Raw genomic sequence first — 70,942 nt, 5'->3', positions numbered from 1 at the left:
CCACAGGACTGTGCTTCATGCTTGGACACAGCCCAGAGAAAGGTCTGGAAAAAAAAACAGCTCCAGAAAAAGGGTGCGTAAGGTGGGAGGCTCGGTCAGAGTGCTCCCCCAGAGATGCAGCTGCAGGGGCAGCCTCGGCTGCAGCTCTGCTCCCAGCATCTAAGTCAGGCCACCCAGGCTGGAGGCTCCCAGGCCCTCAGATGCTTTGGGGATCTGGGGAATTCCTCAGGAATGAGATGGTGCATAGGCTGCCAGGCACCGCCCCCAGGACTCGGTGAGCCTGGAAGGGCGGGCGTGGAGGGGCTGTGTTTTGAAATAATCAGGAATATCTGCAGGGGAGGAGGCTGTCTGGAGCTCCTGTGATGCTGTGGAACCATCGTCCTGAATTGACTGAGATGCCTTAAGGCCCTAAGGGCCAACCCTACGCAGTAAGAGGAGGCTGGTTCAGCCTATCCCTCTGGGTTCCAGAAATAATTCAAAAATAACAACATGCATTCCTGAACACCGGCTCTGAGGTAGGGATAGAGTGAGACACAAAATAGACAAAAAGTCCTGCCCTCCTGGGCCTTTTATTCTAGTGGGAGAGACAAGTGAATAATAATAATAATAATAATAATAATAATAATAATAATAATAATAATAATAATGCATTAAGAGGGAAGAAAGCTGAGAAAAGGCAGGAAAGGAGCTGAGCCGAGGCGTGTCTGTTGCAGTATAAGTGTGTCTGCTTCATCTAAAGCTCATTTTCAATAGCGTGGCCAGAGGCAAAGGAAACAGCAAATGAAAGGCCCCAAGGCAGGAGCGAGTTCAAGGTGTAGCAAAGAGCCCAGTGTAGCTGGAGCTGAGCACTGGGGAACAGAAGCAGCGGACACAAAGGTACTGGAACAAGAATGCCCTGGAGACTTGTGGGCAGAGGGGGACACAACCCACCATGTGTCTAACACCCCCTCTTGCTACAGTGTTGCGAATAGGTAGAAGGAAACTGGGACCCCTTTATTCAATAGCAACATGCGGTTTTAATGGCTCCTCGCTGGAGGTACCTGCTTACTGTTGCTATCCAGTTTAAATCCCACAGCCCGGGGGTAAGGGAGGTTTATTCTTCCCATTTTTCAGTTAAGGAAACGGAGGCTCAGGGAAGGTCAGAAAGAAACACATCTATCCACCCTTCCCGATCTGACCTGTCTCACCCGTCCAGTCATGTCCCTTTCAGCTACCCCATCCTCAAAGAACATCTCCATCTGCCCAACTCTCCTTTCCGATCGTGGAGCTTTTCACAAATGCTGCCTCAGCCCTTAGAACGTTTTTCTCCTATACCCAGCTCCTGCATCTATCCCAACATATCCTCTGAGAGACCCCCTGGAGGGCTGTTTCTTGGGGCCCATCCCACATAGCTCAAACATGGCCATCCACTGCAGAAACAGGGAGTATTAACAGCCATCCCACTGCCAGGTTCCCACACAACAGGAGTGCACGGCTGGGGCCAGAGCTTGATGCCTCCGTTCCCCCAGCAATTGATTCCACACTGGTCTTGGGTTCTGGTCCTGCAGACAGCGTCAGACTATTCTAGGTTTCTTCAAATGTCTCCCGTGCACTTTCAATCCACTTCATGCTGACTTCATGATCATTTGAGCACATCCATTGGGCAGATCCATTCTGAGCCTTGGGCACATAGATGCCACGCACTTCAGGAGAATGGCTCTCATGAGTCAGGTGTGGTGATATGTGCCTGTAGTCCTAGCACTCAGAAGACTGAGGCAGGAGGGTCATGAGCTGGAGGCCAGCCTGGGCCACACAGTGAATTCTAGATCATCCTGGGCTATATAAATGAGACCCAGTCTTGAGAAAGAACTAAAGAAGAATTGGAGGCTGGTGTCCTTAAGAGAAGAGTATGGCACTGAGGGACCCTGGTGTGTTTAGTGTCATTAGACCCAAGTCCAAGGCCTGCTTCTCTTCTCTGCTACGGCATAGGCAAGTGATTGAAGCCATATCTTCACATATACTCTGGCCCAGACTATCTTCACATATATGCTGGCCAAACTATAGCTTCCCCTGTGAGTTCTGAAAGAACTGCAGACAGTATACTCTCACTGTTGGCCCAGCATGCCGCCTGCTCACCTCTCATCCCACTCCAGGTGTGCTTCAGGGCTGTCCTGAAGGGGAACACCTGGCCACTGTGCTCTTGAGAAACCTCAGACATCTCCCTTGGGTACTGAATGATCTGCAAAGGCCCCAAACAATAGGTCAACCAACCAGCCAAGCCTTGTTAAAATATGTTTCCAGTACAGCTCAGGCACCCGGAGACTCAGTAAATACCCTGGAGTCTAATTTAGAAAGGAGACTCAGAACTGACAATCCGGACATGGCCTTGCTGCTCACCACACTCTGCCCTCGCCTCTTACCAGCGAGGTTCTGAGTCCTCAGTTCTAGGTCACCCAGAGAACTTAGCACATACTAGCTCAGTTTGCCTAGTTAGGAAACCCTGAGGCTCCCAATAGAAAGCTGTGGTGTTGACACCATGACCGAGAGGAACAGACCTGCTATGGCACCTCTTCCAGGGCTGTCAAAGTTCCCGCCAGCATCCCAAGCTGTCCCAGAGTAGAGAGGCACTCTGTAGAGGACAGCTAGCAAAGCCTGGGTGCTCAAAGCCAGGCTCTGGGTGGACAGCCCATGCCACCGTATCCCGCTGGGTTATTTATAAAGTGTTTTCAGATGAGTCAGGCACACACTGCCCAGTAAGTACCTCAGAGAATGTGCCAGGAGAAATGCTATAAATAGCGTGGATTTCTGGGCTCCCACCGACCCCTAGCAGCCTACTTCTTGTAGAAAGGTAGGTAGGAGGATGGGGCGTGCGTTGGCCAGCCATTGTCATGACCCCAATAGCAACCTGAGGCCAGCAGGAACATGAGTCCTGGCAGGTTAGTCTGTGGGGACAGATGGGAAGCCCCAGGCTGGGGGAGAAGAGCCTTAGCCAGGCATTTTATAGACACAGACCTCAGCCCATTTCCCCACCCAGACTGACAGATGTGCCCGAGAAGGCAGCCTGCACCCTGGTTCCCCACACTGCCAGTTCGCACCTCTATTCAGAGTATACAGCTCTCCACCTCCAGAGTGGAGCCCAGAGACCAGCTATTTATATCTCTCTAGAAAGGGAGCCAGGGCCCCCAGCATCCCTGCTTCCTCCCCCTCTTGGCAGTTGCTAATTACTTCCTCAGCTGGGTGCAGCCTGCTACCCCTGGCTGAAGCCACCAGGAACAAATGCACCTGTGTTCACACCAAACATCCCAGGGAGGCTAGGCTCCCATATCCAGGCAGAGTGTGACCACCCAAGGCCTGCCTCTGGGGTCAGGACTCTATACCTATAACACCATTCTGTGAGTCTCAGAGGAGGGTCTTTAGGACCCACCCTGTTCTTGGTAGCCTCCATGCAAGCTAGAGGGTTAGCCTGCCATTCAGCCAACCTGCTGTGTGCCTGGCCCTGGGCTCAGCTCTGTGGGAAGAGGCAGGGAGGGCAGAGAGATGAATAAGCCTGCCCAACCGCCCCCGAGGGATGCAAAGACATAAACAACTCATTATGCAGTGGAGGAAGACTGAAGCAAGTGCTAAATTAAGGGACAAGCTGGGCACAGAGCCTGCAGGCCCATGGTTCTAGACTGTTTTTTTATTTCTTATAATAAGTAATTCATGATCATTTTTACAAAGAATCTGTATATGCAGACAAAAGAAAACTTATAACGTATTCATATACTATACTCATTATCCCATACCCAAAGGCAGCTATATCCAGGACTGTCACACTTCATTAAATGGAATCCAGATGGGTCTCAGATCTGAGGGTGGGGACCCTCAGCCTGGCTGTGAGATGGTCTTTAGAACACAGAAATTCATAAGAAACGAATAGAAGGGTTTCAATTTGGATAGTGTGACATAGTTATATGAAAATATTCAAATTGACATTGATGCCCAGAAAATGTATGGAAAGGCACACAGTAGGTCAGGGATTTAGCTCACTGGTAGAGCACCAGCCTAGCACAAGAGGCACTACACTGAATCCCTAGTACTGCAATCATAGTCACAGTAAATAATAAATTTTTAAGTCTATTTTTGTTCTGATTTTTTTTTTTTTGAGATGGGGTCTACCTACAAAGTCCTTACTGTCCAGGAAGTCGCAGAGATCCAGCTGCCTCAGCTTTCCAAGTGCTGGGATTAAAGGTATATACCACTACATCACCCAAGTATACTAGAAAATTGTGAAATGTACTCATTAAAGGGCAAATGAGTCAGTCTGGGAGAAAGAAGAGGGAGGAAATAAAGATACTTTTTTCCCATAGAAATTTCTTAATTTGAATTGTTACTATGTATATTAAATATGTTATATATATATATATATATATATATATATATATATATATATATATAAACAAGTTTTATATGTATATATATTAAAATGTCTCCCCTTTACAGTGCTGGAAGTCTAATCCGGGACCTGTGATGCTGGGCAAGCCTCTACCACAGAGTTACAGCCTTGTTACAATTACCCTGGTTATGAAACAAGGTTTCACTATATGGGGGGAGGGCTGATGTCAAAACCACAATTCTACTGCACCCCCCCCCCCCTGAGTGCTGAGATTACAGGCACGGGCTGCCACATCCAGCTAAATTACTTTTAAAACAATTTTGTAAGTTTTTACTAATTTTCAAGTTTTTCTACAGTAGATCATCTTTTCACTCAGAAGAATAGAGTCTTAAAAATAAAGAGAGCAGGCCAATGAGAGAGGGGGGTTTGAGGGTAAAAAATGCTTATCGTTCAAGTCTAATGACCTGAGTTCCCCTCTGGAATCCATGGGAAGAGAGAACTGCCTCTGGAAAGTTGTCCTCGGATCTGCCCACCTGTGCCATGGCACACACTTGCCGGCACTCACGCACACTTCAGGGACACACATACCCATGCTACTGATACATTGAGATTAAATAACAAGAGATAATTATTCTTTGGAACAGTGTGACAGAATTAGTATATGACCCAACAATTGCACTGCTTAGTTTATGCTCAAAAGAACTGCAAACAAGATCCTCAGTTAGGCAGTTGTTCACACATATTCAGTAACAGAGCCAATAACCAAGAGGTAGAAAAAGATGTCCATCAAGGGCCAATGAAACTGTGGCATATCCATAAAATGGGTTATTACTTGACCGGAGAAAGGAATGAAATAATAGCACATGCTAAAACATGGATGAACCGTGAACACATTATGCTAAAGACACAAAATGTCACAGAGAATGGTTTACTTTATCTGAAATGATCATAATAGATAAATTCATTAAAAGGGGAAGCAGATTAGGTTGCCGGGGGCTGATAGGAGAAAAAAAAGTGATCACTGAAACTTGTGTGTGTGTGTGTGTGTGTGTGTGTGTGTATGTTGTGTACATTTGTGCACAGGTGTGTTCATGTGTGTGTGTGTATGTAATGCACATGTGTGTACAGGTATGTTTATCCATGTGTGTGTACATGTGTGTGTTATGCACATTTGTGTACAGGTGTGCTTATCCATATGTGTGTGTGTATGTGTGTGTTATGCACATTTGTGTACAGGTGTGTTTATCCATATGTGTGTGTGTTATGCACATGTGTGTATAGGTATGCTTATCCGTGCATGTGCGTGTGTTGGACAGCAGTTGACTTGTATTACTGCTCTTTGCCTCATGTTTTCAGACAGGGTATCTCATTGGACCCGGGGCTCCCTGTTTCCAAAAGGCTGGCTGGCCAGAGAGCCCCAGGATCACCCGTTCACCCTCCCCACCATTGCACCAGGATTTTATTTGGGTGCTGGGGATCTGAGCTCCAGTCTTCATGCTCACACCGCAAGCACTTAACCCACTGAGCCCTCCCACAACCTATAGCTGGTTCTTCTAGCAAAGTTTACCTTCCTGCATGTGTTTGTCTAGGCAAATCTAGTCCCTGTTAGATTTCTTCTTGAGAGCAAAACAGTCCAGGCCTAACAATCTGATTCATAGGAGTTCAGTGATTCCACTGCTAATTATTAGGATCCAATTACATCCCTTGGCTTACAATCTAGGAGCCGTTTCCTAGGAACTACCACACTTGGGACTCTCCCAAACCCCACAAGGGATGGATGGATGTTTCCTACGATACAGACATGGATCAGAGATTAGAGATCTAGACCTAGGAGCTAATCCCCTTTGTTCTTAAATAGACTTGACATGTGTTCAACTCCTCCAGCATCCTCTTGACAGTACCTTTCTTTGCCGTTCTACTTTGAGCATATATATGGCTCTGTAAGTGTTTCTGCAAGGCAGTGTAGCATTGACGCCAAGGTGACTATGACTAGTCTGTGACTCCTTCCATCTGATGTGATCGTTGCTGTGGCTGGGTTTGAAGTTACCTGACATTTTGCTGATTGTTCTCTGTGTCTGGTCCCCTTTTTTTTGCCTCTTTGAAGGCTACTTCCAATGTCTTCACCAGATGACCAGTTAGAGTTCTGTTGTTTTACTTAGTGCGTTAGAGTTTATGGCCTGCATAGCTTTCTCTCACTGCCTACCCTCAGTGATGTTACACACTTGACACTGTATGAGGGCATCACAGTGGCAGCCTTCTGCTTTGCTCCTGGCCTGTTCCCTTCTCTATGACAGGCAGTCAGCAGGGACAACCATAACACTCTGAGGTCCAGAATCTTGAATCCTAATTATTGGGTCCTGTGTCTTGAAAATCATTACTCTGAGAATGCTGTCTGCTTGTTTTTTAAGTGTTGCTATATGGAGGATAAATGCAATCCCATCCCTTATTCATGGCTAGAAGAAGCCAACTGACACACACACTTGGACATCAGGACCCAAGCAAAGACCCTTACCCAAGGTTAAGCAGCTTAGAAATAGTCAGAACTATGCCGGGGCCTAGCAAACACAGAAGTGGATGCTCACAGTCAGCTATTGGATGGGTCACACGGCCCCCAATGGAGGAGCTAGAGAAAGTACCCAAGGAGCTAAAGGGAACTGCAACCCTATAGGTGGAACAACAATATGAACTAACCAGTACCCCGGAGCTCTTGTCTCTAGCTGCATATGTATCAAAAGATGGCCTAGTCAGCCATCACTGGAAAGAGAGGCCCTTTGGACTTGCAAACTTTATATGCCCCAATACAGGGGAACGCCAGGGCCAAAAAGGGGGAGTGGGTGGGTAGGGGATTGGGAGGGGTGGGTATGGGGGACTTTTGGGATAGCATTGGAAATGTAAACGAGGAAAATACCTAATTAAAAAAAAGAGAAAAAAAGAAAGAAAGAAATAGTCAGAAGGAAGTGGATCAGGTGTCGCAGCCAAAGCCAGTGCTCTCCTCCCACCCCACTGCTCCTGCAGGAACTTCCCTGTGAGAGCAAAAACCCACATCAGCGAAAGTAAAACAGACTTTTGCTGCCACTGCAAAAAGCCACTCGGCAGTGTCGCCGCCTTTGGAAGCCAGCATGACAACTGTCTCACAGAACGGTTATGTAGAACTTTCAGCAGCTTCCTAGGCTCACCCTAAATGTTCCCCCATCCCCACCTTCAGAAACCTCTGTGGTCTGTTCTTGTGTCGTTTGACATCTGTACCAGGATGCTGGGATCTGTCAAGGATTGCTGGAGCTGGCTCCTCACCAAGTCTCTTGTCACCCACACTCTAGTGTAATGATTGAACAGTGTCTTGTGTCTATCCCTTCTTGTAGATCTTTCATTTGGTGTAGTCACCTCATTAGGAGAATGTGGCATGAATTCATGTGTGCATATGTGTGTGTGTGTGTGTACATATTTATGAGAATGCATGTTGATTTATTTGCAAGGATGGGTCCCATCTCACACTACGGAAGCTGACATTAAAAATACCATCAGTTGGTAGAATGCTCAGTCATGAAGGGACAGTTTCCATCACCCCCTTCACAGCTCAGAGAACACCACAGAACAGGAGACCTAAAAGAATGTAAGAGCAGGAGGGAGAACAGGGAGTGGTGTGGGATGCAGGGCATTGCTGTAGCATCCTTCAAGCCAAAGCAGCCACGATTACCTGCACAGATTGCCTGCCTGAACCCAACACCCTCTAATGGGGTCAGGGGGCTCATAGGTCCCTGGTCCTCCCTGAGGACTGAGCAAAGTCAATGCTTGCTGGGAAAGGGGAGACATTTCTTCGGTGGTATAGCCACTGGCAAAGTGCCCAAACTCTAATTAGCCTCAACCATACTCCTGTAGGTAACTTTAATGAAACTCACTGGATCATTAAAACAAAAGCATCCATGAAAGCAGAGTGGGGGGGGGGGTTATTAAGGAAAAGGAGGGGGGACAAGAAAGGGAGATGAGATGGATATAATCAAAATACATTATATACATTATGAACTGTCATATGAGACCCACTATGCACAGCTAACATGTACTAATAAAGAATTAAAGATAGTAAAAAACAAAAGGGGGGTTCTGTGAGTCAAGACTGTGGGCAACAGACCTGACCTTTCTTTGTTTTTGTTTTGGTTTTTTGGTTTGTTGTTGTTGTTGTTGTTGTTTGGTTTTTCGAGACAGGGTTTCTCTGTGTTCCCCTGGCTGTCCTGGAACTCACTCTGTAGACCAGGCTGGCCTCGAACTCAGAAATCCGCCTGCCTCTGCCTCCCAAGTGCTAGAATTAAAGGCGTGCGCCACCACGCCCGGCTTCGGCTGTTTTTTTTTTTAAAGATTTATTTATTTATTATATGTAAGTACACTGTTGCTGTCTTCAGACACACCAGAAAATGGTGTCAGATCTCATTACAGATGGTTGTGAGCCACCATGTGTTTGCTGGGATTTGAACTCAGGACCTTTGGAAGAGCAGTCAGTGCTCTTACCCGCTGAGCCATCTCTCCAGGCCCCTGACCGTCATTTCTTATCAGTTTCTCACAAGTGCACATCTCTCAAGGCTCCATGGTTTCTCAGATGTAGGACGCCTACAATGTCCTCAAACCTAGCAGACTCGGGCACCTGTGTGTCAACTGAGCCTGAGGCTGTAACCCCGCCATGGTTCTACCACAGACATCTTCCTCCATGTGGTCTGCTCTGTGGCTCTGCCACAGACATTTCTATTAGGCTTGTGAGCCCTCAGTGAAAAGCTAAGAAGGGAAAACCAGGGAGGCACAACACCCTCTCTGATCCTTCAAGACTGAGGTCTGAGGCTGGAGAGATGGCATTTGCTACTCTTGCAGAGGACCCAAGGTTCAGTTCCTAGCACCCACACTGTGGCTCACAACTGCCTGTATCTTTAGATCCAATGCCCACTTCTGGCCTATGTAGGCATTAGGCATGCGTGTGATGCACATACACACATACAGGCAAACATTCACACACATTTAAATAAATACATTTGCAAATACCACTGTGCATTCAAATCTCCAGACAGCTTCAACAAGCTGCAGCAGCCGGGCTGCACCCCAGAATACTTCATCGGAGGCTCACTGTTTAGAACAGAGACGTGATAAAATTCTTAAGCTGCCCAGGGACTTCCGTGTGTGGTCAGCCTGAGAACCTAGGGTGGTCTCTGCGTGTCCTCAGACGTCCCCTATGCTCCACCTTCTCCTCCTCTACCAGAGGTCCCAGCACTTCTCTGTGTGGGACAGGCAGCAGCCAACACCCAGGGACTCGGGGAGCCCTGAATTCTGCTTCTTCTGCACTGTCCTCTCAGGACACATTCACTCTCACGGTCACTTTAAGAACTGAGTTCACTCTGTCACCCTAAGAGCAAGTGCCTCCTGGACCTGGGTGTGCAATTCACTGGTTGGGTGCTTTTCTAATATGGGGTAGCCTTGAGTTTGACCCCAAGCACTGCAGGGGGATTTTCCTATGTACTCCCCACTCTAGACCCTTCCCTGATATCCCTGAGTCCCGTGTATCTCTCTACCCCAACTCTCACAGTTCAAGTTCTCACAGCCCAAGACTCCCACGCTGTCTCGGTCCCTCCGACTTAGGAAAGCACTTTCCCTTAATACAAGTCTCCAAGTCCTCATCTCTATAAGCACAGAGCCATGATTCCAGCTTCCTGGCCCGGGCCCAGCAACTGTCAAGCCACCTGGCTGCGAAGGAGGCAAGACGGCTCTTACCTGGCAGCTGCCACGGCCACACCCGGGACTTGGCTTCCAGCCTGGGTAGTAGTTCAAAGACTCCAGGAGATGATGAGCTTGGCATAAGCGACCGTGACCTTTCTCCAGGTGCAGGGGCAGGGAGCTTGGAGAAGGTGTTTCTCATGCCCTTTGCCTGGTGGGGGTGAGCCGGAGAGAGGCGCTCAGGACACGGCTCCACCAGGAAAGCAGATGGTGGAATTGGGTCCTCAGCTTTGCCCTAAAAACATGGTATACGTCTGACCCTAACCTCTAAACCCCAGCCTCCTCCTTGTGATCTTTGTACTTGTATGATTTTGACATCACCTAGGGAACTTTCTGTCGTCTTGGAACAGGAGATGCTATGTCATCCTTAGGCCAGGGGCTTCCCAGAAAATGAAAAAATACTGCCAGCAAGCAGGTGAAAGGAACACTCTATGGGGGAGATAATGACTGTGGCTGAGGCCATCCTGGGCAATCAGTAAGTCCTGCCTCAGGTCTCACCTCCTGCACTCTCAGTGGAGGTCAAGGCTAATAATGACTAACTCACCATTCCCAGATCTCAGGTACTTTCAGACTCCCTGGACTGTCTATGAGCCCTAGATACAATGTAGCCTCTCCTGAGTCTCCAGTTTGGTCCACTTTGTTGCTGAGTTTCCTTCTCCTTTTGTTCTCAGTCAGGTCACTGCTCCATCTTTATCCAGGCTTCCACCTGCTCCAGCTCTTTGAGAATTGCTACAGGAAGAGCTAGCAGAGCCACGCCCAGAGCCACGCCCGGAGCCACGCCCAGGGGAAAGGCTCCGTCTGGTTCCCCCACCATATTTCTGCCAGAGGAGCCTTATCTAAGGGTTCTGCCCATTTTGGGGAGCAAAAACAGACTGGTGATATGCAGCAGAGATGAGCCTGGTCCATGAAAGAGTGTGATGGTGTTTGCATGTCTGAAACTGGTCAGGAATGAAGGGGGAAGCCTGCACTGAGTGACATCACACCACGTGAAGATTTCCTGGGGTAAGCTTGTCTGATGGCAGGCAGGGGCCCGGTGCAGTTGAGAGGGGGTAATCTCGCTGCTGTTCACATGGATGTCTACATACAGAAAAAGCCCTAAATGATATGGTACATTTAAAGATTAGTGAACTTTATGGAAATTTCATCTGAATAGACAAACCATTGTTGAAAGGGGCGGGGAAGAGCCTGGCCAGCCAACCTGGCTGAATTGATAAACTCAAGATTCAGCAAAATAACCGATCTCAGAAGGTAGAAGGCCAGTGAGACAGCTCAGTGGGTAAAGCCCGGCGTGGAACCTAAATGGTGGACGGTAGGAAGTGAGGCCTACAAATCGTCCTCTGACCTCCACAAGCACGCAGGACATGCACACACACACAAAATTAAGTAATTAATTTTGAACAAAGTGGGGAGTGGCAGAGGAAGACACTCCACATAGACTTCTGGCCTCCACATGTGCGTGCACACAGGAAGAAGGGGAGGGGCAAGGGAGACGAATAGAAGAAGCACAAGATAGAGAAGTATGTAGTGTCACTAGCAAAACCCTATGAAGACCTGGTAGCCATTTGCCGCTGCGGTCTATGCACTGATTGTCAGGCAGCCGTGGCAGATCAGGGCGTGCTTTTCTGACAGCAGGCTGATTCAAAAGCCATACATCACAATGACCTGTTCAAGCCAGCACGTGTGAAATCCCCATGAATTAAAGATCAGACAGGAAGCTTCGGTCTCCGATGTCATTTGTCACAGGTTTGAAGCACATTCACACTCTTGCCCGTGTGCCGTGGGGCAGAGGTAGGAGAGCACCAGTTTCATGGCACCCAGAACTCATCTATCAGCAGAGAGGCTTTGCCCTCACAGGAGGAAGGTCCAAATGTTGCCGCTGGAGCTGCAAGACCAGTGAGTCCAAATTCACAGACAGCTCAGAATCCATCCAAAGGCAGAAGTCAGAAGCATCAGAAACAGCCAGAAGAAAGACTCTGTTGTGTGTGTGTGTGTGTGTGTGTGTGTGTGCGCACACACATCACTATGGACATGGGTAGACATATTCTTATGTGCATACATGTGTACGTACACATGTACTTAAGTACTCATGTGTGTAGAGGCCTAAGGTTGTGAGCCACCATGGGGTTGCTGGGAATTAAACTCAGGACCTCTGGAAGAACAGCCAATGCTCTAACCACTGAGCCATCTCTCCAGCTCGAGGCCTAAGGTTGATGTGGAATGTCTTTCTCTAATCGCTATCTACCTTTTTGGAAATATTTATTTTTATTTTGAATTATATGTATTGACTTATAAGACTGGGGTTATAGTCACGCACCACTACGATCAGCTTTTTATATGGGTTCTGGGTCCTCGGGCCTAGTTAGCAGGCACTTTGCCGTCTCCCTAACATACTGAAGAAAGATCTCTGCCAGGGTTTCTCATGGTGCATCAGCCTGACCACAGAAGGAAGAGGGACCTTCAGCTAAGGACACATGGTAGCTGACTAAGGACACATGGTAGATGTGTGGCTGCAGCTAGGATCCCCCAAGTAGCTCATGTCTCAGGAATAATCCATCACCCATGAACCTTTATTTGACAGATTGCCTTCTCTGTGAGCCCAAACTAGGGCCTCCCCTCCCTTCTGCTGACCTCTTTCTTCTTTCCCAAGACCACATCAATGTAGTTGGTGCTAAATGCTAAACTGTTCACCATGGCCATGCTCATGCCGTAACCTTGTGATGCCTGCATGTGTGCCTTAACTCTTTAGTGGCTCTGGGAGCTTTATAAGACTAGAAGGGACCCTGTGTCTCTGTCCCTCTTTCTCCTAATGTACCCTTGGCTGATGGGTAGGCCTCTGCACACCTATTGCATGCCCAGGCTGAGTGCAAATATCTCTGCAAAGTGATGCAGAGACAGCTCCAAGGATTTGTCCTTATGATTGAAGTGCCCAAAGAGAGTGTGAAGCAGGTGTCAATGAATTCTGCTCTTAAATTAGGAGGTGTGGCGCAGGCAACAAGAAGGAGGGAAGTTATTCAACATGATCTTTAGGCAGGCAGGGTGACATGGCATAATGTCAGCTTGTTCCTCTCCAACACGGAGAGGGCCTCAAAGGGTCATGGGGTACCAGAAACCCAGATTTTAAAAACAAAGCAAAGCAAAACAAAACAAAACTACTAGCTATAGGGAAAACCCACCAGCTATAGAGGATGCCAGTTTTCTGGAAGACTTTGTGACTGTCACAGTAAGGCTTCCTCTAGGGCGAGCTTTCAAAGCCCCTCAGAATGCAGCCCCAGCCCACCCTTCTGGCCACTTTCTTCCCTGAGTAGGTCCTGCACCCCCAAAGCTCTGGGGTGCTTTTAGACACTCATCTGTGACAAGAGACCTAAAGCTGACTACTTAGGATATAAAGCTCCTGGCCACTAAATGAACACAAACTGAGTTAGAACCTGGAGAGTCTGAGTCCGGTGGCTCTGGAGACACTGTGAAAACCCTGAGTGCCCGGATCGCCTCTCCAAATGTCTCCAACCCCAACCCTGCACAGCCCCTGCAAACACCGGTCTGAGCAAGGACTGTGGGTCCAGGATCATTTAGAAGCACAGAAGGGGACTCTCCAGGGAGAAGCCAGCAAGCAGAATTTATTTTTTTCCACGTGGTTAATTGTGAAAAATAAGAGCGCTGATTGCATTTTGGCAAGCTGATAATTTAACATCCATTCAACCCATTGTTTTTAATTATTAACACAACATGTATTTAGCAAGGATGAGGAGAATCTGAAATTTTTTTTCATAGAAAACTTGGGTACCTTCCTTTCGGTTCAAAAGAATGGATTTATTACACGCATTTATTATAGGTAATTTTCTAAGCCAGGCGGCTTCCTGGGAAGCCTGGGCACCATTTAAAATTTAGATGCTAAATAAATCACTTGTTCCGGTAAACAGTGCCCTGATAGCATTCATCAGCTCATCCGACTGAGCTATGCATTGCTGAATCCTGCGGAGCACAGGCTTACAGTGGGTGGTGTGCCTGTGTCTGACACCCAGCAGGTACTTAAAACACCAGAGAAGTTGGTCAGCCATGACAAGGAGGGTTTCACACTCAAACACACTGTCTTAGTCAGTTTCGGTTAAACCGATTAATGCAGGCCAAGGGCCAGCCAGCTTTTCTTCCAAGGGGCCAGAGAGTAAATACTTTAGGTTTTACAAGCCCAAAGCAAAACGGAGCAAATGCCCTAGATGAAGGCCTAAGCCTGTTTTGCATTCTGCATTTAAATTGTGAAAATTATTCTTAGCTCTCAAGCCACACAAAACTAGGTGGTAGCTGGATTTTTGTCTGTGGGCCAGGGTGCCAAATGCCAATTCAATCATACAGGTATAGAAGGGACATAGAAACCTGAGCTGCTCTCTGCAGCTAGATAGCCTACTGAAGTGCACACCCTACTGCGTGCCTTCCTTCCAACTCAGCAAAATCGCACACTGGCTTCCTTTGCCAGCCATGCTTGCAGAGTGGTTAGCTGCTCTGGCTGAGAAGAGGCGAACGAGTTGCCTGGAGTAGAGATTTAACACCTACAGCTGCCTCTGCTTATACAACACAAGCAGAAAGCCCAGAGGACAGTCCCACAAACCACGGAACCAGATTCAACAGCCACACCGCTCCCGTCTTCTTCTCAAGTGAGCAAAACAAGCTTTTGTTTGTTTCGGCCAACGTTGCTCTAGTATCCACCAACACAGCTACACCACCAGCCCCGAGAATAGAATCCAAGCTTCCTGCCAGTGCCCACAAGACTCCCCACTTGGGCCCTGCCTAATTCTATCTCTTGTGAAGGCCCTCCCTTCCACTTCATGTCACTGTCACACCTCTCCAGCTCTCACCTGTAAGGTTTTTTTACACAGCCCTGCTCCTGATGTCTATTGGTGTCATCTATTGACTTCAACTCCAGTTACCACCAGCACAGATGTATCTTCTCTTCCAATCCATGCAAAGTCAACTGCGCCCATCAGCACCACCACCACTCATTTGCCTGTGAGTAATGAACAACTCCCTGAAACTCTAGACTTGTTTATTCTAGGAGCTGGTGATTGCCCGCCCATCTCCAGGAACCCATGCTGTTGTCTAGATCAGGAGCGGTGCTGCTCGCTGCTCTATCTCTGGCCCGTGCGAGAGGCGCCCATGCAGAAGGCGGACTCTACAGACCCTTGTGGATTGAATAGTGGGTGAGCCTGAAATACTGGTCACGTCCTTCATCCTACGGATTCTGTTACAGCAACATAACCCAGGTAAGAGCATTTAAACCATGATAACACCAAGGGACAGTCAGAAGTGCTAGAGAGACACAGGGCAGAATCCAGCCCCAGCTCCCCTGGAGACCTGCCGTAGAGCCCAACAAGCCACAGCTCTTAGCAGTGTTCCTTTTCAAGACGGGATTTGGAGTGCCTTCCTCATACGGATACTAGGAAGCATGAGCGAGACCTCGTAGACAGGGCTTGAACGTCTGGCACTGAGCAGTGCTGTAGGATGTGGTTATCGCCATTATTAATTCATTGTCATTACTCACTGACATCTAATGAACCCTGCCGCTATTGTATTACTTAAATATACTTAGCAGCAGCGCCTTCTAGAACCAACACGGGTTCTCCTAACCCCAGATCCAATATGTCAACCCAAATCCACCAATGTCCCCAGACACAGTCCTTCCTCTCTCTCCCCACATCCAGTCTCACCGAATGAGGACAGACAAGAGGAAATAGCATGGAGGGGCCGGGCAGTCATCAACAGGGATCCTGTCGGCCTTGCTGGGTGCTTGGGAGCCAGTAAGACCCGCTTCGTTCGTACTGTGCTCGACTTCCCCTGGAACAAGCATGGCTAAGGACCCTTAAGGGTTGGCCTTCTAAACCCCTGACTGCACCTCCCTACCCCCATCCCACCATGTCCTGAGTATACCTGGATCATTTCACTTGAGGCTGAGCCACCCCATCCCTCCAGCTCTCAGCATACATTCACATGTAGAGTGGAAAGCTAAAGTCTAACAGAGTAAGCCTGTGTCTGTGTCAGCATCCATGTTAACAAAGGGGCAGGCGGCAGGGAGGTGGCTATGGGTTCCCAAGCTCTGATGGGCACCACTGAGGCAGCTTGGGTTCAGGTCTCCTCTCTGAGTAGGGGCCCTCTTGACTTTGCTTGCTATGTGGCTTCCGCTGGGCCATCCTCCAATCCATTTCACTCTGTCTTCCTCGGGGTTCTCATGAGCCGCGTGCTACCTGTTCACCAACGCTAGCGAGCTTTGAGATTTTCAGCGGGGGAAGTTGCCTCTCCCCCTTGGCCTCCATCACTCTCAAGGCCCAGAGATTCACCAGCTCTGAGCAGAGCAACCATCCTAAGCTGTTCCCTAACCACTCCCTGGGTACCTCATTGTGGTGATGGAGAACTGGAACTTTCCTTGCCTGTGCTGGCTAGCTGTGGAACCTCAGGCAAACCCCCATAAGCCCTGTAAATCACATTAAATATACAGAACCTCCAGAGGCAAGAACAGAAGGAGAGATCTTACTTCAAATCATCGGCGGCCAGCATTTCCTGAAAGCCAGCGTACACCACCCAGAATTGTGCGTGGAGCCCTGTTCTTCAGAGCCTGCCAGTAGTGTCCCATTTACAGCTCACGGTGACCCCGTGAAAACCATCTATTATTATCTACGTTTGGAAGAAGGGCCGACAAACAACACAGGAAGGTCAAACAGTCTGTCCAATGTTCACACCATTAAGAAGTGTAAGAACCAGCCTTGGATCCAGGCAGTGTGAGTCCCGTGACTCACACATCCTTCCCCTGGCTCCATCAGTGATTAGACACAGCATGCTCCATCTAGCTGCTCCCCACCCTGGCAGGGGCTGAGACCTGCAGGATGGGAGGCAGAGCCCATGGGCACTGGCCCAGGTCCCGGGGCTTCCTGGTCCCAGTTCTTTGATCAGGTCTGCCAGGTAGTGTATCCGCCAGCCCAAAGGTCAGGTGGTCCCACTGATGAGGTCCCGCCAATGGACAAGGGAGCCACTAATGAGGGCATCATGACAGATGAAGGTGAGCATTGCCAGCATCTCCCTTCATCCCTCATACCAGGGCGCAGAGAAGGACCTCGGGGAGGAGCAGGGGCAGCTAAGTTAAGACCAGGTGTTCTGAATCCATGCTCCCCCCGCCCCCCATTTCTTAGAAAGCTGTCTTGGCCTCTTCCTTTCCATCCTTTCTCTTCTCCACTAAGAGATACATTAATGTCCTGTTCTTTACCTATACGATGACTTCATCCCCCTCTGCCTCCAGGGAGGACTCATGAAGACATCTGCATCCTTTCCCCTACCTTGACCCATAAGACAGATAAAAATACTGAGACCCAGGAACCACAGAATCAAGAGTAACAAGGATGCTCCCAGTGGGAGGCTTTAGGGTCATCTTGCCCCTAAGGTCCTCATCAGGGAGAAGTATCGTCACCCAGGGGCAGCTAGACAAGAGTGATGCTGTGTCCTGGGGTATGATCACAGTGCCTACAGATGTGACTGTCATCTAATAGACAGGGCCAGGGATGGCAGGTATCCTATATGGTATAGAACAGCACCGCATAGTAAAGAAAGTGCCACTCAAAGTGCTAATAGCACCCCTCCGCCAGTGTCTATAGATGAGAACTGGAGTCCAATAAGGAAAGAGATTTCAATTGATTCACTGACAATGTTCCTTTTCCTAAGAAAAAGAACCCTACAAACGTCCCAGCGCTGTTCAGCTTAGAGATGCCATTTACCACTTCTCTGGCCGCCCTATGTGAGCAATGTGTAAGGTCTGGCCCAGGAGATTAAGCAGTGTGTTGCTTGGGTCTTCCAGCCGAAATGTCTCCTTGCATGGGAGGGCAGTGATCTTTCCCTTCTTCCTGCTGCTGTCTGAAGCACAGGTGTAGCATGGGCAGCATTTTGGATGCAGAGGCAATGTACCAAGGATGGAGGCAGGAGGTCCTGATGGAGTGAGATCACTTCCTAGCCCTGGACTCCTGCTTCAAAGTGGGAGGAAAGGAGGAAGAGCATCCTCCACAGCTGGTCAGTTGGGGACCCTTCAAATATTTACGAGAGACCAGACAGGTTCAACAGAATGACTGCAGTGGCAAAGCCTGGGTCAGCCTTGTCTTTAGCGAGCACAGGCCCATCCGATAAAAGCAAGCCTTCTGCATCCAATGAACCTAGGAGGGGTATTTCAGGAGGATGTGGTCACAGATACTCATCCTGGCCATAAACTCAGTCAGACAAGTTAATTCAGGCCAGTTCTCCATTAAGGATAATAAAAGGAAGGGAAGCCAAAAATCACACAAACACCATCTTGAAAGTGCCGAAAACCATAAGTCACTGAGACATTCCCAGGTTAGATCCTGTGCCCAGTGCTGAGCTATTGGGCTCTTTTCCTTCGTCTCAAGGATGTTTGCTGACCTTGGAAATGTATCGGAGCAGGGCTGTGCTGTGGATCCCTTCAGGGTTGGAGCGGGGGAAAAGTGAAGCCACAGGGTTTGTGAAGGAAGGATGCTGCAAACCCAGACCACGCGTGGAGTGGAGCCTGCATGTGTGAACCAGGGGCAGGAAGAGCAGAGAGAGCACCACACCAAGTCCAGATCCAGCCAGCCAGAGCGCAGACCTGTCCCCTGGATTGGTGATCAAATTACATCTGAAGAAAATAAAAATAGTTCCTGGGTTTTGAACCCTAGGTATCAAGGTGTTATTCCGAACTCAAAGACACGGGGCAATATGTGTGGCTGGGTATGTAGTCAGTTGGTAGAAAGAATGCTTGCTTAGCTTGCACCTCAAAACAAGCCCTGGGTTTGATCCTCAACACCACGTAAGGTGGTAAATTCCACTCTCCAGAGGTAGGAGCAGGAGGACTAGAAGATCAAGGCTATCCTCAACTACACAACAAACTGAAGCCAGCCTGGGTCCTGTCTATAAAACAAAATAAAATGAAATGCAACAGCCAACACCAGCAGACTCAAAGGTACACAAAGCCCTGGTGGTGTCCGGGATAAATTGTAAAAGCAACTCTGATTACTGCAGTCAAGCAACTGTTAGTCTAAGCTTGAAAAATTAACAAAACTAAAAACTATCAAGTGTTCTGCCTGCTCCATCCCTGATTCCACAGTGCAAGGAAAAGAGCAAGACCTGAAAGATACCTCTGACCCCGACACAAGCCCTGTGGTACTCACATATGAACATGCACATGCAATAATAATAAATTTTTTAATCAGGCTCTTGGTCTGCAGTCCTGGCTCACTTGGACCCTGCTATACAGACTAGGCTTGTAGAGAACTCAGAGATCATCCTGCCTCTGCCTCCCAAGTTCTAGGATTAAAGGCATGCGCCACTACACCCAGCCCATAAATTACCTTTAAAAGGGCTACTAACTGTCTGGTTCTGGCAAGATCAACTTCTGAAAAAGGCAACTTAATGGAGGAGACCCAGTGTTGCCGGGGCCAGGGGCAGAAAGGGTAAATGACTAGAGCAGGGATTTTACCTATACGATGACTTCATCCCCCTCTGCCTCCAGGGAGGACTCATGAAGACATCTGCATCCTTTCCCCTACCTTGACTCATAAGACAGATAAAAATACTGAGACCCAGGAACCACAGAATCAGTGAGCTTTCCACGTGGTGTCATAGTGTGGTACTCACACTTATATGTTTGTCCAAACACACCGAGTGTCCAACACTGAGGGACCCATGTGTAGACTATGGACCCAGATGCTAATGATACAACAACTTGGGTTCCTCAATTGTAACAGATGGACCGCTCTGACACTCAGAATGAATGACATGGGGGTGGGGAATATGTGGGAATCAATTTTAGTATGAACAAAAATAGTTTTTAAAATGATTTAGTTTTAACTCTGTGTGTGTGTGTGTGTGTGTGTGTGTGTGTGTGTGTGTGTGTGTACATGATATCAAGCATCCACATAGGCCAGAAGGGGCATCAGATCCCCTGGAGCTGGAGTTATAGTGGTTTAAAGGCATGGATGTGGATGCTGGGAACTGAACTCTGATCCTCTGGAAGAACCGTGTACACTCTTAGCCACTGAGCCATCTCCTCAGCCCCCAAGTACTTTAAGAAAGTCAAAGTTTTTAAAGATGTGAGAAATGTGACTCTTCTGTGTGCTAGCAAGGTCTTGAGAGATGAGTGCAGTGCCCTTGACACACTGAGGGAAGAGATTGACAGGAGCGCCATCCCCCCTCCCCCATGGCAGTGAAGTGGACCATCATAGTACAAATCAAAGAAAATCCTAGCAGGGTTTTTTTTTATTCATATTCTTTATGAATATGGGTGTTTTACCTGCATGTATGTTTCTGTCCCATGTGTGTACCTAGTGCCTATGGAATCTAAAAGATTCCCCTGGAACCTTTTACAAGTTACAAGCAGTTGTGAGCCATCATGTGGAATCTAAAAGATGGTATAAGGTCCCTGGAACCAAAATGAGCCATCATGTGGGTGCTAGAAGCTGAACTCGGGTTCTCTGAAAGAGCAGCCAGAGCTCTTAAGTACAGAGCCATCTCTCCAGCCCCAGTTTTTCTGAGACAAGAGCTCATCTAACTCAGCTAGCCTCAAACTTACCCTACAACCTTGAACTTCTGATCCTTCTGTCTGTTTCCTGAGTTTTGAAATTACAGGTGAACTCTCCCATGCCTAGCACGGGGGAATCAAGCCCATGCCAGGCAAGCTGTCTACTGACTGAGCAACATGCCCCTTGCCTGGCACTGAATCTGAAGACGTCAGGAAACAACCCAGAAATCATTCTAGGTTTTCTTATCATTATTGGACTACATTACCATGCAATACCCCTAGCCTGAAAAGCCCTCCATTGGTCTACTGTCCAAATAAGTGAAGCCTTTGTGGCTAGGGTCTTACACTAGGTTCCAATTCACACCTTCTCACTGCTCTTCCAATTCACACCTTGTCAGTTCACACCTTCCCACTGGTCTCCCAATTCACACCTTCCCAATTCACACCTTCCCACTGCTCAGCGGCCTTTGTGGCTATGTTCTCCTACTAGCTTCCAATTCACACCTCCCACTGCTCTTCCAATTCACACATTGTCCCTGCTCAGCCTTGATTTTGTGGCTAGGCTCTCACACTAGCTTCCAAATCACACCTCCCTACTGCTCAGCCTTTAATGAGCACTATGGTCTTTGTGACAGTTATTCAAAGGCTTTCCTGAGACAGTCTTTGGCATTTAGGGTCTTAGTTACATGCAGCATTTAAGAACAAATAGGTGACTGTTGGAATCTACATTTACAGGAAACCTGAGTGTTCCTAGTTGTCCTTATCCTAATATCTCGCTTCAGTGCGTTATTGCTAGCAATTCACGATCCAATGTCAGGACACCATGACTTAAAGCTGAAGCTCACACTAGGACTCTGCCCTGTGATTCTGCACTCTATGAGTTTGGGCAAAGGCATGGTGACATGTCCGCCTTAACAGTGTCATACAAAATGGTTTCACTGCCCTAAAATAACCATTCCCCAGCTTTTCATCCTCTGCACCCCAACTTTGGCGACCTGTTTTCTAGTTCCATGGTTTTGCCTTGTCCAGTATGTAGTATTTTGGTCTCTGCTTACCTCATTGAGGTCTCTTCCATGGCTCCTCATGGGTTAATAAGTCATTTCCTTTGTTCTTGCTGAATAATATTCCTCTGCATGAACATACCATAGTTGATCCATTTGCTTATGGAAACTCCTCCTGCTTGCTTCCCATGAGTGAAAAAAGGCCAGCAATTCTCAACCTTCCTAATGCTGAGACCATTTAATACAGTCCCTTTGGTTTTGTCCCACCATTGGTTAAGTGGCTGTGGTGACGCCCCCCCCCATAAAATTATTCCATTACTACTTCAAAACTGTAAACTTAATGCTGTTATGAATCATAATATAAATATCTGTGTTTTCCGATGGTAAGAAGTCTTACATGACTTCCGTGAAAAAGTCATTCAACTTCCGAAGGGGTCACGACCCACAGGTTGAGAACCACTGATCTAGCATGTGTTCAGAACCTTTCTATTAACTTCAGGTGCCGTTTGTGTCCCTAAACTTTAGAACAACACACTCCTGGGTTTAAAGAATAAGTTCAAGGGGCCTGGGATGTATCACAGTTGGTAGGTGTGCCTAGCAGACATGAAGTCCTAGGTTCAATCCCCGGCAATGCATAAATCAGATGTGTATGTATTCCTGCCATTCCTGCACTGGGGAGATGAAGGCAGGAGGATCAGACATCCAAGGGCATCTTCAGTTCAAGGCCAGCCTGGGATACATGAGACCTTGTCTTAATTAAACAAAATAAAAAACAGCTTGTAAGGAGAAAGTCGAGCTTAGTCCCTTTGGTTTTGTCCCACCATTGGTTAAGTGGCATAGCTGGCCTGTCCCTCCAGGACCTCCGTGGTTTGCCTGGTGCCAACTGTGAGTATGTAATGGACCCAAAGTCTTCCCTGTTGCTATCATTCCCTGTGATAACAGTGGAACTCTGCTGCTAGATAAAGCATGTGGGTAATTCCCACTCACAAATTTGCTGCCTTGCTCCACCTCAGTCTCCTATGGCCATCTCAGTGAGCAAGTGGAGACACGGATGTCCTGTCTCCAACTCTCTCACCCTTCCCTTCCTCAGCTACCACTCGAAATAAAAACCCACTTCACCACACAGCTCCCAGTAGAACAGTAGCCCTGGAAAAGACCACACCTGCCATCAACTCCCCTGACACAAACCTGGCAGACAATAGATGCTCGATGATGTTTGCCAAAGGGATCGAGGAGTGAATCGATGGCTTCTGTCCCTCCTCTGGATCCCACAGAAGGCATGAGCAGAGATCTGAGGTCGCCAGGCCCAGAAACTCTGTCATTTCCTCACTTCCCGTGGCTTTTATCTTCAGGGAGCAGAAACTGGTCCTTTGGGGGGTGGTGTTCCAATTCTGGCCAGCTGGGTACCAAATCACCCCCATTGCAGGGATGGGGATGTAGTTCAGTGCTACAGCACTTGCCTAGCATGCATCAGGCTCCGAGTTCCATCCCTAACATCACATAAAACCAGGATGATGGTGCATGCCAGTAACCTCAGGATCAGTCTCAGATGCAGGCCAACCTAGGGTACATGAGACCCAATCTGGAAAAAAAAAATCAGGCCAGAAAGATGGCTCAGTGGGTAAGGGCACTTCCCTCTAAGCCTGATGTCTGAGCTCAGTCTCTGGAACCTACATGGGAGAGAGAGAGACAGAGAGAGAGAGAGAGACAGAGAGAGACAGAGAGAGACAGAGAGAGACAGAGACAGAGACAGAGACAGAGACAGAGACAGAGACAGAGACAGAGACAGAGACAGAGACAGAGACAGAGACAGAACTAGCTCATCTCTGACCTGTACACACACATACAATGGACAGATAGATGGATGATGGATGGATGGGTGGATGGATGGATGGATGGATGGATGGATGGATGGATGGACTGTAAAAACAAAAACAAAAATAAAAACAACAAAACCCTTCAGCCAGTATCTGGGCTGAAGGTTTCAGGGACAAGAACACCCCAGCCTTTCTTAAAAACCTCCCAGGTCCCAGACACAGCATCTGCCCCCTCTGCTGGCAAACCTGGGGAAGTGCTTGGACATCCATGTATCATCCTCTCTCTGAGAAGGCAGAAATGAAAGGCTATCTGAGCTCCCTGTGGCACCCTGCAGCATATCCTGAGCCTGGGAAGAGACAAGGTGAGCAGGGACGGGAGGTGGGGGACCAGTAGTCTCGCCTGAGTCCTGCCTCAGTCAGGGGCCTTCTCTACTGAGGCTTTTGGCCCTGACCTTTGCCCATAGGGCTGACCAGGGAGTCATAGCTGAGCAAGGCCTGGATGGGAGGCTCCAGACTGAAAGGGGGGGCATTGCTTTTATAAATAAATAAATAAATAAATAAATAAATAATCGTTCCAAGGATAGGCATCCCGCTACCAGCCCAACCCGACACTGACTAATCCCATCTCAATAACATACAGCATACCTCCTATACCATACTGCCCTCAGTTTACCTGACAGTAGCATGCAGCCCCCCGGTACTGCCCTCAGCTCACCTTGCATCTGTCCTGCAGGTAGATACAGAAAAAGAGGCACAGAGTAAATAAATTAAGGCATCAGAGTAAGCATAGCTCCCTTGGGCCAGTTGCCCTGTGCCCTGTGCCTCATCTATTATTTCTAACTCCATAACCAAGGACGTCCCCGGCTTTCCCAGCTGGTCCTGTATCTTTCAGAGCCAAGATGCCTTAGATGTGGCTCAGCTGGAGTGGAAAATGGCCCAGGGCAAATAAGGCAAACCCCCAGGAGCAGACACTGCCTCAGATATCCCTGCTGGGTGGCCTTGGGCAGATCCCTCAGCCTCTCTGAACTACTGTGGTCTCACTGGCAAAGAGAAGCAACTCCTGACTTAGGTGTGAAGACCAGAGACAATGTACAGTTTGCAACACAGCCGCATCCTGGCAGAGAGCATCCAGGGACAGAGCATCCAGTGACAGAGTATGGGGACAGCGAGTCGGGGCACAGAAAGGTCCCCTTGCCCTGGAGTTTGAGCTGGACTTACCGATCAGTCTCTGGTGCTCTTGGCAACTCCAGAGCAAGCAAAGAAAAGTCCCATACTCACTCCCTCTGTGCACTGGAGGATATGGGCTGTTTAGATGTCCTCTGATCAGTGGCCACATAAGTGAGGTTGGAATCAGAGCCTCCAGCCTCAAACAAGCCTTGGGAGGACCGTGGCCCTGGCGCACAGTTGATCTTGACCTCATGAGAGCTCTTGAGTCAGAACCACCACCACTGAAATGTTCCTTAACTCCTGACCACCACAACCAATGACATCATTAAAATAAAATTTAAAAATAGTCACTAATACACTTTAGACTCAGAGCCTCAGGTCAAGAGAGTTGTTAGGGGCTAAGCTGTCTTGTTTCCACAGTCCTGGCCACACAAATTAGATACTAAAGGCTGCCCATGCCCTTTGGACCTTGCCAAGAAGAAAGAATAATAATTTAAAAAAAAAAACCCTAACGTTTATTGAGCACCTGCCTCCCACTGCCAGCTGCCTTTCAGGCACAGAGCCGAGTGCTCTGCGTTGGTCTTCCTCCTATAACCTCCCAGAGCACCGAGTCTTATACCGTCCTCATTATCCAGAAGGGAAAACTAAGGGGACAAAGGCTGAGTGATCTACTCAAGGTTCTGTATAGGAAGGTAGCAGATCTGGGACCTCAATCAAATTCCACTACCCCAGAACCTATTCATAGTATGCATGACCCCAAAGTGCACATGACCCCAAAGTGCACATGACCTGCTACTCATTCTCTACCCTGTCACACTGTCACACAGCCTGTATGGCCACCAACCACCACCCTGTGACAGTGAGTAAGATAAATTCCACGGAGCCCATCGTCCCTTAGCCGAGGCAGGCCCTCTACCCACAAACACCCTCTGCCTCTATCCCTGCAACAAACTCCTCACCACCCTGTGCTGGCCACAGATCATCTTCAAACTATAGGGACCTTTCGCCCTCTTCCTGCCCCTTCTCCATTTTTCCCCCCACAGATGTAAGGAGAGACCCAGAGAGGTGTTGTGGTTTGTGTTAACGACACAGAGTGGGGACAGCCAGATCTCTGGACTCTCAATTAACCTCCCAGCTCATCACCATTCCAATGCCCATCGTAGATAGACTCCACCTCTGTCTCCACACACTTGATATTGGAACTCCCTAGCAACCTCCACAGGCCCAGCCCTGGGGATTCAGCCCAGGAGGGGCTTATCTGCACCTGTAGCGTGCCAGGCCACCTTGATTAATGGGCTGTGATTATCTTATCTCTCAGTAGGGCAGCTAAGGATCAGGGGTGGTGGCTGGCAGGTGAACACAATCAACCAGATCCACCTAAGAGTTGGGGGTGGTGCAGAAGTGGGAGATTAAGGTCCCCAAAGGCTTTGTCCCTCGGCAGCCTCCTGCATTCCTTCCTGGGTGGGCACCCAGGACTGGGTCTGTCACTTAACGAGGGCTCCATCATCATTACCCGTCATTCTTGCTACTGCTGTTCCTTCTTGGGGAAAACAAAGAGAGGGACCAGGAATCCAGCTGTTCCCTGAAGCCTCAAAAGAGGACTTTTTGGACTGACTTGTTTTTTGTGTTATTTACCCAATAACTGGAGGGTTGGGTAAATCACTGGAGACTAGAGCAAATCTCCTCCCATATGAGTACTCCTGACATGTTAGAAGTGTGTGCTCAGTAGTAACTAAGGGGAAATCAGACACCCAACTCTGACCAAGGGCCTGGTGTTGAAGTGTGCTCTACTCCCTGGGCCCCTCCCCAAATCTAGTCTTGGCTTGGGAGACAAAAGGGCCTGAGTCACAGACTCACCCAGGCTGAGAGGCCAAGCAAAGATGGCTGCACATTCTTTACCCAGGACGTTCTGAGGTCACTCATGGTGGGCGGTTACTAGGACTAACAGCATCCTGTAATAATATTGTTTGGATAATAATTCTCTTCTACTCTGAAGGAATAAGGTTTTATTCTTCCCCCAGGGACAGTGAGACTACCTAACCTTGAGCAAGTGAACAGCAAGCATGCCTGAGGTCAGCCTGTTAACTCAGTCAGGACTGTGTAGGACCCAGACTTAGAACCCCATGGCCAGGATGTTTGGAGGACCCCAGTCATTCTCTTCCCCAGAAATGTGTGGTCACTCTGCAGGGGAAGGGAAGATAAAGATGGATGGAGATAATGGTGACTAATGAAGACAAGGAAGGGTTACAAGGAAAACATAGGCTTTTAGATGGATACATTGAATACAAAAAGAATACATTGACTTCCTGAGAGGGAGGAGAAAGAAACATGGATAGATTGCTCAAAGGGAAGAAGAGGCAAAAAAGATACAAAGATTTTCAGGAAAGGAAGAAAGAAAAGAAGGAGAAAGGGAACGATAAAAGAGATGAGTATCAGAGTCTTGCTGACTGTCATCCCAACCCTGTTGACAGGGCATGGCAACATGGGAGCCCAGCCAGTTTTTATTCCCAGAAGGACATACCCAGTGACTCTGGGGCCCCAGGAAGCCATTTTCCATCCCCCACTCCAAAGCCATTCCCAGGAGCACACCTCCCACTTGCTGTCTATCACCCCTTCCCACCACCCTTTCCCAGAGGGCAAAGGGCGGTACAGCTGAGGAGCTCAGTCTGCTATCAGCCCCATTTCTCCTAGGCCTGTTTATTCTGGGTCAGCAATTAACAGATCCCCCTTCCCAGATCAATTAATAGTGGGGACCTCCGAGGGCACAGCCAGGTTAACTCGCTGATAAACAATGGGAAAGAGATAGAGTCTACTCCCTAGTCTATGAGCCACCCCCCCCCCTATCTCTCCAAGAAGCCCAGATCCCATTAGAGTACAGAAAGACTAGCAGTGAATGGAGCTGGGAAACCCTTAAGCTTGGGGGAAGGGGACTGAGTCCCTAATTGGCTTCTCTTGTACGGGACAGCTCTGGTGAAGATCACTGGCCTCCGCAAGAGACAGACTCAGGTTCATAGGCCTGCCATGTACCAGCTAAGTGAGCCAATGTCTTCTTTCAGCACCCTGAGACTCTACTTGCAAAACTCTGTGATGCTGAATGTTTTGGTACGCACCTATAGTCCCAGCCCCTGGAAAGGAGGGCTATGAGTTTGAGTCCAGCCTGGGCTACACTGGAAAACCTTGTCTCAAAAAGTTTTTTTCATATAAATTCATATATAGCTTTTGTATAGTACAGTATACAAAAGTATACATAATTAAATATATTTTAAATAGCTCTGTTAGTATTAAATAGTTACTTCATGCCCAGCCCAGTACTGGGCCTCAATGAGACTTCCAAACGTGATAGCCCTGCCTGTCGTCAGGCAAAGCTTTGGACTTTTTTGAGGTCTTTGGAGGGACCCCAGGCAGCGTTTTCATCCTTCCCACTCTCTAGGTCCTTCTGTCCCACTGCATCACTCGGGGAGCAGCACAAGGATGCCCTGCTCTCTCACGTTCCCAAAGCACATCATCATGGCCACTGTGCAGTGCCGTGGCCGTCAGCCATCACTGAAAAAGAACAGAGGACTGGCCCTTGCTATAGCATGGAGAAACTCTACAACGTCAAGTTAAGGGAAAGAAGCTGGCTGTGCCAGTCACATTCTGTGTGTGAAGACGGACATTCCTAAGAAGCATTTAAAGCAGGCAAAGTCGTAGACCCAGGCTGTGCTGTATTAGCTGCCAGATCTGGCAGGGAAAGGAGGGGAAAGGCCTGCGTTCATGAACAGGGTTTCTTTTGGAGATGACCAATAGTTTGTAACTACAGAGAAGTGGTGGCTCCTGTCAGTGCACTAAACACTACTGGGTTGCTCATTTTAAGATGGTAAGGGAGCTGGGAAGTTGGCTTGGGGGTTAAAAGCACTGGTCGCTCTTCCAGGAACCTGAATTCAATCCCTGGTACCCACACAGTGGCTCACAACTGTCTGTAACTCCAGCCCCAAGGGATCCAATGCATACATGGCAGATGGGTGCACATGTAGGCAAAATGCCCATTCTCACAAAATAAAGGTTAAAAACATTTTTAATAGATGGTTATTCTGTGCTATATGATTCTTACCTCCCTAAAGCATGATTACATTGAAACTCCATTTCTCAGTAGCCCCAGGTACAAGTAGCTAGTGGCCATGACTTGGAGTGGCAGGAGGAGATGTTTTCTTGACTACAGAGATTCCACTCAGACACTCTGTCAACCTTGACCTCCAACTAATCAATTATAGTGATCAACTGTCTCCTAAGACAGACATGACATCACCCAATCCTCTTACCAGGATGGTTTTACCTTTGCCTCCACAGGCTGGAAAACCAAGCCTGGGAGAGGAGACACAGAACCCCAAGATTGCACAGAAAGTAGCTGGGCTTATGCTCGCTCTTGGGGCATGGAAGCCCAGCTGGCCTCCTATTCTCCTGTCAACTAGATATTCTTCAGCAAAGGGTGTGAGAGGGTGTGGTCTGGAAGTGGATGGGTGCTTCGTTGCTGTGTGCGGGATCTGGGGGAGGGGGAAAGAACTCACGGCCAAGTAGTTTGGAATCTGACAACAATTCCAGGAAGCTGGAGGCTGGGTGATGTGCTAAGAGGAAAGAATGCACCTATTCCTGACCCCAATTGCCTCACTGCTTAGCGAGGTCAACACAACTCGACCCAGCGGCCCCTGATCTGACTTAACAGCCCTCCGTGGTGGACTGCAGAGGGACCACTCCAGCCCTTTTAGCTTTCCTGACTTTGGCCCACTGGATTCATGGGGTGGTAGAAAAGGACAGAGTGTCAGAGCAGAAAGAATCAGAGCTTTGTTCTGGGCCTCTCCATCACGCACTGCCTGGGTGAACCGGAGGAAGCTAACCTTTAACCTCAATGCCCTCATCTCCAAATAAGGACCGTTCACATAAACCTCCTGGTGCTGTCAAGATGGAACAGGACAATATCAGTATCTACCAGATCCTTAATTAAGATGAGCTATCTTCACCAGGATCCTAGTAGCTGTCGCATGGAACTCTCTCCTGAAGCAGGACCCCCTATAATGTCCTCATCAGTGATGCTGTTCATATAAAGCTGGCCAGGCCCAGTGAAGGGTGAGTATGAGAAGCCACTGAGAGAGCCACAGAGACGGATGGTAGAGGGGCATCCATCCGGAACCTCCCTACTGTGCGACCGATTCACCTCCGTCTTCCCATCTTATGCACAGGAGGCGGTGATAACACCCCCACTGTGTGCCTAGACACTTGGATGATGGAGCACTTAATGTAGGACACACGCTGTCCCCTGACCCTGCCATCTGTCAGAGTGCTGAGCTGGGGGCTGGGCCAACAAGAGGGCTGTGAAAAACTAGACCACCAAAGACAAGAGATAGGGGCAGAGGAGAGAGGGCCAGGTTGTGTGGACCTTCCAGAAAGGAGGATTCTTATTTTATCCCAAAGGAGCCCCGTGAGCAGGAGATGGGAAGAGAAGCTCTAACTGCCAGAAGGGGAAGTATAGAGTGGAGCACCAGTCACAGCCTTTGTAGGGTAGTCATGAACTGTAAAGCTCAGTAATGGAGCATTGGCCTATAGAGGGCCCTGGGTTGACCTTCATTGCCACACACATACACACAAAAACACCTTCAAGACCAATGCCCCACCCCCCCCCGTCCAAGGTCTACTACATCCAAACACCTGGTGACAGACACCAAACTGGGATCTCTGCAGGTGACCTAGGTATGGAAACGTATGTTCTGATCAATTTCTATGTGCAGCAACTGCTTTACTGTGTCGTTTAAGACTCTCTCCCTTCTACTGTGATAGGTGCCAGCATCAGCCATGTTGGCGAGCCAGGAAACCAGCAACAGTTCCCAGCTGCAGGAAGCTAATCCTCAGACTTTAGCTGCCCACCTCCTCTCTCAGAATGAAGCAAAAACCAAAGCCAGGAGTAAGAACCAGGATTCGCTACAATGCAGACAGACCAATTCCAGCAGATCTGTAGATCTGTCGATCAGAACCAACACAGACCCATCACAACAGAGGTTTGACCTGTTAGAGCTTCCAGAACCATCAGGTATTCTAGTAAAGGGTCCCCCGAGGCAGTATCCACAGCTGGGTGGAACTTTGGGGCTCAGTGCCAGCCCTAACTTCCTTGCCCCTGTCTTCTCTATTGAGCTCTACCATGCCACCTCTGTCATTGGGCTCTGGGTACATCTCAGTGGGAGCTCTGTCAGCATTTGAGTCCAGAAACGTCTGGTCACCGTGTTGTACAGGAAGTCTCCCGCTCAGCTTAAGTGGAGGACCAGCCGTGCTGATGGATGGAGCTCGGGTGGAGCAAGCTGCTCACCCGGCAGAGAAGCACTGTCAGTTCAACTCAAGAGCAGGTGGAGCTCTTGAAACCCACCGAGCAGACCCACTGTGCACAGAGGAGCAGGGTGGGGATACACAGGAGAGCTACAGAAGCCTGGTGAGCCAGGCCAGAGACAACCCTAAACTGAATGGCTCCCCAGAAGGGGGCAATTAAGAATTGAGAATCCCTTTTCAAAGAGCCTTGTAAGAGAAGCCACACCCTGGACTTTCAAGCCTAGAAATCCCTTCTGAGGCCCAAGTTCTCAGCAACCAGTGGAGGAGTTATTGTAAGCCGGGTAAAAGGGCCGGGACTACCTCAGTTGCCCCCAAGGGCAACTGTCCAGCCATTCCCAGGCTCAGACCTCCGGCTCCCTCCCACCAGAGGACAATTGCTCCATTGGCTGGCCTAGCAAGAAGAGGTTCAGTTCCTCACATTCTCCTCTTGCTGTAGCCATGCCCAGCTCCTGCCTGCCTGCACCCTCTCCTTAATGAGGCCATTGTCTGCCCAGGGTTCCCCCAACAGCTGGTCCCAACCCCAAACACTGATGCCCTGGGTTTGCCCTCCACGGTCCTGCCCCTAGGTCCCTCCCAAAGATGCTCACTTCCTTCTCCTGCACCCAGAGCACAAAGTGCACACCCCCCGCCCAGAGCCTCTGACCTGCTGTCCTCTGAGAAGCCGGTCCCTTCCCCCGTCCTGCCTCAAGGGCTGCCAGCTGACTTCTGTGAGCCTGGGAAGGAACTGTGGCCCTGAGAGCCATGTCATTTAGTTCCAATCACAGAAATCGCTGTTTTATTTACAAGCAAATGAGCCATTCTGTGTCTGCGCTGATTTGGGGAGTCGTGGGGAATGGTTGATAGCTTTCCAGAACTGTGTCCACAGGCGCTGGTGGTCAGGGCACAATTGAGGATTACTCTCAGCTGCAACAGTTTATAAATGTGGGGAGCCCCAGCAACCCACATCACTGTGTTTAGGGATAGAAAGGGGACCTTGTACTGTTCCCTTGTGACGGCACAGAACCCTTTGCACCTAACACCTGAGCAATCTTCTATGTAACCCTCCCCATCCGCTTTTCTGATAGGGAAACCAAGCACGAGGAATTGGGTTGTGTCCAAATTCCCACAGCCTGAAAGCAACAGAAACAAAGCCTAAGAGGAGAGAGTTTCTCCCCTCCCCACAGAGGTGGCTCTGAGTACCTCTCCCTTTCCCATAGAAAGTCCTCTTTCATAGCAACCACAGGTCCATGTATTTGTTCATCGATGGCCTTCTGCCTTCTAGAGTGTGTGTTGCTGAAATCAGAGAGCTGGCCTGCCTCAGCTATAGTGGGTTGGGTCTCCTTGAAGGGTCTGCTTTCTCAGGCCCCTTTGGACTCAGAATTCTTCATCCCCCGGTAACTTCTCCCATGCAGCCATAAACGAAAACCGTGGGTTTGAGTCCTGGTACCTTTCTCAGCTGTGCGACTCTGGGAATGTTACTTGCCTTCTCTGAGTTTGTTTCTTCACATAAAACGGGGACAATGCTTCTCTTGTGGTGCTATTGGGATAATTCAATGAGATGGCGCACAGGAAAGCACAGAGCACAACACCAGGTGCCTCATCATCTCTAAACTGCATCCAAGAGAGGGAGCAGTGGGGTGGGAGTGATGGCTCAGTGGTTAAGCGCACACACTTCTCATGCAGAGGACCCAAGCTTGATCCCCTTGGGTCACATCACCCAACATGCTGGGGTTACAAGCCTGTGCCCTGTGCCCGGCCACAATCTCTTCTCTCCCTTCCCACCATGCCCTGCTTCCTCTCAGTCTCACTGTGTTCCACTGGCTGGAGTGCAACAGTTCAGTTCAAGACCCTCCGTAGTTAATGGGGCTCGTAAGCCTCAACCATGCAATCCCGCCAATGGGCAGGCCTTGCTCCTGAAGACCCTAAGCTCACAGGCTAAGCCCCATCCCACAGAACACTCTAACAGCCATAACGTCCCTCCTAACCATATGACCAATACATTTTGTAAAAGATCTACATGATCAGCCGATGAGAAGAACCCACGTTGCCTATAACTCCAGCTACAGGGGCTCTAATGCCCTCTCTATTCTCCTCCAGATTTGCCAGAAAGTAAGGGGGAAAAAATACAATCACATAATGACCAGGCCATTGAGGGAACGACCACTGCAAAGTGTGTCGCGGGATTCTAGAGAACCCCACAAGGAGAGCTGGCCAAACCAGAGCCATTATCCCAGAAGCGAGGGAGACTACGGAAGGTCTTGAACCGAACTGTTTCCACTCCAGCTGTTGGAACCTGGTGAGGCTGAGAGGAAGCAGGGCATGATGGGAGGAGAGAGAAGATCATGGCCAGGCACAAGGCACACGCTTGTAATCCCAGCACTCAAGAGTGAGCTCAAGAGACCAAAGGGGAGTGGAGGCAAGGAGACAGGGAAGAGAGAAGGTGTGGATGGAGAGAAGAGAAATTTAGGGACCAAGAACTACAGGATTTGGTGTTGATCACCACTGGCGTGCCAGTGTTCGACATGAACTAACAGTTGTGCAGACAGCTCTTACTATGTGCACTGTTCTAAGCAATATTTAAAATTAACTCTAGAAACTGAGTGCCCCCACACATGCCTGTAACCCTAGTACCATGGAGGGAGAGACAGAAGGATCAGGAGTTTGAAACCTACATGAGATATTATCTCAAAAAAAAAAAAGTTAAAGCGACCTTCTTGATAATACTATCAAGAATTAATATTCCCAGTTTACAGATAATGAAAACAAGAGGGGAGGGTGGAAAGTAACTCACCCACATGGCATTGATGAATTAGAACTCACTCCAGCCTCAGAGAGCATGTTCTTCAGCAATACATTTGGTTGCCTCTCTGATAAGCTTCTGGCCAGGACTGTCCCACATCCTGGGGACTCCCCAGTATGCTAGGGGCCCAGGGAGAAGAGGAGGGTGTATTTGGCCTTCTCTTCATCCACAGCCCTGCCTACCCCCGCCACACCCACTGCATGCCAGCATGTTGACCCTCTGGCTTTCCACCTTCAGATGGGTAAGTCTTGTGCTGATTCAAGACCCAGGCGCAAGACAAACCCGGTCTCTGCTTTAATTCCCTGAACCTTATAGGCTCTAGAAGAACCTGAAGAGGCTTCAATGTCCAGACTTGTGGCAAGAAGGACTTAAATACACCTCCAGGACCACTGACCTAAGTTCCTCTGTGCAAGTCCTCAAAGCTACTAGCATGCCCAGCGATCCCGAGCAGGTCTGTGCATGCCCAGTGATAACCAAGGCTGCTCTGCAGAGGGCCCTGCACAGCTCCGATGCTCCGATGCTCTGATGCTCTGATGCTCCGGGCAGATGCTGGCTCTGCTGTGGGCAGAGGTGAAAGGCTGGAGTGTAAGAGAAGAGCGGGAAGCTGGAATCAGAAAGGTCCCGGCAGCACTAATGGTTCTGTCAGGTCACACAGAGCAGCCACTGTACGAAGACAGTGTCCTGGCAAAAATGAGAGATTGTAAAGGCCGATGACCCCAGCAGACTCTGAAATACTAACAAGAGTCTGTCTTGCCTCTCCTGGGACCTCCCCCAGTCAGGAGAGGGAAGAGGTGACAGAGGCTGTCGGACCCCTCTAAAGCAAAGGGCAATATCCAGTTCTCCTCCATCAAAATGCCCATGTCTTTAGTTTCAGCACTCAGCAGGCAGATTTCTGAGTGAGAGGCCAACCTGGTACACATAAAAAGTTCCAGGCCAGACTCCCCTGGACATCGCAGGACATCCTACAGGATGGCGCAGATATCCCCTAGGTAAAATAAGTAAATTTCCAAGCTCTTATTTTTACTATCTCGTTTGCCCTTTGAGCTCACCCTGTGAATCATAAAGAGTAAAATGGTAATGGTCACCCTCACATCACACAAGAGGCAGCTGGGACCCAGGGCATGGGAAAGTCTTGCTCGCACATTGGAAATGTGTAACTCAGACCTCTTGGACCCAACGTGGGGTCACTCCCACTGCCCAAGGTTGCTTCTTTTCAGGACTTGTTGCAAAGTATGGACGAGCGGTCTTATCTGTCTCTTGGTAAAACACAGAGAGCATGCTCAGGTTCTAGCTGAGTGCTGATTCACGGAACTAGAGCCCCTCAAACACTAAAAGGAACCAAACAGCCCTGGCAAGGAGCAGCACACCTTTAACAGGGGCACTCTGGAGGCAGAGGCAGGCAGATCTCTGAGTTCAAGGCCAGCCAGGGCCACACAGAGAAACTGTGTCTCAAAAAAACAAACAAACAAACAAGTAACTGAGAAGAATACTCCAAACAGGAATATACCAAGAGGATACCAAGAGGACCCCCAACAATCATGAAGTTTTGTGCTCCTGACAACATAGCCTCAAAGTGTGTCAAGCAAGATGAGATCAGCTACATAGACAGAAAGATAAACATTACAAGCAGAATTTTAGACAACTCTCTTAGAGGCTGGCAGGATAACTAGACCAGCAGATCTTAAACAGTGTTCTCTCAGAACCCCTCAAGGTACATACGTTCAGGATCCCAAACTGGGGATCACAGCGTATCCCTGTAAATTCATCACTTAAGACATGATAGCAAGAAAGTGAAAAATTCTACCTCTTCTTCAGCTATGTGGCCAGTTCAAGGCCAGCCTGGCACCTACGAGCCCTTGTCTCCGTTACCAATCATTCACTCAATTAATTTAGAATCTTGAAGAGTGATTTCGTCCCTGTTGCTATTTGCTGCATTTGAAATTTAAAATAGGAGAAAAAAATCATGAATTCCGTTAATAAATCATTGTACGTAAACATAAACAAACGTCACAAAAATAATTATGCTTTTTTTCAAAATGAGAAGTAAAATCCACAATGCCATTGCTTTACGGTCCGTAAATCCCCTCAGTGTGCAGGCTAATAGAGGCCAGCTGGGCTCTTCTGTCTGCTTCTGTGTTCAATTTGTTACCACATGTGCTTTGGTTGAACAGTATGATGAAAATCTGGCCTCGCGCAGAAATGTAGTGGAAAAGGAAGAAGTGGTTTAATGGCCTTTGCAGATAATTAGGGATATCTTCTTTGATAGCACCCCAAAAACGACATATGGCCTATATGTTCATCATAATAATATGTAATCTGAAGTCTATTAATAAACTTGCCTTACCCCACTGCCTTGAAATCCATTGATTTATCTTGCTCTTTAAATTGACTTTTAAATTATGCGAAAGTTTGACTCTGTACACCCTCTGAAAAGGTTTGAGATTTCGAGATCCATTGTGGGGGAGGGGAACACAATAAAAATGTAGAAAGCAGTAGGAGTTTATGAAAATAATTAAGTTTGATCGGAGAGGCATCTTAGATGGGAAAGATAGCTATGCAAATTTTTGCTCTATTGAACAAATGGTCTCCTCTACCAGTTGAAGTAGCGTGAACCTGGACGGACTACATACATCCCAGGATGGACAGATGCCAAGTGCGCCAGGTGTTCAACCCAGCTGCCTAGGCCCTGGGTTTACCTCATCAAGAATCAACACCACATCAGAAAGTAGCTCAGCCGGAGATCCAGGGCAAGGGCTGACCACAGAAGGGCACTGCCTGAGCAGCAGAGTGCACTCTGGCTTCATGCCTTATAGAGGGCTCTCCCCCTTGCTCCCATCAATATTGGGGAGCCTCAGCCTCCCCACATCAGAGTTGACAGGTAACGAAGGCTCATCGTCCTCCCAGCCCAGCCCCACTGCCCTTCAGAGCCCAAGCTTCCAGGCCCAGACAGGCTTGATTTCTAGCCATGTGCTGGCCTTACATAACCAGCCACAGGAACAATGCCCAGCTCTGTCCAGGTCACCCATAGCAATGCCAAGAACGGCCCAGCCAAACCAGCTGGCCCAGGACCCAACACCTTACACAGCCACCTGGGAGGTCCAAGGCCCCTGTAAGTGTCCAGAGCTGGAGTGGGTGTGGCACAGAGCCACACCTCCCAGACAGCATACAAGATGGCCAAGCCCAGAGATGAGGCAGGGAGTGAATTACAGAGAGCAGTGCCATTCTGCTCGGAGCTCAGAGTCCTGTCCAAGGCGTCTTGGGGGATGTTCAGGACACCTAATGTACATTGACCCGAAGCCTCGTCCCTGTGAGCATCTGACATTTCCCAGTGTCCTTTACACGTGGGTGCTGCACAAGGCCTTTCCATCCATCTTTGCCCATCACAACCACTTCAGTGGAAGTCCCACTTTATAAAGTAGGAGACTAAGGGTCAGGATAGCTCCTACTTGCCAGAGGCTACGCAGGTAGTTGGGAAAGAGGGGGCAGAATTTGAACCTGGTTTTCAGTTGCAGACAGCATCCTTTCCCATTACTACTGTACCCTGCTTCTCTCTGTGGGGATCAACCTTTCGCCCATCTGCAGAGACTCTTGATGCTACACATAAAGGAAAGGCCCCAGCTGGCTTATACGTGGACTCAACTATGTCAACCAGGACATCAGAGGCATCCCATCCCAACCTGGACTGCCTGCTTCCTCTGCTCCATCAGCTACATGAAGGACCAAGCCTTTGTACCTCATATATATCAGCATGTGGCAAGTGTCCTCTATGTGTGGAGTGGATACTATAGTGTGGGTCCACCTCTCTCCGCTACATGAGCAGGTCGGTTAGAAGCCAAGAGCCCTGGAAATATTGAGGAGCAAAGAGAAGAAGGAAGGACAATTGGGGAGAAACGCTCCTTATTCAAAGTGGAGCCAGTCCCTACCCCCTCAATCCCTACCCCCCTCACATATACTCCACTTTCCCACCCCCGGCCCTTTGGAAGCTCGTCCCCGGAAGGGAAGCCAGAGGTCTGGTGAAACCAATAAGAGCCTCCTTCCGCAAGCCTCTGTTCCAGTTCCTCTCACAGAAAAGTCAAGGAAGACAAAACCCAGACAGACACTAAGCGTGGGATCCTGGAAGTCACCTTTCTGATGTCTGCTTGGAGGACAGAAGCAGTTCTCCTTACACCCACAGTGTTTCCTGCCCAGGCTGGACTCTATCTTGCCCAACAATAGTGACTCTGCTCTTTGGAGCCTACCGCCTGAATCAGACCCTGCCCTCCTTAGCGCATGACCCTGGGACAGTTAACCCCACGTCTCCAAATCCTCAGAATCCAGACCTTCAGGTTGTTGATGTGTGCTCTGACTCTGGAACCGCACTACCTATATCCAATGGCCACTTGGAATCCTCACCTGACCTCAGCTTCAGCATCTTTATCTGTAAAGTAGTGATAATAAATGGTTCCTACCCTCCTTAGGGCATCACTGTGAAAATTCCATGAGGTAGGTTATGAAATGTGCCTAGGACAGTCTCCAAGCACAGCTAGCACCTATTGGGTGTGAGCTTTCATTAGAAAAGGGCATGGATAGCCGGGCGGGGTGTGCATGCCTTTAATCTTAGCACTCGGGAGGCAGAGGCAGGAGAATCTCTGTGAGTTCGAGTCCAGCCTGGTCTACAAATTGAGTTCCAGGACAGCCAGGGCTGTTACACCGAGAAGCCCTGTCTCAAAAACAAAAACAAAAAAACATAAACAGATGTTTATAAGGTCGTTCAGTGATGCACATTATGCATGGCACTTAGTAGGGATTCATTAAATAGAAGCCAAAATTCCCTTTACCCTGCCCCCTCGGGTGCCACGGATTTGTCTTAGCCATCTGCTATCCCTAGAGGGCTGCCAAGTGCCTGGCATTGGACAGAACCTCAGGGCATACTTAAAGACCTCAGGGTGAAGCTCTGCTTGCCTGGCCAGGAGGGCGTGGATGGCCAAGAGACTCCATTATCTGAGAAGAGCGATGGAGGTGTTGGAGAAGGGAAACCAGAGCCGAGCAGGGAAAGGCCGAGGCACAGAGATAAGCAGGTGAAGTGAGTGAGAAAAGGAACAGGAGAGAGACTGTGGTGGAGAGAGATAAAAAGACGAAGCAGGGGGCAAGGGTGAAAAAAATGCTGAGCCCCCAGGAAAAGGCACAAGGAGAGGTCTGGGCAGCAGAATAGTTGACGGGTCAGGGTCGCGAGGCGAGGCGGGACCCGAGGGACCCGAGCCGGGCGGGAAAGACTCAGGGTTCCTCCCAGGTCCGCCAACCCGGGGCGGGGGTGGGAGGTGAGGGGGACCAGCGGCTGCAGATTGGCTAGGGAACGGCGAAGCCTGGGCTGGAGCCCCGTGGTGGGAGGCGCCTGGATCACTCCGGCAGCGGAGCGGAGCAGAGACTGCCACCTACTTGGACGACCCTAGTAGCAGCCGGCTTCAGGGAACATCCCAGCCGGGGCGCACGCCGGGCAGCGGGGCGCCGAGCACCGAGCCGTCGGGGCAGGCCGCAACATCCAGCCATGTGGGTGGCCTGGAGCGCACGGACGGCCGCACTGGCGTTGCTGCTCGGGGCGCTGCATGGGGCGCCAACACGCGGCCAGGAGTACGACTACTACGGTTGGCAGGCCGAGCCGCTGCACGGCCGCTCCTACTCCAAGCCACCGCAGTGCCTCGACATCCCCGCCGATCTGCCGCTCTGTCACACGGTGGGCTACAAGCGCATGCGGCTGCCCAACCTGCTGGAGCACGAGAGCCTGGCCGAGGTGAAGCAGCAGGCAAGCAGCTGGCTGCCACTGCTGGCCAAGCGCTGCCACTCAGACACCCAGGTCTTCCTCTGCTCGCTCTTCGCTCCCGTCTGCCTGGACCGACCCATCTACCCCTGCCGCTCGCTGTGCGAAGCCGTGCGCGCCGGCTGCGCTCCGCTCATGGAGGCCTACGGTTTCCCTTGGCCCGAGATGCTGCACTGCCACAAGTTCCCCCTGGACAACGACCTCTGCATCGCGGTGCAGTTCGGGCACCTGCCTGCCACCGCGCCTCCAGGTAGCGCCTTTGCGCCCAGAGCGCCTCGGACTGATCCTCTCCCCAAACCCTCATCTGTACTCCCCGATAGGTGCCAAGCCCCTATACACAGCGCCCTGGCACTGTCTCCTTTTTCCTTCCAACCTTTATAAACTTGAAGCTCTGGGTATTCCCACTAGTTCTCTCCCAACTCTGACCTGTACCTTGTGCAACTCACAGCACGCTCGGTTTTCCGAGCTGCGGAATCCCTGGAAGCCTTGGAGACGTCCCTCATAAATGCCGTATTCCTTTCCTCATCTCAAGGATGCTTGGGGTCGCTAGGCAGTTTCTTTGACCTGAACTGCCGACACCCAGACAAGCGCTACTCCTTCCCTGACCTCGGGAACTTTGAGAAGAGGCGGGTGGTTAGGGAAGCCCTGAGGGCCCTCGTTTCAAGGCCTGTAACCCTAACTTCCCCTCCTCCCAATTCCTAGGCTTTTGGGTACTTTACTTTTCTGAACCTTCTTTGCCCAGCAGTGAAGTCCAGCATCTTGAGCTCCCAAGCCCTGCTTCCCACTGGCTCGTTATACTGCCATTAGACCTGATTTCTGATTCATCTTCCTTTTCATTGTGCAGGTCCTCAAAGCTGTCCCATATCTGGGGGCCACACCCCCTCCTCCTTTCTCCAAGAATGCCTGTCCTCTTCCAAACTGGCCTGAGCCCCTAGCATCTCCCCCGCCCCCCACATACACACCCATAGCTCCCAGCAGGCAACCTTTGCCTGTTAACTGGGATAGTGAGCGCTCCCGTGAGCCCCCACAGCTGGAACATTCAAATCTCCCCCCCCCCCCGCCCCACCACTCCTCCCAAAGCATCTGAGCTCCTCTTTGTATCGCCCTAACCCCTCTCAAATTAATCAGCTTGGTCTTAGGAGCCTCCCACCTTCTCCTTCTCCCTCTCTGGGGGATTCTGGGAGGGAAAAGTCTCTATCTTGAAGGCTGAGAGTGGCAGGCAGGAATAGAGTCAGCTAAGCAAGAAATCCACGGTTCCCAGAATCCTCCAGGTTCCTTTTATAGTTTCTTTGGAGCCCAAACATGAACAGCAGGACAAACTCAGGCTCAGAACCCTGTCCTGGCCCTACCTTGCTACCCATGACTCCCCTTCTCACAGCGAGGCTTGTCACCTGGAGGCCAGCACACAAGAGAACCCAAAGGCAGGTTGTAGAAAAGTGTGAGTGGCCAACAGATGACATTAGAATGTTTCACATAAAAATGAGTCGTTTGGACTTTCTTCGAGAAAGTTAATGCTGGCTTGTGCCTGACCCCTGCAAATAATATCCACCCTGGTCATAGAGCAGGGGCCACAGTCCTGAGCCCTAAGCTCTGCTGACTAGGCTACCACATTACACCTGGTTTTCCTCTGCTGATAAGTAGAAAAGGCAGTGCCCGTTTCACAGCAAGCACTAGATGGAATAAAACTTAGACTGTAATGTATGTCGTGGCTGCAGAAGAGAATCTACCTCACCATACTGTCCCTGCACTATATGAGCTCTTGAATTGTCATTGCCATCCTCCTCTTTAGTAATTAGAGCAGCTTCTGTGAGGAGGGGGGCTAAGGGAGGAGCCTGTACTGTCCTGCTGTTTAAGACCACACCCACTTTGCTTTCTCTCTTCAGTGACCAAGATCTGTGCCCAGTGTGAGATGGAGCACAGCGCTGATGGCCTCATGGAACAGATGTGCTCCAGTGACTTTGGTGAGTGTGGAATCACAGGATCCTGACAGTTCCCGCAGCAGCCTGGCTCAGAACCAGCCCCACCTGACTACCGCTACTGCAGCTGTGTTTTGTCACTTCCCATAGAGATGCTTCCATGGCTGGGCTATCTTTTTTAGGGGGGGGAGCAAGCTTAGCTTGCTAAAAGATGGATGGGGCCCTCCTAGGGCACGGGAGTTGGCAATAGAAGTAATGTCCCCTATCCCTGGTATCTCTACTGAGTCCCTAGTGTTCCTCTGGCTGGGATGGGTTATGACTAGCTTTCCCCACGGCTTCATCTTGGACTCTTCTATCCTGGGACAGTTGAACCAAGCCAGTTAGGACCAAGATCACTGTGGGCCACGGAGTTCTGCATGTGACCTTTGCAAAGTTGGTTCTGTTTTGTGTCCTAGCCTCCCTGTCTATAAAAATAGGGAAAGGAGCAATGACGAAACCTTTGCTTTGGAGGAATCTTTATGTTGGGAGCCTCTTAGGAAAGAAAATGTCACTATAGTGCAAAAGGTGGGGCAAAGGGGAGAGAAGATGTTTCTAGAACAATTCCCTTCCCTGGGTGTGCAAAGTTCTTTTCTGGCTTCTTGAGTTGGGGAGGCTAGCTGTGGAAGAAGGGTGGAGCTAGCCAGAGGGTCCTCTCCCTAGGATTCCTGTCCCTAGGTCTCTGGTCACACTAGGGCTCCCGCTGTCATAAGCAAATGTGACCCTCTTCTGACCATCCTTTGCCCACCTTGCCACAGTGGTCAAGATGCGCATTAAGGAGATCAAGATAGACAACGGGGACCGAAAGTTGATTGGAGCCCAGAAGAAGAAGAAGCTGCTCAAGGCAGGCCCCTTAAAGCGCAAGGACACCAAGAAGCTGGTCCTGCATATGAAGAACGGGGCAAGCTGCCCTTGCCCACAGTTAGACAACCTGACGGGCAGCTTCCTGGTCATGGGCCGCAAAGTAGAGGGACAGCTGCTGCTCACGGCCGTCTACCGCTGGGACAAGAAGAATAAGGAGATGAAGTTTGCAGTCAAATTCATGTTCTCCTATCCCTGTTCCCTCTACTACCCTTTTTTCTATGGGGCAGCTGAACCCCACTGAAGGGCCCCCTGCTCCTTGCCCCAACCAGCCAGCTGTGCCTTGCCTCGCCTCTGTCCACGCCCACTTGGCCTCACCTTCACTCCCAGGCTGACCCATCACCCCCCCCCCCCAAGGATGGCTTCACGCACCTACTGCACAGGCTCCAAAGCAGAGGCATGGGGCTACCCTCTTTGACTGAAGGGTTCTGGGATCCTGGGGTCTGCCCGGGGACGCCCCCTCTCCCAGTAGAAGGACTTTCTCTTCTGGGGGAAGCCCTAGTGTCTGAAAAAAAACAGGCAGAGGAGGAAAATGTGAAGGACTACGGATACAGGATACAGGGCCTCCTGCAGCCTGGGGAGGGGCTTTCCAGAAAGGATTGTGGGTCTCATCGCTAAGCGGGATCCGTACTTAGGGAATAGCTTTCCTCCCCCATGCCCCTTTGTGTGTCATCACAGTCCTCCAAAGAGCAAGATCCAAGGCCTCCACGTCTTCCAGCCACGCCCACTCCTCATCTGGAGCCACGATGGACTGGAGTGCAGGCTCAGCTGCTTCTGCGTTCACTGCCACACAGCCTTGCTCCCTGGCTCTTGCTCTGCCTCCTCAATCCCTGTATCCCAACGACGATAAATTATTGCTACTGCTGTGGGGCCGCTGATTCTAGACAACAGGTTTGGTCCTTAATTTTTTTAAAAAGTTTTTAATTAAATAAAACAACAGTTGCTTTGGACCAATTAATTTCTTTATCCAGTAGTTCTCAAGAGGTGGAAGTGTAGGAAGATTCAGATGGCTTTGAGAAATGGACCCTGAGCTGACACTTGGTCCACTCATCTCCTTGGAAAGCCTAAGAAAAACTGTTCCCCGAGAATACAAGGTGTTACTCTCACCTCCAAGCCACTAAGTTAGGAATAGAGATGTCCCTGAGAAGACACAGACGTCCCATGTTTCCAACCCTTTCCCATAGTTAGAAGACTCCCAGTCATGCACTGTCCCCATCTGGGCATTTCCAGGTCAGAAGGGTCTAAGAAGGCCAGATCACCGGGGACAATGTCACCTCTCTCCTGGGATTTCCAGATACTCCTGGGCACTAATCCTGACATAAAGGTGACAGCTGCTTTATATGGATTTCACTCTAAGCATGTTCCTGGGCCGGCAGCAGCCATGTTACCCAGGAGCTAGTTAGAGACACATCTCAGAGGGCTAGGAGTGTCTGCCATTGGGAGACAAAGTGCTTGCCTGGGAATTCACACTCTACCTTGCTGTAATAGACTGCTTTGTTATTTTTAGAATATTACTGGGGATCTAACCTAAGAACCTGCATTTTTTTTAAATACATAACCTTAGCCCATCTACAGAGCTTTTAACAAATCCTGGGCCCCACTCCCGTGGAATGAAAACAGGGCCTCTGCCAAGCACCAGAACCCCAGTGTTTTGCCACCTAGTGGTATGCAGGGAGGCTCTGAGAGCAATCACTAGGACAAAGAGACCTGAAGCAGGGAGGGAGAAGGCTGGGGTGCACACAGCAGCTTTGAGGTGCAGGTGCAGGGCCAGGAGAAGGCTTGGAGGGAAGAGGCATGTGCAAAGAGTTCACTATGGAGACGAGGTAAGGTCCGTCCACAGATGTGGGAAGACCGGGTAGATGTCCACAGGGCAAACAGCAGGCACTCTGAGAGCTTTTTCCTGGCCAGCAGAGAAGTCAAGTCCTGCTACTCCTCCAAAATACAGGAGCCACCAGCTCTGGAAGGGTACTCCCTGGAAAAATGTCACCTGGGCAAAACAGAAGTGGTGGCATGGCCAAGAAGGGCACAGCAAGCAAAGACTAAAGTGGGCCAGTTAAACTGCCCTCCATGGAGGCCTCACGAGCAGGTGGCCTGGCCACTTAACCATAAATCACCTCTGGGCGGCCAGGTGGGCTCTGCCCAAGCAGCAGAGGCCCCTGTTCCTCATTCAGAGGAGGTGGTTGCCACCCAGCCTGCCCAAACCCTGCCCAACCCGCCTGGCTCCCTGAATCTGTGCCTTGTCTCCCAGCCTCCACTCTAACCAAATATTGACAGGCACTTCTCTGGTTCACCAGGCACAGATATTATTTTTCCACCAAGCACACAGGATCCGGCCACCTCTGGCTCAAGTCCAGTGCTCGCCTGGCAGGTGCTGGCGGCAGGGAGTGGAGGTGGGAGAGGGCTTCTGTAGCCTACCATTTGGGAGAGCCCAAGAGGGCACTTCTTACCACCCCAAAAGGGATCTGGCCCTATGCCCCACTTCTGTTCTCTGCCTGCCTAGAATCTCTTCTGGAATGGAGAGGAATTCTCCCAGGGAGCAGGGAGGCTCTGCAAGGCCCCGGGCCGGTCTTTCTTTAGCCAGTCCTGCTGGTCATACCGAGTTCCTTCCCAGTTGACAAAAGCCCACACCTGGACTCAAGAAACCAGTGAAGGCTGACCTCTGATCACAGGAGTGGAAATGCATTCCATGGTACATGGGGACCTCTCCACACGGAAGGTCTAGAGGTAGGGAGCTATGTGTTGGGGATGCGCCAGGCTCCAGATGTCTGCAGTTCTTGACTACAAGATAGTACCTCTTCCCAATTCCTGACAGCAAGGCCTACAGCTACAGCTCAGGAGTCCCCACCCCTCCTGAGCAGGTAAGCAGCAGGCCAGCAGGACAATCTGGTCGGCTTCCATTCCAGCTCCAGGCTAGGACTAAATCACATGACCACCCCCTCCCTTCGAGAGAGCGGAGGAAATCAAGTTTTCACCTGAACATAAAAAACATAAAAATTCTCATAGAAAACAGGAGTGACTTGGGAGCAAGGAACCTCACACTCGGGGTGGGGGTGAGAAGAGGCAATGTAGTTCTGGCCTCTGGTCCTATGAATTAGTAGCCAGGCAACACTGGGTACATGGCAGTGCTGCCGAGTGTGCGACAAGGACCTGGACATAATGCAGAGCTTAGGTGGCCAATGGTGGTTATTTGTATTGTCGCTAACACAACAATGCCCACACACAGTAGGTACCCAGCAAAATACCTGATTCTTCACTCAACTGAGATACATGACTGACAAGAGGGCAGGGAAAAGCCGGGACGTCTTACCTAAAGGCCAGAAGTATGGAGACTACATCTGGGGTTTTGCTTGCTTCAGAATTAGGCCCCTAGGTAGCATATAAACCCATGCCAGGGCAAATAGCAGACACTACTCAAAAGCACTTTGGAATTCTAATTTAAGCTTTACAGCTGCCATTTTGAGATAGGATCTCACAGTGTAGCCCTAAGTGGCTAACCACACTATGTAGACCAGAATGGCTAAAAACTCAGAGAGTCACCTGCTTCTACCCCTAAGTGCTATGATTAAAGGTGTGTGCCACCACACCGAGCCAGAGGTGGTGCATTTTAGTAACAGCTCAAAGACATTAAGGTTCTTGACCAAGCTGCACAACATAAATGGTGATGCTCCATTTGTCCCCAAACTCTTAACCACCACCCAGGACTTCTTAACCCCTCCCACTTACAACCTTCCACCCAAGAAACGCTTACTTGCTTCCAGGCATAGATACGTAAAATCCATATATTATATAAATCAAACATTTAGCCATAAATCTATTTCAAAATAACCCTTGGGCATACACACACCACGTAAGGATGAAAGCAAACCTGCACAGTAATGCACAGATGTGTTTGTATTTACACAGGGATTAAACCTTGGCTGAGTGGTTGATAGCATAGGATGCACAGCACTCAGTTCTTACAGATGATCAGTTTTGACTTTATAATCTCCAGTGCTGAGAATGCTGTTCTGTGGCATGCATTGGTGGTGCACACCTTTATGCCCAGCACTCGGGAGGCAGAGGCAGGTGGATCTTTTGAATTCCAGGCCAGCCTGGTCTACAGAGTGAGTGCCAGGACAGCTAGGGCTCCACAGAGAAACCCTGTCTCAAAAAACAAAAAAATTAAATTTAAATTAAAAAATAAAGAATGCTGTTCTGCATATAGACACACAGAGAGTACAAAATGGCAGAAGTATGTTTAGAGACATTTCATAAATTGTTTGAAATTCTATCCTGATCCCTGATCCAAGTCAAAGTTCACTGAAAAAAAAAAATTTATGAAACTGAAGTCAGCCGTTTCCACTTCTTTTTTAATTTTTGTTATTACTTGTGCTACAGTGTAGATGCCAGAGGAACTGCTTCTGTCCTTCAATCTTCTTGAGGCAGTCTCCGGTTTATGCCAGCCTCCTGCACACTCCAGAGCAATCCTCTTGTCTCTTCCCATCTTGCTATAGGAACACTGAGACTACAGACGCAACACATCAGGCTTTTTAACACAGGTTCCAGGGATCAAATTCAGGGGTCCAGCCCATGTGACCAGGACTTACCTAATGAGTCATCTCACTAGTCCACAAACATTAATTTTTAAAATCAAGTATTCCAATATAATGTGATGCAAAGATGTACTTTTTTGATATTTACATGCAAGCAGGGCAATAGTATGTCCTTATTTTCTGTAAGCCATTGTGTTCCTGTAAAAGCAGGAGCTGACTGGACAGTAAAAACACTGCAGTTCACAATATGCAGTGGTCTCACATCTGTGTGATTCAAGGAGTGTTCACTGGCTGTGTGGCAGGAGGGGAGGCAGAGGGCACAGGGTGCCTGTTGTGTGTTCAGAACCAAGACTGCGATGCTCAGGACAGGACTCCACAAACACCTCCAACTGATTTTCAAGTTTGGTTTTGAATTGTTTTTTAGTTGCTCGGTGTCTGATAGCCTTTTACTGTCACCAAACTTTTCCCAATCCTCACATGCAGTTACGGGATACCACACGGAATCACAGCCTACAGCTTAAAAGTCTGAGGACTATTACCACCTTCTACAGAGGTGAGATAGGACGGGACAGGCAATCTCAAAGGCTGCCTTCAGCTGCTTCCGTGATGCTACAAGAGCCCAGGCAGCAGCAGAGAAGCCTGCCGCTCCCACCCATTCCTTTTCACCCCTACTAGCATCCAGCCTCAGGTCTGCACAAAGCAAGCTCACATCCCACAACTGTGCAGCCATCTGTAATCCTGGCTAAAGTTCACTCCTTGGGAAATCTAATGTGGGGGGTGTTTGTTGCTGGAATGTGTGTGGCTGGAGCCTAGTGTCCCAGCCCAAACAGCCTCTGCTGGAGCCCCAAAGAAGGCTCACCGCCAAAGGAGCCCGGAATCCCCAGCCACCAGCAGTGCCAGAGAATGGAATGTGCTGCTGGGGTGTTGCTGGCAGGAGGTGGGGTCACTGGGAGCTAGGGAAGGTGGGGGCTCCAGCCACAAGGCCACTTCTGTTCTGGTAGAGACTGAAGGGGGATGGTGCTAAGAGGGTGGGGGTGGGGCAGACCAGTCTGTTAGCTCAGTGGCTAGCTCCTTAGAGAGTGGGGACCAGAACATGGCCTTTACCCAAGGCTTCTTAGACCATAGCTGCTATGAACACTTGTAACACAAGTGTTTCCCACTCCACTTTGGGTGGGGAACTTAACACCCCCCACCCCAGTACCTCTATTTACCTATTTAGAATATCCAAGAACTAGACAAACTGTGACACTGTAAGACATGAGCTACTGGCTAGGTATAGTCCCTGGCAGGATGACCTGTGAACAGGGCCAGCTGTGAGAAGAGACACAGATCTCTGAAAAAGGAGATTCATTTGGCTTCAGCCCCAGGGGCTACAGAAAACACCCCAAAATCATCACCTATTCCAGGTCTGCCAAGACCTTCTGAAGACATCCACATACTAGACCACAAAAGACTCAACAGACCTGAGCCCAAGTCAGGCTAGATGCCAGAGTTCCAAACCTGCCCTGCCACATGCCAGGACTCTAACACAACCTGGCTCTCTGTCTCTGTTCCTGGGTACCAGCAAATTGGAAGGTGTATTTTGACACAGACATCCAATTCTACAACGTGCAAGCTGTCTATCATTCCACATTGAGATCTCTGTACCACAGGCTCCATGGTGACACCATCACCAACCTTGCTGAACCCTGTTAGCTCTGCTCTCTTAAGAGGAACCTGCATCTGAAGACAGCCTCCCCACCTGTTCTCACAGGGACCTCCAGGAAACAAAAAAGGCAAGCCCCCTGTCTCACATCTGTGACTACAGCCAGCCTTTTTCAGCAGTGACAGTCACCTTTTGCTTTGTTTTGTTTTTCGGTTTTTCAAGACAGGGTTTCTCTGTAGCCCTGGCTGTCCTGGAACTCACTTTGTAGACCAGGCTGACCTTGAACTCAGAAATCCGCCTGCCTCTGCCTCCCAAATCCTGGGATTAAAGGCATGCGCTACCACGCCCGGCTACACAGTCACCTTTCAATAAGATGGCCTGATACCTTAAAAAAAAAAAAAAAAAAAAAAAGTTAAAATCATTCTTTGTTGAAGGAGGTGGTGGAAGAAGAGGAGGGAGAGGAGGAAGAGGAGGCAGCAGTGGCTTTTGCTATAAGGACACAGGACAGATGTGCATTCTTTCTAAAGGCTACAGGATGATAGCACATGGGTCCTTGGTAGGTGGGGCTGAGCTCAGAGCTGGCTCACAGTGCTGCTGCTGTGCACTGCCGGCCTTACCATGTGGAAAACAGAGCCTACCTCATGAGCTTGGTGCCAGCGCTAACATAATGTGTGCAGTGCCCAGCTCCAGCCTAGCCTGATCACAGGGCCAACTTGCACCTCACCCCACCAGAAACCTGCTTACCAGCTCTCAGCCTCCTGCAGCGCTGGCCTTTCTGTCTTTCCCAGAGGATTAGCTAAAACCTTTCCATTCTGAAGCCTGCATTATTTATAGTTAAGTTCTGGTCCCAACCTCAATCCAAGACCGTGGGTCTGGTCACAAGATAAAGCCCACCCCTCCTGTTGATAAGGCACAGCTTTCCACTGGGCCTGGCTGGCTCACGAATTGCCACAGGAGGTGTGCAAAGCCCACCTACAGCCCACCCTGGGCAACATGAAAGACCTGAACAGCACTAGGAGACCTGACAAAACCATAAGCATGGGGCCTTTTATTGACAATTCTCCACAGCGTTCCTGTCTACTGCTCTACAGTATAAATACGCAGAGGTGAGCATCTCTCACCAGGACAAAGGAGTACACCTCACCTGCTTGGTCCCCACTGCCAAACCCTCAGTGCTCTACTGCTGTGTGTGTGTGGCCTATCAGCAAGGAGGACCTCAAATGGTTCAGGTGTGGGCACCACACCCATGACTGGGCAGCAGAAACAGTTCCTGAAGATCAGCTCCAAGGGCAGTCCATGACTGCAGAAGGGTCTCAGGCAGAAGCCCCTTGTCTTCTTCATCCTACCCTGTGCTGCGTGCTCTCAGGAACCATGAAATAAATAAATAAATACTCTGAAAAAGCTCCAGGGGAAGGGGCCTGAGCCAGCTCATGGCTTAAGAAGAGGCACAGCACCCTTGGCAGGTCAGAGGGAACATAAAACTGGCCATGTGACTGACCCTATCCTACAATGCTATCTCTACTCCAGGAACAGCCCTGAAATCCGGGCAGTCCTACACGTCCCTGGACCTCAAAGGCTTGCAGTCTCTCTGCTCCACTCACCTGGCCGCATGTTCCATGAGATAAGGGCTAGAGATATGTGGCAGTGGGAGAAAGGTGGGGTGCCCTAGACTCAGAGCAGGATGGAAGAGTGATGTGAGGGTCCTGTAGCCACCCCAGCAGGGCTGAGGACACCAGAGAACCATGGGAGTTAAGATTCTGTAAGCAGAGCTTCCCCATCCTGCCATCCACTTGACACTGAAGGACTTGAGCAGCACCCTCACCTTCCCTCTCCTTGGGACACCTGGGAACGCCAGTCCTGAGGCTATTCAAAAGGCAAAGGCAGGCCATGGAGCTCTAAGTCCCCTCGCAGGCTCTCTGGGGCTGAGAGACTGACAAGTACCCAACAGGGAAGAACCTCTTTTCCAACCTCAAGTCTCTTGGATCCTAAGGTCTAGCCAGCCTGACCTTGACGACCAGAGCCCAGATGAGAGCAGGCTGTGCTCAATTCTGCCCTCTGGTGGACACTCCCTCGCTAGCCCTGAGTTAACAGGGTATAGGATAGAGCAGAACCAAGAGCCGGGACCCCAGGGGCTCCTCTCCCCCTGGGCCTTAGAGCATCACCAGCCCAGCTGGAGGCAGCAGGGGAAGGGCAGGAAGGACCTAGCTGTCAGGCTACGTTTGCCCAGCACAGGCCTCAGAGGCCCAGAGTTGGGACAGTAGGGTCACTGCTGGCCCCAGGACAGTTGGAGCCTGGCTTCTCTTCTCATTTGCTCAGGGTCTGATTGCAGGAGGCGCACACACACACAGTCTCTCTCTGGGCTTCAGGAGCTGGAAAGAAAGAAAAACTCAGTGAGACAGTTCTTTGTACCCTTTAGGCTCAAGGTGCCAAGTACTGAATTAGCCTCCCCAGTCCTGAGACAGACCACCCACGGCCCGGCCCACACCCTCCCTGACCCAGCTCCCTCCCTCAGACACGCTGGGGCACTGTGGCTCTGACGCCAACAGCAGGCCTCTCCCAGGTGTTCTATGCATTGGAAATTCTTCTGGCATCAACAAAATAAAATACCAGAGGAAATTTTCCCTAAACGTTTTAACAGTGGTTAAAAAATCTCTGGGTGGTAAGATTACAGGATCATTTTTCTCTTCCTTTCTTCTTTATAATAACCTCAAAACTTTATAGTTAACAAGCATGTGCTACTTGTAAGATTGGCAAAAAGCCTTGCCCCACACTGCAGCACATCACAGGGCAGGAAGTAAGATATCACCGCAGTTGTCAAGAGCACAAATACACATCCACGCTCCTGTATGTGCACGCTCATGCTTCCTACATGTGCACATCCATGCTCCCTTCTGCCTGTCAGGAACACAGGGGCAGGGGAGGACTTCCTTTTGCTCATCTACAGGTTTCATTTACAACAAACATACACAGCATTTAGGAAAGGAAGAGAAATTCCTTTGATTCTGTTAAAAGTGGACCTGGGGTAATGAAATAAGATTCAACCAGGTGGTCTCCTCTGGGAGGAAAGAGGAGTCTCGGGAGCTGTCTTGCTCTATGCAGGGCAGCCTCAGTCCTTCCCACAGGCCGCCTCTCTGGCCTCCTCGCTCACCTGTGGCTCCCATAGAGGACCTGGGCACCTTGAAGGAGCAACACCGCGAGCAGAAGCTGTTCCCACAGTTGCTGCAGCTCCGCTGTAGACGGGAACAACAGTGTCAGATGGAGCCCACCCTCAGGCACCTGACACCCCAGTGCTCCCTCCAATTTTATACAACAGAAGAGGGGCCTCAGTGGGTGGGATGAGACAGGACAAAACAGCCAACAGAAGGCTGATAAGGGTGTGGGCCTTAGCAAACAGAGGGCACTGGTCCTATGACTCGAATGAGGGCTTAGACTCCATTGCTGACTCTCCTCAAGTCGTGCATCAGCCCCAGTCACAGCACACTGCCCCGGCAAACAGCAGCAGACTCACCCTCTTCTTCAGCACGGAGAACGTAGCGGCACAGCCTGCACAATTCCCTGAGAGACAAAGGCAGCAGCTGAGCTACGATCCAACCCAGGCCGCTCAACCCAAATTGTTCCTGACTCTAACTGGGCCACTCAGGACCCAGCCAGGCACAGCCCAGCATCTTAGCTGGGTGCAGAGAGCAATATGTGTATTTAAAATAAGTAAAGGTGCCAGCTCCTCAGAGCAGCTTTCACCAAGCTACACACAGCTTGAGTCCTTGCACGCTCCCAACACCAAGTGCCACACACACTCACAAGCTTGGCAGATTATCAAAGAACAACCAGAGAATCTCCCCCCTGAAATCTAGCCAAGCCAACATGGACCTGAACCCCAGCATCCTCAATGAAGCCTACTAGATGTGACCTTTTCATAATGTCTCCTTCCAAACATCTGTCCACAGTGAGGGACAGATACGCCTCCAAGAAACACAAACTCCTTTCTGTCATCAGAAGATCCCAAGAGAAAGCTTGAAACAGGGCACCTTCCAACATGACATGAAGGGCAGGGTCTCAAGCACTGGTGGCAAGCAGCAACACAAGCCTTCCAAAGCCACAAGTACAGGGGGACAGAGGAGCTTCAGACTGTGCCAGAGCCGCTCGGGTGACGACTGGCAGTTGGGGCGGATGGAGGAGAGATGAGAGATGGGTTCTGGGGCCTGCTATGACCTTGCAGGCAGCAGCAGAAAGAACAACTGTGACTCCTGGGTAACATGTTTGCCCGTAACAGTCCCAAAGTTCCTTCCTAGTCAGCCAGGATTGCCCACAGCTCTTGCTAAAAGACGCTCCCTGGGATCAAGGACAATAGACTATGGAGCCAGGGGAGCAAGGCTGAGGTATCTGAGGCAAACATCTCTGCTGTTGGACCTCTCACAGCCATGTAAAGGACAGAGAGAACACAAACTCCAGGATGCTAGCGGGATAAGAAAACGTGCTCACTGACTATGGCTCCTCTACCAAGAACAGAGGAAGGCAGCCTATTCAGCAAGGTGACAGAACCTGGACAGGACAAAGAGCCCAGGTCCAAGAGCTCCTCAGAAGTAGATGGAGAGCCAGGACTGCACAGTCCCCATGCACATCTAGGTTGAGAGCTGACACCAGGTCACACAGTGACAGAGAACAGTCCTGCTCCTCCCAAGCCTAGCCACTCTGCCCATTCTCAGCCACATCACCCACCTCGACTCACCTAGTGACCCTACTGTGAAGAGAGAAGGGCAGGGCAGGAGCCATCAGGGCAGTCATCTCTAGGACAGGGGTGCCTGGACCCTTGGCAGCTCCACCAAGACTCACGTGGAGGCTCCAGAGGAAGCCTTCATCTCATCCCTCCCAAAGACCCACGTCATCTACTGACAGCCAGAATGGAAGGTCCCCTAAAGTTCATATATTGAGTCCTAATCCCTAGGCAATGGTATTACAAAGTGGGGCCTTTAGTGAGTGACTGGCAGAGCACTCATGAGAACACTGCTCTTATAATGGAGGCCCTGGACAGCACTTTGTCATGTCTCCCGGAGGAGCCAGCAAAAGGGTGCCATCTATTACCCGGACCCAGTTGTGCTGGCACAACTTAGACTTCAGTTTCAGCAATGGTGAGAAATCGCATTTGCTTCATTTATGAAGCATGCAGCATGGTGTATTTTCTCATAGCAGTCTGGAAGGACTAAGAGAGATCTCAGAGCAGCCTACCCAAGGCTGATCTGGGAACCTGGACCCAGGGGCCAACATCTTGGAAGCAGAATTGTCACACTTGCCCTCAAGGTAGAGATCAGGCCCTACTAACAAAGGGACATAGGCACTGCAGCAAGGGGGAGAGGCAGGGAAGAGCAAAAAAGGCCACCCTCAGACACCTGTATGGCCTCTGCCTATCCAGGTGGGGAGAATCTGACCCAAAACCCAGGTCTGAAGACAGGACTGACACTATACAAGGCACTCCTAAACATCAGAGCTAAGAGAAGTCACAGGACAGATGAGGTGGCAAACAGGACCCAGAGTGGAATCCGATGACCTGCAGTTGAAGCCCAGCTCCCCCTGAGAGATGAAGCTCTTGGGTGACCTCAGGTTACCCCTCTGCAAAACAGGAGCTTCTCACCGCCTCTCCTTACACTGCACAGACAAACTGTCACTTGCTGGACCAACAGCAGTAGTCCCTTTGCATCTGGACCCCACCTGCTCCTGGGCCCAGAGCCTGTCTCGCCCTACCCATCCCCCAGAGAAATGAGAGTGAGCTTATGAGAGGACCTGAGCCTGCGTGCCTACCAAAGCCAATAGTCAACAAAGGTAAAAGGGATTCTGTGTACCCAGGGATACAAACACAGACACAAACAGCAGGCCTAGGACATCTAATCCTGAAAAGATAACCACACTAGTAAGGGGCAAGAAGGCAAGCCACAGAGGCCCCTCAAGTTCCTGAAGATAAATCCATGGATTTCCCCTCCCTCCACAGACTCACAGACTTAGAACTCACTAAACACTGAAACACACAATCCAAAGGCCACAGTGACTCTCAGTAAGCAGCCACTGTAGGCTCTCACCAGGACTTTAGCTGGCTCTGCTCTCAGGGCTCCAAATCAAAGCCAGGGTCCCAACCTGGGCTCAGAGTCAAACACACCCTTCAAGATCTTGACCTACCCACAACCCTAAGAAAAGACTAGCTTACCAAACTACAACTTTGGCTAGAAGTGCCAAAAAAAAAACAAAACAAAACAAAACAAAACAAAAAAAAAAAAAAACTACCATGCCCAGAAGAAGGTGCCCTTCACTGCAGAAAGCCAGACCACAAAGACCAGGATGGGCTCTCAGGCATCCAGAAGACCAACCAGCACCTCCCACATAAACAGCACCCAGGTACCAAGAGGCAGGCAGGACCTGTGCTGACTTGGCATATACCGTCATAAAATCCACAACTCAACCACCACTACTCTTTCAGAAGGGTAAAAACTGAGGCATGATTTGCCCAAGGACACTAGTTGAGCTACAATTAGCAGTCACTCTACAGCCTCAGGACCACAGCTCTCTGCAGCCCGGGCCTATGAGCACCTTGTCTTCCTATCAACTGATATTCAATAATGAGAGGTAGACATGAAGAGACCACTCACTCCACACTCATATTTCCGAGACATATTTATTTCCCAAGGTTCCACGGAGAGCTTTACCAGTGCCCACAAGTCTTGGATTCTGCCCCTGTGGCCCAGATGTTCCCCCACTCCATGAGTCCCACCAGCCCTAACACCATACCCCCACCTCCAAACCATTTCTTTGGCCATACCGAAGTTATTGGTTGGGTAACGCTTGCGAAGCCGCTCTGTAAGCCGGGACACCTTGCTGCGCAGCACCTCATTCTTGCTGAGGAATCCATTGTCCTGCAGGGTCAGCTCATCCTCTGCTGGGCACGGGGTGCCCTCTTCATCCTCCTATGAGAACAGCCTATTCCACTCTGCCCGTCACTTACAACATCCCAGGCCCTGCATGCGAAGGTACCTGGGCATGGTGGGCCCCACCAAGTGTGGCACAGCTAACTCAGTGGGGCTCAGCCTGCCCAGCCCGGCCCCGTCCCTTTCACCCTGCTCCTACTTACCAGCACCACCAGGTGGGTCTCCTGCCTCCCAGGGTGCAGGGAAGAAGAAGAAACAGAGAGATAGCAGGAAGGGAGAAGCAGGAGGGGGCAGGGGAACAGCTGTGCCTGATGAGCTCTGAGCACGTCCCGCAAGGGGACATCAACAGGCATGCTCTCAGGAAGCCGATGCTACTCCTGCAGGTCATCACACAGTTCAACAGAACAGGGTAAAAAATGAAGCAGCCCTAACAGCAGCCTTTTGGGCTAAGTCTCCCTTAGCTCCACAGATTACAGAGCAAAGGATAAACCAGGGCTGGAGATAAAAATGTGTTCCTTACTTGGGTCATGAAGAAAAATCTTGAAAACCCCCACCATAGCATCGCACTCTCTCCAGACTCAGCCTACACCATTATCAACCTGAGGAAGTCTACAGCACTCACAACTGAAATGGGTGAGGCAGGCCTTCGAGGAGGAAGTCAGCCGTGCATCCAGGGCCTAGTTACATTCACAAGACTCTTGCTCCGCAAACAACCTCCCACTTTCCAGGGGGACATAAATGACAAGCAGCAGTGGAACAGGGACAACAGTCAGAGGCTCAGTAAGCGGAGGGCAGGAGTGCAGGACAACTCGAGAACTGCAGCATGAGTCACCTACGTTCACTTATTGTGTGTGTGCATGTGTGTGCCACAGGACATGTATGAAGGGTTCACTACGTTCACTTATTGTGTGTGTGCATGTGTGTGCCACAGGACATGTATGAAGGGCAGAGTCAGTTCCCTCCTGCTACAAGGTAGGTTGTGGGAATCAAACTCGGGTCGCAGGCTTAGCAACCAGCACTTCTCCCCTCTGAGCCATCTTGCTAGCCCATGTGACTATCTAACAGGAAACCATGGCCCTCAGCTATAGTGACTGCTGCAGACTCAGAGACACTAGGAAAGTTGCAAGTGTATATTTTCTATCTAAATTTCTAACTAAAATTTGCCCTGTTTTATTCACTGGCCCAAAGGATTCTTTTTTAAAAGTATACAAGCCAAATAAAACACATCTTCAAACTACCAGTCTAAATCACTGTCTTAGTCAAGATTGTGAACTCTCCCTGAACTAGTGCTTAGCCATGTAACCACTCTCCCCAACCTCCCAAAGGGACATCTATGGACCTTAGTACACAGAAAGGCCAAGACACAAGGCCGAGCCTTCCGCAAACATACCGACATCATGACCTCCAACTCAGGTGACAAATCACCAACACCCAACAGTGGCTTGCAGCAAACCAGCAGAGCCAGCCCTGCCTGGACATCCAGGACAGATGAGGGTAGAAGGAGCCAGAGGTACTGTTTCAACCAGTGAGTTCTAGCTCAGTGAGTTCTGGCCTCCCATGTGGATGTTAGAAAAACACAGACACACACACACAACTCTCATCCCACCCAATATCTGGCCTGGTCAGTAGAGAGGACTGGGAGAGGGCCACCCACCTCAATTGCATCTTTGAACTCCTCATCTGGCTCAGCCTCCTCAGCTTCCTCCACACTGCCTGGCGTGAGGTCCTAGGAAGAAAGATTCTCTGGCAAAATGGAGGAAGATTGGCAATCCTGGTCCCTATAGTAGAGAGCCACCTGCTGACAGCCAGTGGCTAGGCTCCAAAACCCTAGGTCCCATCCCCATGAAAACTGCATAGCTGCAAGAAAGATGAAAATTACATCAAGGAGGACCCTCCAACTCCACAGGCCAGGCCACAGAACAAGGCACTGCTGGACCTACAGTAGCCAACAACCAAGCCCTACCTTCTAGCTAAAAGCCTCTGGCACTCACTCTGTGTCTAGCCTTCTGTCCTGCCACAGGGAATTATCTCAGCACCATTCTTATGGCACACCCCACAGGGCACCTAAAGAGGCACTGGACATGGAGCAAGTGTTCAGAAAAGCTCAGGCAGCTGTTCCCATTGCCCTTCATATGACGACGCATCCCAGAGACAAGGCAGGCAGAAGGCCCTCAGCTCTGGCCCAGAAGCTGTGCCTCATAAACACATCGCTAAGAATAAGAGGGAGGGAAAGGCCCTCGCAGACAGGCAACAGGCCCTGCCAGTGGGGAGGCACTCACCTCGGTGGGTGTGGGGGCAGGCGAGCTGTCCAGCAGGCCCCTCCCTCCGGCCCCCTGCAGTGCTGAGCTCTCACAGGCACACTCTTCCTGCCGGGGGTTCATCCTCCGCTGCAGGCAGGCCCTGTACTCACACACCACTGCCAAGGGAATGGAGAACAGGGCTGGAGGTGATAGGACACAGTGAGTGGTGTGCTGGAGCACGCCACACCTTTAATCTTAAAAAAAAACCTAGGAAGAATTTCCTAGACAGAGACACAATAAGTGGTACTCTGGAAGTGTTCTCCATCACACCTGCCCCACGGCTACAAAGAGTCGGCCAGTGATCCAATTCAGTGAGTGGTCCATAAACTAAGGACAGAAAGAGGAAACAAAGCAAGCAACCATCCGGGCACAGGCCTCCCCAGACTGCCCAGCATCCAGAAGTCAGAGAGCAGACGCAGGGGTCACACTGAGATGTGGCAGCTAATCTAGCTGGCTCCAGTGCAGGAGTAGGTAGCAATTTAGGGAAAAGATCCCTTCCTTATCTTCTAGAAGATACCATATCAATAAGAGTGATGTATCTGTCTTAAAAGGGAAAGGTGACCCCTCTAAAGGCAGCCACCTTAGAGGACTGTCAGCCCCCCAACCTCAGCACACTTCCAGAGATCTAGCAGCAGCCCTCCCAGAGACAGCCGAGTGAGAAGCTGCCCCCTGGTGGCAAGCACAGCAAACAGACAGGAGCAGGAAAGCTAAACAGGTCCTCTGAGTGGGCCAGGACCCACCCAGCTGTCGGGCTCTGGCTCTCGGGGCTTACCTCGGAAGAAGTCCCCATTTCCCAGGAAGAGTGTGCTATTTAACAGGGCGAGGACCCAGCAGAGCGGTAGCAGGTAGAGCATGCACACCATGCCCAGAAGAGCGCCATAGAACCTGGGTGAACACAAAGTCCAACGTCAGTCAGAAGGGTAGCAGGTAGAGCATGCACACCATGCCCAGAAGAGCGCCATAGAACCTGGGTGAACACAAAGTCCAACGTCAGTCAGAAGGGAAATGGTGGGGAGCACCCTGGTGAGACACAGCTCTGGCACAAACTGACAAGACCTGCCAAGCAAACCAGTGTGGAACATCTGTGAAAGCACACAGAAGTACCACATCGCTGGCTTCCATCAAGTGAGACCAGTGAAGCTACACTGTGTCTCAAGTGGGAGCCCACATACTGGCTCCAGGGTCTGGGCTCTGAGGTCTAGACACAGACTTGGGCCTGAAACCTGAAACCGGCACTTGTCTCTATGGCAAGTGCCTTAGTTCTCAAGCATTACTTCATTCATCTACACAGCGAAGGTTAAAACAGCAGCTACTTCACGGGGTCACTAGAAAGAGTAAGACAATAACAGGAACTTCTGAGCACGGGCACAAAGTAAAGCCTAGATAGACCTAGTTACAGTCATTATTGACATAGGAAAACCTCATTCATTTATGCAGTATTCTTATCTTTTAAGTTAATTCCTGAAATTTTAAAAAAATTAAAACTAAAGTCCATTAAAATGTTCACTGTAGGGCTAGTAATGAAACAGAACACTTTCATAAATTTCAGTCATTCACAATCCACATTATACTCCAAAGACATTGTTGCAACCACTTATGATGTAATTAGTCAAGAGAAAGAAATCTCATATACAGGCTAGAGAGGTGGCTCATTGGCCTGGGACACTTTTGGCTCTTGCAGAAGACCACAGTTTGATTAGCAGCAACTACAACCTATTATATATATTATTACAGTACTGTTACTGTATATCTTTTTAAAAGGCACCTAAGCAACCTTTAGAGCTCAAAAGCATATGTGCAGACCCACACCCTAGGGACATGGGGTACTCTTCCCCTGAAGTAGGTGGGGCAGAAGCCTTTTCAAGGCATTGGCTTCACTGGAGACAGGAGGGATCCACTCTCAATTACTACAGGATGGCAGGGTGGAAAAGAAGGGGCCTACTCACTGTGAGGACACCACGGGGTTCTCCCAGTGAAGTACACGGTAGGCTGACTCGCAGGTATAGCACAGGCGGGCCAAGAAGGCTTCCAGTTGGATCAAGCTGCAGACACAGGAGCTTCTGTGAGTGGAGTCCCTGCTCCCTCCAAACCAACCTAGTCACAAATTTAGGAGTACAGAAGCTACAAGAAAGTAGAACCTGGGTTCACAAGCATAGCCAGCCAGCAGTGGTCACCATCTGTAAATACTGCTAAGGGATAAGATGGCCTGGCAAAGATGCTCCAACCCATTCCAACCGCCTCGGGAGAACCCTGCTGAAGTGAAGCAGCTCAGGTCCCTGCTATTATTATTATTATTATTATTATTATTATATTACAATTGGGAGGCACCACTCTCCTACTACCAAAAGGCTCAGAAACACAGCTACTTCTAGAGCTTAGCAGGGATAGTGTAAGACGAATGTGAATATTCTGTTGTGCCATACAGTAAGGTGGCACAGAAAAATGACTGGAATATGATGGAAGAACACAAAACCAGCTCAAAATGGTCCCAGGGGCCAACCCACAACACTCCAAAATGGAAGGAAGGACTGTGATAGATCAGACCCCACTGAGTGAAATAAGAATCTATGCATTCATACTGATAACAAATGAGAATCACATTTCCTCACTGCAGAATGCCAGAAGATAAATGCAAATGGAATGGTAAGCAGAGAGCCACCTCAACCATGCCAGAAAGAAACTGATGTGGGAAGACCCACCAATGGCTTTTTACAGCACCTAAGTGAATGCTAACGAGGAACAAGATATTCCAGTCTCACAGTCTCTCCACAGATTACTACGAACCAAAGGGAAACAAACCTTAAGCAAGTGACCAAAGTTAGTGTTTCCTGACCTCATTTGGCTCTGATATGGACTATGATACTCCACTTTTAGTCCTGTTCAAAATGTACCCCTTCAGTCTAACAAGATGGCAAACAACACAGTGAGCTTGTGCTGTATCAAGTATGTCAGGTCTCACCCCAGAACTGCTCACCCCAGATGAACAGAACACAGGTTATGAGGGCTGAGGTGCTTGGCAGGCAAGGTCTTGGATTGAATCTTAGCACTACAGGGAAGGAAAAAACCTTCAATGTAATACATGATCCTAGATCGGATTCTGGACCAAGGGAAATCAATATAAAAACTTCATCAATACAGCTGGCAAATGTGATTATGAACTATGTAGCAGACAACAGTACTAATACATCAATATAAATGCCCTAATTCTGAGCGTTCTGCTGGGAATACATAGACAATGTCCTTGATCTCAGGAAATAAATGCTCAATGTTTGCAGTAAACAGAAAGGGTGTTGGAAGACAGAGGCAGACAGACCTCTGTGAGTTCGAGGCCAGCCTGGTCAACAGGGCAAGTTCCAGGACAGCCAGGGCTACACAGAGAAACCCTGTCTCAGAAAAAAGAAGTTTCTTTTTCTGGGTGGATGGGGTGGGAGTGAGATCCCCAGACACCTGAAGCTCTCTCACTCCCAGGACTCAGGGCTCTGTTATCACCACTATTAGATGTCAAAAGCCTCCACGGAGCCTGATCCAAGGAAAGGCTCAGGAAATGCCCGCTGCCCCTGATGTTGACACACTTAGCGTCCCCAGCAGTCTTAGCACTGCTTCCTCAAAGTGCCAGCCACGTCATATTTAGTCTGGTAATGATAACTAACGCTGAACAATTCCTGGATACTCCACACTCAAGCCATTGTCACAAGCACTTTCTGAGTAAACCAAGCACTATGTCTGACAGATGAGGGACCAGAGAAATAAAAAATTGAGCTCTCCAACACTGCACAGAAGTGGAAGAGGTAGGGCTGAAGCGCAAAGGCGGTACCTAAGCAAGACCCCTCTTGGTGTCTCTGGGGGAAAGAACATAGCTGTGGACGTAGCTGAACCTGGAGTCTCAGTCACAGCTCCCTAAGCCTCTGCCTTCCTCTGTAAGTGGAGGATAATAACAGCGTCTCTGCTCAGGGCCGGTAAGGAGATTAGGCCGAGTGCAGCCTGTGGCATAGGTAGTCTGTAGTGTGGCGCTGGCTCGCTCCCAGACATTCCTGGCCTCCCTGCAATACTTACAAGCTCTTCACCTCAGCAACAGCCTCAGGGCGGGAAAGGTGCACTCGGGAAAGGCGAACTCTCTGCAGGTCTTCCTGCCTTATGCTGTGGTACTTCCTCCGCATCAGCTCCGACTCTGGCAGCTGTCCCCGGCACACCTCCTGAAGGTAGCCCAGTAGGGCAGGCACCGAGATCATCAAGGCACCCATGGAGTACCACGCACCTAAGAGATCAAACAGTCAATGAGGCCCGGGCGCCTGCCCACTGACGCCCACTTGCTTCCTCTCCTCTCTAGGCCTGCTCAGAGGCCTGATGTGATCACACTGTGGGTGAGAAGACTCCAGACCTCCCGCTCATGGCCTGCTCACCCCAGCTCTGTTTTCCCTCACTGACCTTATCCCACACCATGGACTGTGGCTGTCTCTCTCACTGTCTCCTCTGAGGAAGTCAGCTCTAACCTGTGAGCACAGAGGAACTCCAGCCTTGTTTAGCACATTAAGAACTGTCTCAGGGGCTGGAGAGACGGTTTAGTGATTAAAAGTATGGGCTGCTCTGCCACCTGGGCTTCACTTCTGCCACCCACACGGTGGCTTACCACCATCTGTAAATCCAGTTCAGAGGATCCAACGCCTTCTTCTGGCCTTCACACACACTGTGCATACACAGTACACAGACATACATGCAGGCAAAATACCCATAAACTAAAATAGAAAATGCCACAACACACAGAATAGATGTTCACATCTGCAGTCTGGGTGTGGCTGGAAGCTCCCCAATGATAGAAATGTAGCCCTCTCTACCACTAAGGCAGACTGGAAGCCTCTCCTTTGGCTTTGTGGATAACATAGGGGTCCTGAGGATTGATAATGAGGCAGAGACACACTCAAAGCAGAAACGTCTCCTCTGTGACACAATATTGAAATCCTAGGAGATATAATCAAAGAAAAATCCAACTAAGAAAAATAAAGCTGGCTACGACAGTGGTTACATTTGTAGCCCCAGAATCTGAGAGGCTGAGGCAGGAGAATGGGTACTTCCAGGCAAACTGGGGCTATGTGGTAAATTTAAGGAAAGCCTGGGCTACACAGAGAATCCCTGCCTCAAAAAAAGAAAAGAAAATCTAAAAATATGTGATCTTGTATGAACTGGGGAAATTTTCAACCCACTGATTCCGTATGTCCACAGAAAACATGAGATACTAAGAAGTGTGTGTGTGTGTGTGTGAGTGAGAGAGAGAGAGAGAGAGAGAGAGAGAGAGAGAGAGAGATTGATTGATTGATTGATTTAAGAACACATAAAGGACTAGTTCCTCAGAACATCCTGCCCTGGAGCCTTCACTCAGCTCCTGGAGGGGAAGGGGTGAACAGTGCTTTATCTACAAGTACCTGACAATTCCAACCCTGAAAGGGCTGGATTACAGCATACATAACAGAAGTCCTCAGGAGACACTGTCACCAGGGACATCTACAGTCACCACCTAGCCACACATCTTCCTCGTAGCTTTGTGTGAGCCTCTCCCCACTGCTGGTGGCCACCCAGCACATCGAGGCTCAATTGCTGAACCAGAGAAAATGACAGATATGGGGAAAAATAATTCTCCTCCTCTCCTCCTCCTGATCCCATTACCCCGTGTCTTGTTGACAAATGACCCCTAAATTAGGTAGGAAAGCAAAATGGGAAAGGTGGATGTACCACAAAGGGAGCAAGCAGTACACAGACTGCAGCCATAGTGTACTGGCTACAATCTGTGTGAGGCACTGAGCTGAGCTACACACACACACACACACACACACACACACACACACATGCTCTCATCTCATGATGCCAATGAGCAAAGACTGCTGCTAGCCTCCCTTCAGAGATAAGGAAGATAGTCTCCACCGATGGGCTACATCATGTGCCCAAAGTCACACAGAGCTTGTGTTCCAACACCAAACAGACCTAGGAAGAAGCGAAGGGGCAAAGAGGTAGTCCCTCCCACTGAGCCCACCTCAGGGCTCTTCCCCCACATTCATTTGAAAAAACACATTGGCCTCAAGAAGTAGTCCTTACCCTCGTTCAAAGTGAGGAACAAGATGTTGAGGCCCAGGCAAGTCAGCAAGGAACACAAAGGCATCTGCCACCTACAACACAGAAAGTTCTGATCACAAGACAGCCATTCCTCCAGCCTCACAGAGGCCTGGCAGTGCAGACAGCCCAATCTGGACACGAGAAGACAAAAAAACCCAGGAGAAATGCACATGGGTCGATCTGTAAGACAGGAGGTTAACAGAGGAACAAAGTGGTCACACAGTAGCCCTGGGGTGACCAAACTAGAGGACCCACAGAACTTTCTTCCAGAGGGAAGAGGCTTTCTAACGTCTGTTGAGAAACCTGGTCACTGCTGCTTCCCGTGTTTTGTAAGGCGCTCTCTCTCTCTCACATAAGGGCACTGAGTGACAAGGTTCTTCTTTTAGCAGGTTCCCTTATCCTATTTCACAGTTTCCTAACACCGTATCAACACACCCCCAGGCCACTTGCGGGACCACAGAAAACAACAGATATGGGGAAAAAACAAAACCTCCTAAGTTCCCCAGTCTACCATTTGCACAAAAACTCAACAGGGACAAGGAGCGGTAGTACACGCCTTAAATCCCAGCACTCAGGACAGAAAGGGGTGGGTAGTTCTCTGTGTGTTCCAGGACAGCCAGGGCTACACAGAGAAACCCTGTGTAGAAAAACCAAAAAAACATAAAAGTACTCACCAACAAAGAAGCTGAGAAAGAACAACATGGACTTCCTTCCCCACCTGTTACTTTATCTCTTTACTTCTACAATTCTGAGAATGTATCATACTTTGTTTTAAGTATATAATCATTCAAAAGGATAAAATTACTACCTACTATACTATACTAACACTGAAGGATTGGAAATTTAGTTCAGTGATAGAGCACTTCTAGCAAGCACAGGGTCCTGAGCTCAGACCTTAGCTTAAAAAAGGGGGGGGGGGGAGAAACTCTAACATGAGCACAAAATGCTGTTGCCACACAGAAAACACAACCAGTGTGAACTGAAAAGAGATGCAGTCCCCACCACACACCACCACCAAACGGCAATACTCAAGTCCCCAACGAGAGAAGAAAGAATTCAGTCAGCTCTCCTAGGACAAGACAGTGCTGCTGGCTTGGCTGTGGAAAGGGACACTTTTATATTGACTACAAACACAGATGTAGACCACAGTGTGGAGGTCCTCGCCTGTCATCCCAGCATGGGGAGGCAGAGGCAGGAGGGTCAGGTATTCAGGGTCAGCCACAGTCACAGTTAGTTGGAGTCAGTATGGGCTACATAAGATCCTGTCTCATAGAGAAAATAAAGTAAAAAGAAGCAAGCTAACAAAAAAGAAGACAGTAATAATGAAGCCACTGATACCCTCTCCTCAGTCATATACACACGGTGACATCAGAGGAGCGAAACAAGGACCAAAAAAAATAACCACATCCACTGCTGGCAAACGATGCATTCAGAACTGGCATGTATGTTCTGTTTAGAAGTTAATTGGTATATTTTGTGTGTGCACGAATGTGCACCAGTGTGTGCACATGTGGAGGTCAGAGGACAGCTTACGGAGTCAGTTCTCTCCCTCTACTGTGTAGCTTCTGGGATTGAACTCAAGCCCTTAGGCTTGGAATCAAGAGCCTGACCCAGTGAGCCATCTTGCCTGCTCATAAGTGTATTTCCTATGTTTTAATTTTTAAAATCTACAACTACTAAGTTAACTAGTTAATATGGGACTTTTACTTTGTGCATGTGTCTAATCACTCTTCACCTTTTTTTTTTTTTTAAGATTTATTTATTTTATGTGTGAGTACACTGTTGCTGTCTTCAGACACACTAGAAGGGGGCATCTGATCCCATTACAGATGGTTGTGAGCCACCTTGTGGTTGCTGGAAATTGAACTCAGGACCTCTGGAAGAGCAGTCAGTGCTCTTAACCACTGAGCCATCTCTCCAGCTCTCCACCTTATGTTTTGAGACAGGGTCTCAACTGAACCCTGAACTCACCAACTCAGCCAGGCTAACTCATCAGGAAGTTCCCAGAGTCCTCTGGTCTCCACCTCCCCAGGCACACACCACTACACCTGGCTTTTTATGTAGGTGCTGAGATCCAAAACTAGGTAATCTCACTTGTGCGGCAAGCGCTTTACCAAATGAACCATCTCCCCGGCCTAGGGCTCTTAGCTTCTGCTGAAGATTATGAGGAAGTCTTTCTCATCCAGTCATACACATTTCACCAAGTCTCAGAACCACAGGTGGTTGCCATTATGGTAAAGGTAAAATCACACACACACACACACACACACACAAATTAAAAAAGAAAAGAAAAGAAAAGCAAAGAAAGAAAAGAAAGTAAGAAAGGTCTACACTCAACCCTGTTTGAGAAGTGAAACCATCACACTTCCAGTGAAGGCACTCTCCTCCAAAGCCATCCTCCTGTCCTAACGCCTTTACTGACAGTTTGATCCTGGGAGACCCACAAAGTGGAGCAGCTGATCCTAGAAGAGTCTTAAAATTTTACTGTGGCTCCAGACCCAATAGCCAAACTCCAAGATTAGGTCCCTCTTCAGTCTAACTCTCTTTACTAAAAAAAGAACAATCAAAAGCATAAACTAATCTGACAGCCACTTTCACAGACCAGTGATCCCTCTGCCAGCATCCAGAGACTCCAGCTGGGGGGAGCTCCCCCTCCATCCAGCGACACACTGCTCTCCGCATAGCCTCAGACCCCTGATTCCAGATCATGGAAAACCTTAAAGTCAGTGTGCCAAGAAGCACTTTTCTCTGTCAGCAGAGAAAAGGAGAACAGGGGATATGTAACTTGTGTGCTTTGCCTGAAATGGCAAAACAGAGGGGACAGACAGGGTAAGAATGGCAGAATGCACAGCCACAGCTCTCTAGGAAAGTCAAAGTTCATGGGCTAAGGAAAGAGAGAAAGGCCTCTCCTCCTTCCTACGTCCTGCACTCAGAGCACACGGATCTCACAGCAGAGAGCACAGCTGTGAGCACTTATCCCCATCTCTCGACTCTGCCATACAGTCACAAGGGGTGGGTGAGACTGTACGGCCTTGTCAAGGAGTACTACTAAGTGGTGTACCAGGTTTGTTCGCCTGGGAGCTCAAAGAAAAAAAATCATAATTAGAAGTGGTCCCCTACTTCTAGACTGAAACAAGGATACAGACTCAAACGCACCCTTCAAGGTAACACAGTCCACTCCTACCATCTTCTTTGGCACCCAAAGCAGCTGCATGTCTTTAAAACAATCTGATGGGAACTAGAGGCTTGTTTATCATGAATAAGCATGCAAGAACACACAATTCTGTTTGCAGCTTCAGGGGATTCACCCTTAAACCTGTCCACAGGTTCCAACTTAAGAACCTACTCTGAGCTGGTGAGATGGCTCAGCAGGTAAAGATGCTTGCAGCCAAGCCTGCAGGCCTGAATCTCATCTCTGAGACCCATGTGGTTGGTAGAAGGAGAGAGTCAACTTCTCCAAGTTGTCCTCTGATGTATACACATACACAACTCTCCCCTCTTCTGCTTTGGACACAAATTTTATGTGATTCTTGGGAGTCATGCCACATTCAGGACACAATACTTCCTTTGGAAAAGAAAGTCTTTAGCTTGAATGAAGTCCAGTTTTTAGTCTAACTTTCCAGTTAAAGAGCTATACACAGCTAAGCAGACCATTCTCAGAAGGAAATTCTGTAGGACAGTGAGCCCAGTCACTTCAGCAAGCCAGTACATTAAACAAGAGCCTGGGATAGTTTGAAAAAGATTTATAGGAGATAAAAACCACATGAAATGCAGTGCCAGATAGGAACCTGACAGGAGGTGCAAAACAAGTGCCCATGACATCCTTGGAAAAAAATAGAAAAGTGGGAACTCACCAGAGAAAGATATCAAAAAATTACTTTTAATTCAGTATAACATTATTTTGATAATATCAAAGGCCTTTATTAAAAAAAACATAAGCTGCCGGACGTGGTGGCGCACGCCTTTGATCCCAGCACTCGGGAGGCAGAGGCAGGTGGATTTCTGAGTTCAAGGACAGCCTGGTCTACAGAGTGAGTTCCAGGACAGCCAGGACTACACAGAGAAACCCTGTCTCGGAAAAACAAAAAATCAAAAAGAACAACAACAACAACAACAAAAAACCATAAATTTAAGTAATCAGAAGTGTAAAGCCATTTATTTGCAATTTAGGCTTTTTGTTTTGTTCTTTTTTTTTGGGGGGGGGGTTGTTTGTTTTGTTTTTTTTTTTTTTTTGAGTCAAGGTGTTAGATAGCTCAGGCTGGCCCCAAACTTGCTATGAAGCTAAAGCTACTTTGTGAACTTCTGATGCTCTTATCTCTACCTCCTAAATTCTGGGATTATAGGCATATTCCCAGATAAAATACTTTTTAACATAAATCAAGGCAGGAGTTGAAGAGATGGTTCATTAGTTAAGACGCAGGCTGAGTTCCTAGCACCCCCACAGAGGCTCACAACTATCTGTAACTCCAGTTCTGGGTGATCTGACAACCTCTCCTGGCCTCTAAGGACACCAAACAAACATACGGTGCATATAAATATATACAGACAACACAGCCGTACACATAAAATCTAAAACAAAGATAAATCACTTAAGGAAAAAACAAACATTTTAATGTAAACAAGACAGGCTAGGCATAGTGGCGCATGCCCTTAATCACAGCACTCCAGATAGTGGCAGACAGACCTCTATGAGTTCCAGGCCAGTCAGGAATATAATAAGACCATGGCTCAAAAAACAAAAACAAAAACATTTTTTAAAGCAAGTTGGTCCCAGTACTTGTAAGTCTGCAACAGAATGCTTGGAAGTCTGAGAGCAGCCTGCACTATGAGTTTCAGACTAGCCTGTGATATATACAATGAAACACTATCTCAACAACAAAAAGAAAGGAAAGGAAGCTGGAAGAAAATTACTGAGGATTAAAAAAATGAAGCAAAAATAGAAAAAAATTGAAAACCATAATCCCAAGTAACAGTGAAAATGGCATCTCGTTTTTTCAAAGGTATTTGTAGTTGAGTTTGTTTAAAATTATAACTTGATGGTAAGATAGCTTAGCCAGCTGGGCAGTGGTGGCGCACGCCTTTAATTCCAGCGCTTGGGAGGCAGAGGCAGGAGGATTTCTAAGTTTGAGGCCAGCCTGGTCTACAGAGTGAGTTCCAGGACAGCCAGGGTCACACAGAGAAACCCTGTCTCGAAAACAAAAACAACAACAACAACAAAATAGCTTAGCCAGTAAAGTGCTTGCTGCCAAGCCTGTGTCTGTCCCTAGAATCCACCCTGGAAGGAGAGCTAACTCCCAAAAGCTGCCCTCTGACCTGCACACAACGCCACATGCATACAAAAGAATAAAAATCAAGATTTTAATATTAATTACATTAATATTCAGAGAGAAAAGGGAAAAAAAATCCCTACATCTGCTCTAAGCTATACTAGGCCAGTGTCTTTCCAGCAGTCCCTAAGAGGAGCTTATCCAACTACAGTCCTGATGAAGACCAAGTGGTTCTCAGTTCCCACCTTCCCTGCATAGCGCTGGAACACAAGTAGACCTGAATACACCTAAAGGTCACACAAGTCTCCCCAGAACTAGTCATCGCTAGAGCAGAAAGGATAGCCCAACTACTGCCTAGCTGGCCAGAACTGCTAAAGACCAGGGAGACAGGAGAGCCCAGAGGAAGAACAAAGGAACCCTAAAGTCTGTACCTTAGCAAGTATCGAACACCGTCCCCTGCATCCTTCAGGGGTTCCAGGTAGATCTCCAGCCTCTTGTAGGACAGGACCAGGTTGAAGAGATCAAACGCTGCTGACTTGGTAGGGGCAGGTGGACACTCAGAGAGAACCTCAGGCATCCCGCTGGGGCTCGCCTCCGGCCCACTCAGGTCCCGATCCGAAGTCTGCATTCTGTAATCGTAAATCCCTACACTCACGATGCACTTCCAGACTACAACACATTTCCCCCTTGCATTACAGTTCGTGTGGTTCCTAAGGTTAACTGTGAGAGGTGAACGCGAATACCCATCTCACACTGCAAGAAATTTTATTCCTACTGAAGTAGGAAGTAGCAGGGTGAAGGGGATGTCTTCGCTATAAAGCCTATCACTCTTCATGAGCCCCTCCAACGCTCCTTTCCCTCACAGACCTTTCAAGAGCATATAAACCATTAATAACCAGGTTGTTGAAAGAAGGCAGTAGGTAATGCCAAGAGAAAAGATGTCCTGTGACATCTTTCTCCTATCTTTAGCTCCTCCTTCAGGTGTCAGGGTAAGGGGGACCATCTTGTCCTGGGAAGTCTTTATGAACGCGCCAGTGTACACTGGGAGACCCTTACCAGGGCTCCCAGAGGTTCATGAATTTCTCCTAACAACACTCTTATCACGCTCTTAACCCTGGCTCCCATTCATCACTTGGAAAGGGGTCGACTGGACCCCAAACTCTCGACAGGACGAGCTAGGGAGAAAGGGAACCCAAGCAAGCGCGAGACAGGCTTAGCAGGTCAGTGCCGACAGAGGCCCAGACCACCAGCCTGTCTGAGGCCGCGCAGGGCAGGACACGCCTAAGGTCGCTGTGCCTGCAGGTGGCGACCCACACGCGGTGGGAGGGCCGGAGGGCCAGGCTCCGTAAATAAATACAGTGAGGCTGGGGCGTCACGGTCGTCACCTACCCGGACGCTGTCCCAGGAAAGGAAGAGACAGGAACGGCCAGGGGGACAGAAGGGCCACCAAGCCCCGGAGCGGTCCCTCAGGCCAGGCCCGCCCCACCCCACGCCACGCCACGCCACCTCCCACCGACGCTCCGAAGTCGCAGGTCCACCCGGGAACCGTCTGCCCCTCCACCGCCGTCGCTTCCGGGACGCGACTCACTCTGCGGTGGCGCGCCCGTGACGTCACCGCGCCCGTCCCGCCTTGGGTCCGGCCTCCGGGCTTAGCTCCTCCCACCCAAGCGCAGGTGAGCAAGCGCGTTGATACTGCGCCTGCGCACTCTTCCCTCCTTGGCTAATTTCTGGTTAACTCTGTTCCTGCCACCCAAGAGATGACTCGTTTAATGCCCGGGAGTCCTAGGACCTGGGAGCCAGCCTAGCTCCGGAACATTACAGCAAGGACAGTTA

At 49.5% G+C, this 70,942-nt stretch overlaps 2 protein-coding genes across 3 annotated transcripts; one reads left to right on the top strand and one right to left on the bottom strand.

Moving 5' to 3' along the window:
• The first annotated feature begins 39,031 nt into the window (after nucleotides 1-39,031).
• Sfrp5 (secreted frizzled-related sequence protein 5) lies at nucleotides 39,032-43,313 on the top strand. The gene is made up of 3 exons (NM_018780.3): nucleotides 39,032-39,792; nucleotides 41,426-41,503; nucleotides 42,253-43,313. Exons 1-3 carry the CDS (start codon nucleotides 39,273-39,275, stop codon nucleotides 42,597-42,599), a joined length of 945 nt encoding a protein of 314 aa, NP_061250.2. The 5' UTR covers nucleotides 39,032-39,272; the 3' UTR covers nucleotides 42,600-43,313.
• Nucleotides 43,314-46,690: 3,377 nt separating this feature from the next.
• Zfyve27 (zinc finger, FYVE domain containing 27) lies at nucleotides 46,691-70,717 on the bottom strand. 2 transcript variants are annotated; one of them, NM_177319.3, is made up of 13 exons: nucleotides 70,499-70,717; nucleotides 69,541-69,738; nucleotides 63,825-63,895; nucleotides 61,794-61,995; nucleotides 59,687-59,782; nucleotides 58,513-58,625; nucleotides 57,720-57,856; nucleotides 57,095-57,166; nucleotides 55,644-55,664; nucleotides 55,335-55,479; nucleotides 52,041-52,087; nucleotides 51,681-51,762; nucleotides 46,691-50,901 (listed from the first exon to the last, which is right to left on the bottom strand). In NM_177319.3, the coding sequence occupies exons 2-13, from the start codon at nucleotides 69,735-69,737 to the stop codon at nucleotides 50,837-50,839; spliced, it is 1,248 nt and encodes a 415-aa protein (NP_796293.2). In that variant the 5' UTR covers nucleotide 69,738; nucleotides 70,499-70,717; the 3' UTR covers nucleotides 46,691-50,836. The 2 variants fall into 2 exon arrangements, with proteins under 2 accessions (NP_796293.2, NP_001158003.1); NM_001164531.1 differs by lacking the exon at nucleotides 55,644-55,664 and having other exon boundaries at nucleotides 70,616-70,717.
• Between the last annotated feature and the right edge of the window lie 225 nt (nucleotides 70,718-70,942).

Source organism: Mus musculus, chromosome 19 (genome assembly GCF_000001635.26).
Source record: "Mus musculus strain C57BL/6J chromosome 19, GRCm38.p6 C57BL/6J".
NCBI lineage: Eukaryota > Metazoa > Chordata > Mammalia > Rodentia > Muridae > Mus > Mus musculus.
This window is presented reverse-complemented; position numbering and strand designations above follow the sequence as displayed.

Excerpts from the sequence above, each read along its gene's own strand:
- Sfrp5 (NM_018780.3), top strand. The coding sequence starts at position 39,273 with ATGTGGGTGGCCTGGAGCGCACGGACGGCCGCACTGGCGTTGCTGCTC. Across the intron at positions 39,793-41,425 it reads GCCTGCCACCGCGCCTCCAG|TGACCAAGATCTGTGCCCAG; the intron begins GTAGCGCCTTTG and ends TTCTCTCTTCAG. Across the intron at positions 41,504-42,252 it reads GATGTGCTCCAGTGACTTTG|TGGTCAAGATGCGCATTAAG; the intron begins GTGAGTGTGGAA and ends ACCTTGCCACAG.
- Zfyve27 (NM_177319.3), bottom strand. The coding sequence starts at position 69,737 with ATGCAGACTTCGGATCGGGACCTGAGTGGGCCGGAGGCGAGCCCCAGC. Across the intron at positions 61,996-63,824 it reads GTTCCTCACTTTGAACGAGG|GTGCGTGGTACTCCATGGGT; the intron begins GTAAGGACTACT and ends TTGATCTCTTAG. Across the intron at positions 59,783-61,793 it reads GTTGCTGAGGTGAAGAGCTT|CTTGATCCAACTGGAAGCCT; the intron begins GTAAGTATTGCA and ends CTGTGTCTGCAG.